The sequence below is a fragment of the Oncorhynchus gorbuscha genome, linkage group LG08, assembly GCF_021184085.1.
Source record: "Oncorhynchus gorbuscha isolate QuinsamMale2020 ecotype Even-year linkage group LG08, OgorEven_v1.0, whole genome shotgun sequence".
Classification (NCBI taxonomy): Eukaryota; Metazoa; Chordata; class Actinopteri; order Salmoniformes; family Salmonidae; genus Oncorhynchus; species Oncorhynchus gorbuscha.
In genome coordinates this window covers 1,240,688-1,312,776 of record NC_060180.1, presented here as the reverse complement: position 1 = coordinate 1,312,776, position 72,089 = coordinate 1,240,688, and the positions used below count along the sequence as shown (strand labels likewise).

Sequence of the window (72,089 nt, the reverse complement as noted above, 5' to 3'; positions counted from 1 at the left end):
ACAGTCACAGAACTGATAGAAATGTATGAATTATTGAGTCGTACCAGCACACAGTCACAGAACTGATAGAAATGGATGAATTATTGAGTCGTACCAGCACACAGTCACAGAACTGATAGAAATGGATGAATTATTGAGTCGTACCAGCACACAGTCACAGAACTGATAGAAATGGATGAATTATTGAGTCGTACCAGCACACAGTCACAGAACTGATAGAAATGGATGAATTATTGAGTCGTACCAGCACACAGTCACAGAACTGATAGAAATGGATGAATTATTGAGTCGTACCAGCACACAGTCACAGAACTGATAGAAATGGATGAATTATTGAGTCGTACCAGCACACAGTCACAGAACTGATAGAAATGGATGAATTATTGAGTCGTACCAGCACACAGTCACAGAACTGATAGAAATGGATGAATTATTGAGTCATACCAGCACACAGTCACAGAACTGATAGAAATGGATGAATTATTGAGTCGTACCAGCACACAGTCACAGAACTGATAGAAATGGATGAATTATTGAGTCGTACCAGCACACAGTCACAGAACTGATAGAAATGGATGAATTATTGAGTCGTACCAGCACACAGTCACAGAACTGATAGAAATGGATGAATTATTGAGTCGTACCAGCACACAGTCACAGAACTGATAGAAATGGATGAATTATTGAGTCGTACCAGCACACAGTCACAGAACTGATAGAAATGTATGAATTATTGAGTCGTACCAGCACACAGTCACAGAACTGATAGAAATGGATGAATTATTGAGTCGTACCAGCACACAGTCACAGAACTGATAGAAATGGATGAATTATTGAGTCATACCAGCACACAGTCACAGAACTGATAGAAATGGATGAATTATTGAGTCGTACCAGCACACAGTCACAGAACTGATAGAAATGGATGAATTATTGAGTCATACCAGCACACAGTCACAGAACTGATAGAAATGGATGAATTATTGAGTCGTACCAGCACACAGTCACAGAACTGATAGAAATGTATGAATTATTGAGTCGTACCAGCACACAGTCACAGAACTGATAGAAATGTATGAATTATTGAGTCGTACCAGCACACAGTCACAGAACTGATAGAAATGTATGAATTATTGAGTCGTACCAGCACACAGTCACAGAACTGATAGAAATGGATGAATTATTGAGTCGTACCAGCACACAGTCACAGAACTGATAGAAATGGATGAATTATTGAGTCGTACCAGCACACAGTCACAGAACTGATAGAAATGGATGAATTATTGAGTCGTACCAGCACACAGTCACAGAACTGATAGAAATGGATGAATTATTGAGTCGTACCAGCACACAGTCACAGAACTGATAGAAATGGATGAATTATTGAGTCGTACCAGCACACAGTCACAGTCACAGAACTGATATAAATGTATGAATTATTGAGTCGTACCAGCACACAGTCACAGAACTGATATAAATGGATGAATTATTGAGTCGTACCAGCACACAGTCACAGAACTGATATAAATGGATGAATTATTGAGTCGTACCAGCACACAGTCACAGAACTGATATAAATGTATGAATTATTGAGTCGTACCAGCACACAGTCACAGTCCTTTTCCCTTATTGATCGATGTGTTTTCTCTTCACTGCACCAGTCATGTGACATACTGTACATAATGACAATTAGTTGAATCAACTAGATTTGTTTTTACTTTGCTTATTGAGAAGTTAGGCCCGTTCCAGGACGGCCAGCTGTGAACCTCAACATTATGTGGCCCTTTGCCAAGACGTGGTAATTAGCATTTTCATCATCAATCATGTCATTATCATGCTGAACAAACTACAGAACTGCAGGAAGAGCGGAGATCCTTTTGGTCGAACATACTGTAGTGCTAGCTAGACTGCAGCAGTGTGTGTGTGTGTGTGTGTGTGTGTGTGTGTGTGTGTGTGTGTGTGTGTGTGTGTGTGTGTGTGTGTGTGTGTGTGTGTGTGTGTGTGTGTGTGAGTGTGTGTGTGTGTGTGTGTGTGTGTGTGTGTGTGTGTGTGTGTGTGTGTGTGTGTGTGTGTGTGTGTGTGTGTGTGTGTGTGTGTGTGTGTGTGTGTGTGTGTGTGTGTGTGTGTGTGTGTGTGTGTATGTGTGTGTGTGTGTGTGTGTGTGTGTGTGTGTGTGTGTGTGTGTGTGTGTGTGTGCACGCATTGCAACAGCAGCTGTGGGAACAGCAATCTAGTAAATAGGACAACATAGTATTGATGAGGGTTAAAGCTGGTTCACCATGTTAGAGGGGAGACTCAGACCAGGACAACATGGTACTGATGAGGGTTAAAGCTGGTTCACCATGTTAGAGGGAGACTCAGACCAGGACAACATGGTACTGATGAGGGTTAAAGCTGGTTCACCATGTTAGAGGGAGACTCAGACCAGGACAACATGGTACTGATGAGGCTGGTTCACCATGTTAGAGGGGAGACTCAGACCAGGACAACATGGTACTGATGAGGGTTAAAGCTGGTTCACCATGTTAGAGGGAGACTCAGACCAGGACAACATGGTACTGATGAGGGTTAAAGCTGGTTCACCATGTTAGAGGGAGACTCAGACCAGGACAACATGGTACTGATGAGGCTGGTTCACCATGTTAGAGGGGAGACTCAGACCAGGACAACATGGTACTGATGAGGGTTAAAGCTGGTTCACCATGTTAGAGGGAGACTCAGACCAGCACAACATAGTACTGATGAGGGTTAAAGCTGGTTCACCATGTTAGAGGGAGACTCAGACCAGGACAACATGGTACTGATGAGGCTGGTTCACCATGTTAGAGGGAGACTCAGACCAGGACAACATGGTACTGATGAGGGTTAAAGCTGGTTCACCATGTTAGAGGGAGACTCAGACCAGGACAACATGGTACTGATGAGGGTTAAAGCTGGTTCACCATGTTAGAGGGAGACTCAGACCAGGACAACATAGTACTGATGAGGGTTAAAGCTGGTTCACCATGTTAGAGGGGAGACTCAGACCAGGACAACATGGTACTGTTGAGGCTGGTTCACCATGTTAGAGGGGAGACTCAGACCAGGACAACATGGTACTGATGAGGCTGGTTCACCATGTTAGAGGGAGACTCAGACCAGGACAACATAGTACTGATGAGGGTTAAAGCTGGTTCACCATGTTAGAGGGGAGACTCAGACCAGGACAACATGGTACTGATGAGGCTGGTTCACCATGTTAGAGGGAGACTCAGACCAGGACAACATGGTACTGATGAGGGTGGTTCACCATGTTAGAGGGGAGAATCAGACCAGGACAACATGGTACTGATGAGGGTTAAAGCTGGTTCACCATGTTAGAGGGGAGACTCAGACCAGGACAACATAGTACTGATGAGGCTGGTTCACCATGTTAGAGGGAGACTCAGACCAGGACAACATAGTACTGATGAGGGTTAAAGCTGGTTCACCATGTTAGAGGGGAGACTCAGACCAGGACAACATGGTACTGATGAGGCTGGTTCACCATGTTAGTGGGGAGACTCAGACCAGGACAACATGGTACTGATGAGGGTTAAAGCTGGTTCACCATGTTAGAGGGGAGACTCAGACCAGGACAACATGGTACTGATGAGGGTTAAAGCTGGTTCACCATGTTAGAGGGAGACTCAGACCAGGACAACATGGTACTGATGAGGGTTAAAGCTGGTTCACCATGTTAGAGGGGAGACTCAGACCAGGACAACATGGTACTGATGAGGCTGGTTCACCATGTTAGAGGGGAGACTCAGACCAGGACAACATGGTACTGATGAGGGTTAAAGCTGGTTCACCATGTTAGAGGGAGACTCAGACCAGCACAACATAGTACTGATGAGGGTTAAAGCTGGTTCACCATGTTAGAGGGAGACCCAGACCAGGACAACATGGTACTGATGAGGCTGGTTCACCATGTTAGAGGGAGACTCAGACCAGGACAACATGGTACTGATGAGGGTTAAAGCTGGTTCACCATGTTAGAGGGAGACTCAGACCAGGACAACATGGTACTGATGAGGGTTAAAGCTGGTTCACCATGTTAGAGGGAGACTCAGACCAGGACAACATGGTACTGATGAGGGTTAAAGCTGGTTCACCATGTTAGAGGGAGACTCAGACCAGGACAACATGGTACTGATGAGGCTGGTTCACCATGTTAGAGGGAGACTCAGACCAGGACAACATGGTACTGATGAGGGTTAAAGCTGGTTCACCATGTTAGAGGGAGACTCAGACCAGGACAACATGGTACTGATGAGGGTTAAAGCTGGTTCACCATGTTAGAGGGAGACTCAGACCAGGACAACATGGTACTGATGAGGGTTAAAGCTGGTTCACCATGTTAGAGGGAGACTCAGACCAGGACAACATGGTACTGATGAGGCTGGTTCACCATGTTAGAGGGGAGACTCAGACCAGGACAACATGGTACTGATGAGGGTTAAAGCTGGTTCACCATGTTAGAGGGAGACTCAGACCAGGACAACATAGTACTGATGAGGGTTAAAGCTGGTTCACCATGTTAGAGGGAGACTCAGACCAGGACAACATGGTACTGATGAGGCTGGTTCACCATGTTAGAGGGAGACTCAGACCAGGACAACATGGTACTGATGAGGGTTAAAGCTGGTTCACCATGTTAGAGGGAGACTCAGACCAGGACAACATGGTACTGATGAGGGTTAAAGCTGGTTCACCATGTTAGAGGGAGACTCAGACCAGGACAACATAGTACTGATGAGGGTTAAAGCTGGTTCACCATGTTAGAGGGAGACTCAGACCAGGACAACATGGTACTGATGAGGCTGGTTCACCATGTTAGAGGGGAGACTCAGACCAGGACAACATGGTACTGATGAGGCTGGTTCACCATGTTAGAGGGAGACTCAGACCAGGACAACATAGTACTGATGAGGGTTAAAGCTGGTTCACCATGTTAGAGGGGAGACTCAGACCAGGACAACATGGTACTGATGAGGCTGGTTCACCATGTTAGAGGGAGACTCAGACCAGGACAACATGGTACTGATGAGGGTGGTTCACCATGTTAGAGGGGAGAATCAGACCAGGACAACATGGTACTGATGAGGGTTAAAGCTGGTTCACCATGTTAGAGGGGAGACTCAGACCAGGACAACATAGTACTGATGAGGCTGGTTCACCATGTTAGAGGGAGACTCAGACCAGGACAACATAGTACTGATGAGGGTTAAAGCTGGTTCACCATGTTAGAGGGGAGACTCAGACCAGGACAACATGGTACTGATGAGGCTGGTTCACCATGTTAGTGGGGAGACTCAGACCAGGACAACATGGTACTGATGAGGGTTAAAGCTGGTTCACCATGTTAGAGGGGAGACTCAGACCAGGACAACATGGTACTGATGAGGGTTAAAGCTGGTTCACCATGTTAGAGGGAGACTCAGACCAGGACAACATGGTACTGATGAGGGTTAAAGCTGGTTCACCATGTTAGAGGGAGACTCAGACCAGGACAACATGGTACTGATGAGGCTGGTTCACCATGTTAGAGGGAGACTCAGACCAGAACAACATGGTACTGATGAGGCTGGTTCACCATGTTAGAGGGAGACTCAGACCAGGACAACATGGTACTGATGAGGGTTAAAGCTGGTTCACCATGTTAGAGGGGGAGACTCAGACCAGGACAACATGGTACTGATGAGGGTTAAAGCTGGTTCACCATGTTAGAGGGAGACTCAGACCAGGACAACATGGTACTGATGAGGGTTAAAGCTGGTTCACCATGTTAGAGGGAGACTCAGACCAGGACAACATGGTACTGATGAGGCTGGTTCACCATGTTAGAGGGAGACTCAGACCAGGACAACATGGTACTGATGAGGGTTAAAGCTGGTTCACCATGTTAGAGGGGAGACTCAGACCAGGACAACATGGTACTGATGAGGGTTAAAGCTGGTTCACCATGTTAGAGGGGAGACTCAGACCAGGACAACATGGTACTGATGAGGGTTAAAGCTGGTTCACCATGTTAGAGGGAGACTCAGACCAGGACAACATGGTACTGATGAGGGTTAAAGCTGGTTCACCATGTTAGAGGGAGACTCAGACCAGGACAACATGGTACTGATGAGGGTTAAAGCTGGTTCACCATGTTAGAGGGAGACTCAGACCAGGACAACATGGTACTGATGAGGGTTAAAGCTGGTTCACCATGTTAGAGGGAGACTCAGACCAGGACAACATGGTACTGATGAGGCTGGTTCACCATGTTAGAGGGAGACTCAGACCAGAACAACATGGTACTGATGAGGCTGGTTCACCATGTTAGAGGGAGACTCAGACCAGGACAACATGGTACTGATGAGGGTTAAAGCTGGTTCACCATGTTAGAGGGGAGACTCAGACCAGGACAACATGGTACTGATGAGGGTTAAAGCTGGTTCACCATGTTAGAGGGGAGACTCAGACCAGGACAACATGGTACTGATGAGGGTTAAAGCTGGTTCACCATGTTAGAGGGAGACTCAGACCAGGACAACATGGTACTGATGAGGCTGGTTCACCATGTTAGAGGGAGACTCAGACCAGGACAACATGGTACTGATGAGGGTTAAAGCTGGTTCACCATGTTAGAGGGGAGACTCAGACCAGGACAACATGGTACTGATGAGGGTTAAAGCTGGTTCACCATGTTAGAGGGGAGACTCAGACCAGGACACCATGGTACTGATGAGGGTTAAAGCTGGTTCACCATGTTAGAGGGAGACTCAGACCAGGACAACATGGTACTGATGAGGGTTAAAGCTGGTTCACCATGTTAGAGGGAGACTCAGACCAGGACAACATGGTACTGATGAGGGTTAAAGCTGGTTCACCATGTTAGAGGGAGACTCAGACCAGGACAACATAGTACTGATGAGGGTTAAAGCTGGTTCACCATGTTAGAGGGAGACTCAGACCAGGACAACATGGTACTGATGAGGCTGGTTCACCATGTTAGAGGGGAGACTCAGACCAGGACAACATGGTACTGATGAGGCTGGTTCACCATGTTAGAGGGAGACTCAGACCAGGACAACATAGTACTGATGAGGGTTAAAGCTGGTTCACCATGTTAGAGGGGAGACTCAGACCAGGACAACATGGTACTGATGAGGCTGGTTCACCATGTTAGAGGGAGACTCAGACCAGGACAACATGGTACTGATGAGGGTGGTTCACCATGTTAGAGGGGAGAATCAGACCAGGACAACATGGTACTGATGAGGGTTAAAGCTGGTTCACCATGTTAGAGGGGAGACTCAGACCAGGACAACATAGTACTGATGAGGCTGGTTCACCATGTTAGAGGGAGACTCAGACCAGGACAACATAGTACTGATGAGGGTTAAAGCTGGTTCGCCATGTTAGAGGGGAGACTCAGACCAGGACAACATGGTACTGATGAGGCTGGTTCACCATGTTAGTGGGGAGACTCAGACCAGGACAACATGGTACTGATGAGGGTTAAAGCTGGTTCACCATGTTAGAGGGGAGACTCAGACCAGGACAACATGGTACTGATGAGGGTTAAAGCTGGTTCACCATGTTAGAGGGGAGACTCAGACCAGGACAACATGGTACTGATGAGGCTGGTTCACCATGTTAGAGGGAGACTCAGACCAGGACAACATGGTACTGATGAGGGTTAAAGCTGGTTCACCATGTTAGAGGGAGACTCAGACCAGGACAACATGGTACTGATGAGGGTTAAAGCTGGTTCACCATGTTAGAGGGAGACTCAGACCAGGACAACATGGTACTGATGAGGGTTAAAGCTGGTTCACCATGTTAGAGGGAGACTCAGACCAGGACAACATGGTACTGATGAGGGTGGTTCACCATGTTAGAGGGAGACTCAGACCAGGACAACATGGTACTGATGAGGCTGGTTCACCATGTTAGAGGGAGACTCAGACCAGGACAACATGGTACTGATGAGGCTGGTTCACCATGTTAGAGGGGAGACTCAGACCAGGACAACATGGTACTGATGAGGCTGGTTCACCATGTTAGAGGGGAGACTCAGACCAGGACAACATGGTACTGATGAGGCTGGTTCACCATGTTAGAGGGAGACTCAGACCAGGACAACATGGTACTGATGAGGCTGGTTCACCATGTTAGAGGGGAGACTCAGACCAGGACAACATGGTACTGATGAGGGTTAAAGCTGGTTCACCATGTTAGAGGGAGACTCAGACCAGGACAACATGGTACTGATGAGGGTTAAAGCTGGTTCACCATGTTAGAGGGAGACTCAGACCAGGACAACATGGTACTGATGAGGGTTAAAGCTGGTTCACCATGTTAGAGGGAGACTCAGACCAGGACAACATGGTACTGATGAGGGTTAAAGCTGGTTCACCATGTTAGAGGGAGACTCAGACCAGGACAACATGGTACTGATGAGGCTGGTTCACCATGTTAGAGGGAGACTCAGACCAGAACAACATGGTACTGATGAGGCTGGTTCACCATGTTAGAGGGAGACTCAGACCAGGACAACATGGTACTGATGAGGGTTAAAGCTGGTTCACCATGTTAGAGGGAGACTCAGACCAGGACAACATGGTACTGATGAGGGTTAAAGCTGGTTCACCATGTTAGAGGGGAGACTCAGACCAGGACAACATGGTACTGATGAGGGTTAAAGCTGGTTCACCATGTTAGAGGGAGACTCAGACCAGGACAACATGGTACTGATGAGGCTGGTTCACCATGTTAGAGGGAGACTCAGACCAGGACAACATGGTACTGATGAGGGTTAAAGCTGGTTCACCATGTTAGAGGGGAGACTCAGACCAGGACAACATGGTACTGATGAGGGTTAAAGCTGGTTCACCATGTTAGAGGGGAGACTCAGACCAGGACAACATGGTACTGATGAGGGTTAAAGCTGGTTCACCATGTTAGAGGGAGACTCAGACCAGGACAACATGGTACTGATGAGGCTGGTTCACCATGTTAGAGGGAGACTCAGACCAGGACAACATGGTACTGATGAGGCTGGTTCACCATGTTAGAGGGAGACTCAGACCAGGACAACATGGTACTGATGAGGGTGGTTCACCATGTTAGTGGGGAGACTCAGACCAGGACAACATGGTACTGATGAGGCTGGTTCACCATGTTAGAGGGGAGACTCAGACCAGGACAACATGGTACTGATGAGGGTTAAAGCTGGTTCACCATGTTAGAGGGAGACTCAGACCAGGACAACATGGTACTGATGAGGCTGGTTCACCATGTTAGAGGGAGACTCAGACCAGGACAACATGGTACTGATGAGGGTTAAAGCTGGTTCACCATGTTAGAGGGGAGACTCAGACCAGGACAACATGGTACTGATGAGGGTTAAAGCTGGTTCACCATGTTAGAGGGAGACTCAGACCAGGACAACATGGTACTGATGAGGCTGGTTCACCATGTTAGAGGGAGACTCAGGCCAGGACATGGATGACAGGTCTGGTTGAGACCAGGCTCCAATCTGATGCTCTTCATCCACAGAGGAGAGAAAGAGGAAGGAAGGGAGAGACAGAAGAAAGAGTGACAGAGAAGGGAGAGATAGAGAGACACATACAATACAGAGAGAGGAGAGGGAGAAGGGAGAGACTATTTCAGATTACTCTCTGAATGAAGAGGTCTTGTATGAGCCTACAGGTCGTCTGTTCTAATCCATCAACAGCCATAGTAGTGGTCACACGGTGGACTAGGCAGACATACTATGAGGGGGCTGACTCCCAAAATGGCGCCCTATGCTCTATATAGTGTACTACTTTTGACCAGAGCCATATGAACCCTATTTAAAGGTAGCAGTAGAGCACTATGAAGGGAATAGGGTGCACGTTTGGGATGTGACCTATTACTGCTGCCAGAGCAGGGGAATCTGAGAAGGCCTATCTCTTGTGGAATAGATACATGTCCGTGGGCATCCAGGAGATTACAGTGTTTGGGATGTAAACTATTACTCCTGCCAGAGGAGGGGAATCTGAGAAAGCATTACAGTGATGTGGACTAGTGACAGATTACAGTGATGTGGACTAGTGACAGATTACAGTGATGTGGACTAGTGACAGATTACAGTGATGTGGACTAGTGACAGCAGTAACATGTGAAGTAGAGATTACAGTGATGTGGACTAGTGACAGATTACAGTGATGTGGACTAGTGACAGATTACAGTGATGTGGACTAGTGACAGATTACAGTGATGTGGACTAGTGACAGATTACAGTGATGTGGACTAGTGACAGATTACAGGGATGTGGACTAGTGACAGATTACAGTGATGTGGACTAGTGACAGATTACAGTGATGTGGACTAGTGACAGATTACAGTGATGTGGACTAGTGACAGATTACAGTGATGTGGACTAGTGACAGATTACAGTGATGTAGACTAGTGACAGATTACAGTGATGTGGACTAGTGACAGATTACAGTGATGTGGACTAGTGACAGATTACAGTGATGTGGACTAGTGACAGATTACAGTGATGTGGACTAGTGACAGATTACAGTGATGTGGACTAGTGACAGATTACAGTGATGTGGACTAGTGACAGCAGTAACATGTGAAGTAGAGATTACAGTGATGTGGACTAGTGACAGCAGTAACATGTGAAGTAGAGATTACAGTGATGTGGACTAGTGACAGATTACAGTGATGTGGACTAGTGACAGCAGTAACATGTGAAGTAGAGATTACAGGGATGTGGACTAGTGACAGCAGTAACATGTGAAGTAGAGATTACAGTGATGTGGACTAGTGACAGAGTACAGTGATGTGGACTAGTGACAGATTACAGTGATGTGGACTAGTGACAGATTACAGTGATGTGGACTAGTGACAGATTACAGTGATGTGGACTAGTGACAGATTACAGTGATGTGGACTAGTGACAGATTACAGTGATGTGGACTAGTGACAGATTACAGTGATGTGGACTAGTGACAGATTACAGGGATGTGGACTAGTGACAGCAGTAACATGTGAAGTAGAGATTACAGTGATGTGGACTAGTGACAGCAGTAACATGTGAAGTAGAGATTACAGGGATGTGGACTAGTGACAGATTACAGTGATGCGGACTAGTGACAGATTACAGTGATGTGGACTAGTGACAGATTACAGTGATGTGGACTAGTGACAGATTACAGGTATGTGGACTAGTGACAGCAGTAACATGTGAAGTAGAGATTACAGGGATGTGGACTAGTGACAGCAGTAACATGTGAAGTAGAGATTACAGGGATGTGGACTAGTGACAGCAGTAATATGTGAAGTAGAGATTACAGGGATGTGGACTAGTGTCAGCAGTAACATGTGAAGTAGAGATTACAGGGATGTGGACTAGTGACAGCAGTAATATGTGAAGTAGAGATTACAGTGATGTGGACTAGTGACAGCAGTAACATGTGAAGTAGAGATTACAGTGATGTAGACTAGTGACAGCAGTAACATGTGAAGTAGAGATTACAGGGATGTGGACTAGTGTCAGCAGTAACATGTGAAGTAGAGATTACAGGGATGTGGACTAGTGACAGCAGTAATATGTGAAGTAGATATTACAGTGATGTGGACTAGTGACAGCAGTAACATGTGAAGTAGAGATTACAGTGATGTGGACTAGTGTCAGCAGTAACATGTGAAGTAGAGATTACAGGGATGTGGACTAGTGTCAGCAGTAACATGTGAAGTAGAGATTACAGGGATGTGGACTAGTGACAGCAGTAACATGTGAAGTAGAGATTACAGGGATGTGGACTAGTGACAGCAGTAATATGTGAAGTAGAGATTACAGTGATGTGGACTAGTGACAGCAGTAACATGTGAAGTAGAGATTACAGTGATGTGGACTAGTGACAGCAGTAACATGTGAAGTAGAGATTACAGGGATGTGGACTAGTGACAGCAGTAATATGTGAAGTAGAGATTACAGGGATGTGGACTAGTGTCAGCAGTAACATGTGAAGTAGAGATTACAGTGATGTGGACTATAGTGTCAGCAGTAACATGTGAAGTAGAGATTACAGTGATGTGGACTAGTGACAGCAGTAACATGTGAAGTAGAGATTACAGTGATGTAGACTAGTGACAGCAGTAATATGTGAAGTAGAGATTACAGTGATGTGGACTAGTGACAGCAGTAACATGTGAAGTAGAGATTACAGTGATGTGGACTAGTGACAGCAGTAACATGTGAAGTAGAGATTACAGTGATGTGGACTATAGTGTCAGCAGTAACATGTGAAGTAGAGATTACGGTGATGTGGACTAGTGACAGCAGTAACATGTGAAGTAGAGATTACAGTGATGTGGACTAGTGACAGCAGTAACATGTGAAGTAGAGATTACAGTGATGTGGACTAGTGACAGATTACAGTGATGTGGACTAGTGACAGATTACAGTGATGTGGACTAGTGACAGCAGTAACATGTGAAGTAGAGATTACAGTGATGTGGACTAGTGACAGCAGTAACATGTGAAGTAGAGATTACAGTGATGTGGACTAGTGACAGCAGTAACATGTGAAGTAGAGATTACAGTGATGTGGACTAGTGACAGCAGTAACATGTGAAGTAGAGATTACAGTCATGTGGACTAGTGACAGATTACAGTGATGTGGACTAGTGACAGATTACAGTGATGTGGACTAGTGACAGCAGTAACATGTGAAGTAGAGATTACAGTGATGTGGACTAGTGACAGCAGTAACATGTGAAGTAGAGATTACAGTGATGTGGACTAGTGACAGATTACAGTGATGTGGACTAGTGACAGATTACAGTGATGTGGACTAGTGACAGATTACAGTGATGTGGACTAGTGACAGATTACAGTGATGTGGACTAGTGACAGATTACAGTGATGTGGACTAGTGACAGATTACAGTGATGTGGACTAGTGACAGATTACAGTGATGTGGACTAGTGACAGATTACAGGGATGTGGACTAGTGACAGCAGTAACATAAATTCGGCAAAAAAAGAAAGGTCGTTTTTTCAGGACCGTCTTTCAAAGATAATTCGTAAAATCCAAATAACTTCACAGATCTTCATTGTAAAGGGTTTAAAACCTTTTTTGGGATACGGGGCAGCATTTTCACTTTTGGATGAATAGTGTGCCCAGAGTGAACTGCCTCCTACTCTGTCCCAAATGCTAATATATGCATATTATTAGTAGTATTGGATAGAAACCACTCTGAGGTTTCTAAAACTGTTTGAATGATGTCTGTGAGTATAACAGAACTCATATGGCAGGCGAAAACCTGAGAAAAATCTAACCAGGAAGTGGGACATCTGAGGTTTGTAGTTTGTCAAAGCTTGGCCTACCGAATACACATTGAGATATGGATGAGGTTGCACTTCCTAGGGCTTCCACTAGATGTCAACTGTCTTTTGAAAGTTGAATGAGGATTCTACTATAAAGGAGGGGTTCATGAGACCTGTTTGAGTCAGTGGTCTGGCAGAGAGCCTTGGTCTCATGACGCGCGCTCCCGACAGAGTTAGCTCTCATTCCAGAGCTTCTCTGAAGACAAAGGAATTCTCCGGTTGGAACATTATTGCAAACAACAAGTGGCTATTTGGACATAAATGATGGAACTTTATGGAACAAATCAGTCATTAATTGACGAACTGGGATTCCTGGGAGTGCCTTCTGATGAAGATCATCAAAGGTAAGTGAATATTTATGGTGTTGTTTCTAACTTTGTTGATTCCAAAATAGCGGATATTCCTCTGGCTGTTTTGGGCTCTGAGCACCGTTCTCAGATTATGCTTTTTCCGTAAAATGAAATCTGACACAGCAGTTGCATTAAGGAAAGTCTATCTTTAATTCTGTGAATTACACTAGTATCAATGTTTATTATGAGTATTTCTGCAAAATCACCGGATGTTTTGGAATCAAAACATTACTGCACGTAAGGCGCCAATGTGAACTGAGATTTTTGGATATAAATATGCACATTATCGAACAAAACATACATGTATTGTGTAACATGATGTCCTATGAGTGTCATCCGATGAAGATCATCAAAGGTTAGTGATTCATTTTATCTATATTTCTGCTTTTTGTGACTCCTATCGTTGGCTGGAAAAATGGCTGTTTTTTTCGACTTGGCGGTGATCTAACATAATCATATGTTGTGCTTTAGCTGTAAAGCATTTTTTAAATTGGACACGATGGTTAGATTAACAAGATGTTTATCTTTCATTTGCTGTATTGGACTTGTTAATGTGTGAAAGTTACATATTTCTAAAAAGTATTTTTGAATTTCGCGCGCGCTGCCTTTACAGCGGAATGTTGTCGGGGTGTTCCTCTAGCGGAACCCCTGCGCTAGAAAGGTTAAACATAAACAATTCATGAACATGCACCTGTGGAACGGTCGTTAAGACACTATCCCTGCCCATCTGTGTGAACGTGCCTTAGGCATGCTGCAAGTAGGCATGCGTACTGCAGATGTAGCCAGGGTAATAAATTGCAATGTCCGTACTGTGAGACACCTAAGACAGTGCAACAGGGAGACAGGATGGACAGCTGATCTTCCTCGCAGTGGCAGACCACGTGTAACAACACCTATACAGGATCGGTACATCCGAATATCACACCTGCGGGACAGGTACAGAATGGCAACAACTGCCCGAGATACACCAGGAACGCACAATCCCTCCATCAGTGCTCAGACTCTCGGCAATAAGCTGAGAGAAGCTGGACTGAGGGCTTGTAGGCCTGTTTTAAGGCTGGTCCTCACCAGACATCACCGGGAACAACGTCGCCTATGGGCACAAACCCACCGTCGCTGGACCAGACAGGACTGGCAAAAAGTGCTCTTCACTGGCGAGTCGCGGTTTTGTCTCACCAGGAGTGATGGTCGGATTCGCGTTTATCGTAGAAGGAATGAGCATTACATGGAGGCCTGTAATCTGGAGTAGGATTGATTTGGAGGTGGAGGGTCCGTCATGGTCTGGGGCAGTGTGTCACAGCATCATCGGATTGAGCTTGTTGTCATTGCAGGCAATCTCAATGTGGTACCCTTCCTGCAGGCTCATCCTGACATGACCCTCCAGCATGACAATGCCACCAGCCATACTGCTCGTTCTGTGTGTGATTTCCTGCAAGACAGGAATGTCAGTGTTCTGCCATGGCCAGCGAAGAGCCCATTGAGCACGTCTGGGACCTGTTGGATCGGAGGGTGAGGGCTAGGGCCATTCCCCCCAGAAATGTCAGGGAACTTGCAAGTGCCTTGGTGGAAGAGTGGGGTAACATCTCACAGCAAGAACTGGCAAATCTGGTGCAGTCCATGAGGAGGAGATGCACTGCAGTGCTTAATACTTAATGCAGCTGGTGGCCACACCAGATACTGACTGTTACTTTTGATTTTTACCCCCCCCCTTGTTCAGGAACACATTATTCCATTTCTGTTAGTCACATGTATGTGGAACTTGTTCAGTTTATGTCTCAGTTGTTGAATCTTATGTTCATACAAATATTTACACATGTTAAGTTTGCTGAAAATGAACACAGTTGACAATGAGAGGACGTTTCTTTTTTTTGTTGCTGAGTTTATGAAGTAGCAGCAGCTCTCTTTGGAATAAATACTTGTTCTTATTACCCCCATGTGGATGTTGTGAATCCCATATGTCCTGAGTGGGAGAACCTTGGACCCGCGTCCCAAGGTTCTCGGGGAGGCAGAGTAGCCTAGTGGTTAGAGCGCTGGACTAGTAACCCGGAAGGTTGCAAGTTCAAATCCCTGAACAAGGTACAAATGTGTCGTTCTGCCCCTGAACAGGCAGTTAACCCACTGTTCCTAGGCCGTCATTGTAAATAAGAATTTGTTCAAACTGACTTGCCTAGTTAAATATAGGTAAAATAAGTCAAAACAATTGCACTGTTTCCCCCTATGTAGTGCTCTACATTCAACCAGGGCCCTCAGACCTAGGGGGCATCCCAAATGACTCCTATTCCATGGTCAGAAGTCATGCATTATAAAGGGAATAGAGCAGCATTTGGGACACACTTCGAAGTGGAATAATCAAGTGAGATGCTGCACTTAAACTGTGGATGCTGCATAAAAGCCCGGTTCAGTCAATTATTTCTAGCGAGGAGGAGGGAAGAAAGTGTCCGAAATAATATTTTTGCCAGGGAAGACATTTTATTTAGCAGTTATATCATATTCCCCACACGTCAGTCTCTTGAGGTGAGCTGTGGAAGAGCTGATGAATTTAATTGAAATGCTGGATTAATTGATGTCATCTCGGACTCTCTTTCTTCCTCCCTCTCTTCCTTCTCTCTCCCTCTCTTCTGTCTCTCCCTCTCTTCTCTGTCTCCCTCTCTTCTCTGTCTCCCCCTCTTCTCTGTCTCCCTCTTCTCTGTCTCCCTCTTCTCTGTCTCCCTCTCTTCTCTGTCTCCCCCTCTTCTCTGTCTCCCCCTCTTCTCTGTCTCCCCCTCTTTGTCTCTCCCCCTCTCCCTTCCCTTCTGTAGATAGAACCATCATTAAAGTCATCTAACCTCCTCTGTGAGCATAATCAGTTTACACAAAGGACCAAGACGACTCACTTCAAAATGGAATCATCTACAACATGTGAATACATTAAACCCACCATCCTATCGATAGTAGTGAAGATGTGACGGTTAGCAGGTCATAATATCATACTTTCATTTAGTGCAACCTGTTTTGCTTTGTCTTATAGTATACACACATTGTCTATGAAAAGCCTCACCTAACGACAAGCATTGAGTCCTGTCAGCCAGCCAATTCATTATGAAAAGCCTCACCTAACGACAAGCATTGAGTCCTGTCAACCAGCCAATTCATTATGAAAAGCCTCACCTAACGACAAGCATTGAGTCCTGTCAGCCAGCCAATTCATTATGAAAAGATTAACATGCACAAGTTTGAATAATTTGTCTGTTTATTATTCAAATATATTTTTTTACAGATTCATCCCATATTACAATAGTGGAACCTTATGCCATAGAGGGAAAAAATATCAAAACCAAATGTTACCCCAATATGTCATTAACCCCAATGTGTCATTACCCCCAATGTGTCATTACCTCCAATGTGTCATTATCCCCAATGTGTCATTATCCCCAATGTGTCATTAACCCCAATGTGTCATTATCCCCAATGTGTCATTATCCCCAATGTGTCATTACCCCCAATGTGTCATTAACCCCAATGTGTCATTACCCCCAATGTGTCATTACCCCCAATATGTCATTACCCCCAATGTGTCATTAACCCCAATGTGTCATTATCCCCAATGTGTCATTAACCCAATGTGTCATTATCCCCAATGTGTCATTAACCCCCAATGTGTCATTATCCCCAATGTGTCATTACCCCAATGTGTCATTAACCCAATGTGTCATTAACCCAATGTGTCATTACCCCCAATGTGTCATTATCCCCAATGTGTCATTACCCCCAATGTGTCATTACCCCCAATGTGTCATTACCCCCAATGTGTCATTACCCCCAATGTGTCATTATCCCCAATGTGTCATTAATCCAATGTGTCATTATCCCCAATGTGTCATTAACCCAATGTGTCATTATCCCCAATGTGTCATTACACCCAATGTGTCATTATCCCCAATGTGTCATTAACCCAATGTGTCATTATCCCCAATGTGTCATTAATCCAATGTGTCATTAATCCAATGTGTCATTATCCCCAATGTGTCATTAACTCAATGTGTCATTAATCCAATGTGTCATTATCCCCAATGTGTCATTAATCCAATCTGTCATTACCCCAATATGTCATTAATCCCAATGTGTCAATAATATAATCACGTTGTTTTCAGGCCTTAACTCCAGTTGAAACATAACACTTCAGGAAGACAAGTTTTTAAATCAGGAAGCACGTGACTGGGGGAGATGGAGCACGATGTCCCACGGAAATGAACGCCAGCATTTTCTGACGCAATTCCACTGGCATTTGATTGGCCTGCAGCCAAGTGCACGGCGACAGAGACATCCTAGAGTTGTCTGACATGGTGACAGGGACATCCTAGAGTTGTCTGACATGGTGACAGGGACATCCTAGAGTTGTCTGACATGGTGACAGGGACATCCTAGAGTTGTCTGACATGGTGACAGGGACATCCTAGAGTTTCCTGACATGGTGACAGAGACATCCTAGAGTTTTCTGACATGGTGACAGGGACATCCTAGAGTTGTCTGACATGGTGACAGGGACATCCTAGAGTTTTCTGACATGGTGACAGGGACATCCTAGAGTTTCCTGACATGGTGACAGGGACATCCTAGAGTTGTCTGACATGGTGACAGGGACATCCTAGAGTTTTCTGACATGGTGACAGGGACATCCTAGAGTTTCCTGACATGGTGACAGGGACATCCTAGAGTTTCCTGACATGGTGACAGGGACATCCTAGAGTTTTCTGACATGGTGACAGGGACATCCTAGAGTTGTCTGACATGGTGACAGGGACATCCTAGAGTTGTCTGACATGGTGACAGGGACATCCTAGAGTTGTCTGACATGGTGACAGGGACATCCTAGAGTTTCCTGACACGGTGACAGGGACATCCTAGAGTTTCCTGACATGGTGACAGGGACATCCTAGAGTTGTCTGACACGGTGACAGGGACATCCTAGAGTTTCCTGACACGGTGACAGGGACATCCTAGAGTTTCCTGACACGGTGACAGGGACATCCTAGAGTTTCCTGACACGGTGACAGGGACATCCTAGAGTTTCCTGACACGGTGACAGGGACATCCTAGAGTTTCCTGACACGGTGACAGGGACATCCTAGAGTTTTCTGACATGGTGACAGGGACATCCTAGAGTTTTCTGACATGGTGACAGGGACATCCTAGACATGGTGACAGGGACATCCTAGAGTTGTCTGACATGGTGACAGGGACATCCTAGAGTTGTCTGACATGGTGACAGGGACATCCTAGAGTTTCCTGACATGTCCACCTTGTAACCCAGTCCTTCATCTCTGCAGGTCCAGTCCACCTTGAAGCTTCATCGTTCACCTCTGACCTGCGAGAGACACAATCGACATCGACATTGAACAGAACAGAACAAGGTGCAGAGGAAACATTAATAATGGACTCAACATTAAAGTGGAACATTTTTTTACTCAAACATTATAGCAACAATGGCTCTGAGTGAGACCCCCACGGCAAATGAGAAATGCATTCGTGGCTGTGTCCCAAATGGCACCCTATTCCCTATAAAGTGCACTACTTTAGACCAGAGCCCTATAGAACCCTATTCCCTATATAGTGCACTACTTTAGACCAGAGCCCTATAGAACCCTATTCCCTATAAAGTGCACTACTTTAGACCAGAGCCCTATAGAACCCTATTCCCTATATAGTGCACTACTTTAGACCAGAGCCCTATATAACCCTATTCCCTATAAAGTGCACTACTTTAGACCAGAGCCCTATAGAACCCTATTCCCTATATATAGTGCACTACTTTTGACCAGAGCCCTTTGGTCCTATGATCCCTATGCTAAAGGCCCCGGTCAAAAGTAGTGCACTATATAGGGAATAGGGTTCTATAGGGCTCTGGGCTAAAGTAGTGCACTATATAGGGAATAGGGTTATATAGGGCTCTGGTCTAAAGTAGTGCACTATATAGGGAATAGGGTTATATAGGGCTCTGGTCTAAAGTAGTGCACTATATAGGGAATCGGGTTATATAGGGCTCTGGTCTAAAGTAGTGCACTATATAGGGAATAGGGTTATATAGGGCTCTGGTCTAAAGTAGTGCACTATATAGGGAATAGGGTTATATAGGGCTCTGGTCTAAAGTAGTGCACTATATAGGGAATAGGGTTATATAGGGCTCTGGTCTAAAGTAGTGCACTATATAGGGAATAGGGTTATATAGGGCTCTGGTCTAAAGTAGTGCACTATATAGGGAATAGGGTTCTATGGGGCTCTGGTCTAAAGTAGTGCACTATATAGGGAATAGGGTTCCATAGGGCTCTGGTCTAAAGTAGTGCACTATATAGGGAATAGGGTTATATAGGGCTCTGGTCTAAAGTAGTGCTCTATATAGGGAATAGGGCTATATAGGGCTCTGGTCTAAAGTAGTGCACTATATAGGGAATAGGGTTATATAGGGCTCTGGTCTAAAGTAGTGCACTATATAGGGAATAGGGTTCCATTTTGGAGCGTAGCCTCAGTGACTCATAACGCTGCTGGGCTGTGGTGGTGGAGAACCAACCAACGCTGCTAGAATGTTCTAGGCAGAGGGAGGATACTAAGTCTGCCTGGAGAAACGGTCTAATAACTCATCTTAACGGGCTTACTGGCTGCAAGTAGGGGTTACTCCAAATATGTAGATTTAATTCAATTGGATTCAAACTGGGTCACACGGCTATTAAAAGGTGCCAAGTTAGAGAGCAGAGGAGAGGAAGCCAGTCTGAAGTGAGAGAACAGAGGAGAGGAAGCCAGTCTGAAGTGAGAGAGCAGAGGAGAGGAAGCCAGTCTGAAGTGAGAGAGCAGAGGAGAGGAGAGGAAGCCAGTCTGAAGTGAGAGAGCAGAGGAGAGGAAGCCAGTCTGAAGTGAGAGAGCAGAGGAGAGGAAGCCAGCCTGAAGTGAGAGAGCAGAGGAGAGGAAGCCAGCCTGAAGTGAGAGAGCAGAGGAAGCTAGTCTGAAGTTAGAGAGCAGAGGAAAGGAAGCTAGTCTGAAGTGAGAGAGCAGAGGAGAGGAAGCCAGTCTGAAGTGAGAGAGCAGAGGAGAGGAAGCCAGTCTGAAGTGAGAGAGCAGAGGAGAGGAAGCTAGTCTGAAGTGAGAGAGCAGAGGAGAGGGAGCTAGTCTGAAGTGAGAGAGCAGAGGAGAGGAAGCTAGTCTGAAGTGAGAGAGCAGAGGAGAGGAAGCTAGTCTGAAGTGAGAGAGCAGAGGAGAGGAAGCCAGTCTGAAGTGAGAGATCAGAGGAGAGGAAGCCAGTCTGAAGTGAGAGAGCAGGAGAGGAAGCCAGTCTGAAGTGAGAGAGCAGAGGAGAGGAAGCCAGCCTGAAGTGAGAGAGCAGAGGAGAGGAAGCCAGTCTGAAGTGAGAGAGCAGAGGAGAGGAAGCCAGTCTGAAGTGAGAGATCAGAGGAGAGGAAGCCAGTCTGAAGTGAGAGAGCAGAGGAGAGGAAGCCAGTCTGAAGTGAGAGAGCAGGAGAGGAAGCCAGTCTGAAGTGAGAGAGCAGAGGAGAGGAAGCCAGCCTGAAGTGAGAGAGCAGAGGAAGCCAGTCTGAAGTGAGAGAGCAGAGGAGAGGAAGCCAGTCTGAAGTTACAGAGCAGAGGAAGCCAGTCTGAAGTTACAGAGCAGAGGAGAGGAAGCCAGTCTGAAGTGAGAGAGCAGAGGAGAGGAAGCCAGTCTGAAGTTACAGAGCAGAGGAGAGGAAGCTAGTCTGAAGTTACAGAGCAGAGGAGAGGAAGCCAGTCTGAAGTGAGAGAGCAGAGGAGAGGAAGCCAGTCTGAAGTGAGAGAGCAGAGGAGAGGAAGCCAGTCTGAAGTGAGAGAGCAGAGGAGAGGAAGCCAGTCTGAAGTTACAGAGCAGAGGAGAGGAAGCCAGTCTGACGTGAGAGAGGAGAGGAAGCCAGTCTGAAGTGAGAGAGCAGAGGAGAGGAAGCCAACTTAACAACTGTGGGAAGCATCGGAGTCAACATGGGCCAGCATCCCTGTGGAACGCTTTCGAAACCTGTAGAGTCCATGACCTGATAATTTGAGGCTGTTCTGAGGGCAAAAGGGGGTGCAACTCAATATTAGGAAAATGTTGTACTGTACACTCAGTGTCGATAAGCCCTATAACTGTAAATAAACGTGGTTGTGTGTATTGTCTCTACAACTAAATAAATGTGGTTATTCTCTCTCTGTGTAGATAGATTGCAGGGTAAACATGGTTATTCTCTCTCTGTGTGGATAGATTGCAGGGTAAACATGGTTATTCTCTCTCTGTGTAGATAGATTGCAGGGTAAACATGGTTATTCTCTCTCTGTGTAGATAGAGTGCAGGGTAAACATGGTTATTATCTCTCTGTGTAGATAGATTGCAGGGTAAACATGGTTATTCTCTCTCTGTGTAGATAGATTGCAGGGTAAACATGGTTATTCTCTCTGTGTAGATAGATAAGATTGCAGGGTAAACATGGTTATTATCTCTCTGTGTAGATAGAGTGCAGGGTAAACATGGTTATTCTCTCTCTGTGTAGATAGATTGCAGGGTAAACATGGTTATTCTCTCTCTGTGTAGATAGATTGCAGGGTAATCATGGTTATTATCTCTCTGTGTAGATAGATTGCAGGGTAAACATGGTTATTCTCTCTCTATGTAGATAGATTGCAGGGTAAACATGGTTCTTCTCTCTCTGTGTGGATAGATTGCAGGGTAAACATGGTTCTTCTCTCTCTGTGTGGATAGATTGCAGGGTAAACAGATATTGACAGCAGCAGAGCCCCCTCCAGACTCACTCAGCATGTCTTCTGCCTGCCTCAGCTACCCCGGAGTGTGTATGTGTGTGTGTGAGAGAGAGTGGTCTGTTTATCTGTGCGTGGTCTCTCTCTCTCTCTCTCTCTCTGTCTCTCTTTCTGTTTGCATCGACTGGCCATCACCTCAGGGTGTCTCTGTAGGCTTTTTAAAGACACTGATTGGTTAGAGATGCAACTGAGTGTCTCCTAGCTGAATGTCACATAAACACATCAAAACAACAACCGCTGAACGGAGGACGGTGCCCTGCGTCCTATTCCACAGGTAACGATATCTAACCAACGCCACGAGACATTTCCCTTCATGACAGCAGCAGCTGTCGTTGCCGTGTGCCTGTCTGGCACTTTGATAAACCATCTGACCATCTGTCCACAGAGCTTTACAAATACGCTTTCACGTTTAACAGTCCAACGATAGAAAACAAACACAAGGACATCTCGTCATTTAAGCAGGTTAATGTTTGGTTACCAGCTGACTGAGAGGTACGACACACAACTAAAACCATCTCGTCATTTAAGCAGGTTAATGTTTGGTTACCAGCTGACTGAGAGGTATGAGGCACAACTAAAACCATGTCGTCATTTAAGCAGGTTAATGTTTGGTTACCAGCTGACTGAGAGGTACGACACACAACTAAAACCATGTCATCATTTAAGCAGGTTAATGTTTGGTTACCAGCTGACTGAGAGGTACGACACACAACTAAAACCATGTCATCATTTAAGCAGGTTAATGTTTGGTTACCAGCTGACTGAGAGGTATGAGGCACAACTAAAACCATGTCATCATTTAAGCAGGTTAATGTTTGGTTACCAGCTGACTGATGGGTACGACACACAACTAAAACCATGTCATTTAAGCAGGGTAATGTTTGGTTACCAGCTGACTTTGAGAGGTACGACACACAACTAAAACCAAGTCAGCAATTCTTTGTATGGGCTGGGCTGGGCTGTCCGTCCGTCCGTCCGTCCGTAATATCTGTGGTGTTGAATTAACCTGCCACCATTAGCAGTTTAAAAGGTAGGACCGACCACTTAAAGGAAAAAGTTCCTCTGACCTTAAAAATGGATTACCGGCTCAATCAACTTCCTGTGTGCTGCTCCAGCCACGTGAAGCATGTAACTAACTGTACCTGCACTTCTCAAAAGGTCAAAGGTCTTTGAAATGTCTTCTGCCTTTTCCTTTCCTACACGCTTCAGGTCAGAACCAATTCAACACCTCTTTCAGTGCTTTTACACCTGCATTGTTTGCTGTTTGGGGTTTTAGGCTGGGTTTCTGTACAGCACTTTGAGATATCAGCTGATGTACGAAGGGCTATATAAATAAATTTGATTTGATTTGATTTGATTTCAACAGAGATACGGGACCTTTCTCAGTACAGGATGGTTTTGAATGACAACATCGTAAACATTTGGGATTTAAAAGCCAGAAGGAATCTCAGTGGATTGGCCGACTTTAGTTTTAGTTTATTTTATTTTTACAGGGACAGTGCACATTAATCAACGTTTCAGTAAAAGTGCCGGTTTTAGCCAGCCGGCTAATTTTCAACCGCAGTCCCTGGGCAGGTTATTAAAAACAATTACAATATAGACAATAGCACCATAGACACAGCAACATAGCAACATAGGACAAGCAAGACATAGCATACAGACAGAGCAACATAGAACAAAAAGCAGCAAGACAAAATTCATAAAAGCAACAAAGTGTTTCCACACCTCACAAGCTACAGACAACATGGAAAGCGGCAACACACAGCTAGGGACCATGTTCACAAATCTGATTGACCTTTAGCCAGGTCTTCAAGCATTTTGTGAAAGTGTGATATGTGGTGCAGTTATGTGTGTCTGATGGCAGTGTATTCCAGACATGGGAAGCTCTCACAGAGAATGCAGATTTACTAAAGGTGCTTTTCCTTAGGGGAACTATACAGTCACCTCTCATGGCAGACCTTGTGGATCTGCTGCCATATGTCTGGGTTTTCTGTTTAACAAAAATATTGAGTGGAGGGGGAGCCAGGCAATTAAGGATCTTGAATACAAGACATGCGTCGGTGTATTGCACAAGATTTTCCCAACTCAAGAGCTCATGCTTTCTAAGGATGTGACAATGATGATGGCTATTGGGCTTCCTATCAAGCACTTTGAGAGCCTGTTTGTAGACAGACTAAATAGGTTTTAATGTTGTACAGCAAGCTTGGGCCCAACTAGTCAAGCAGTATGTTAAGTGGGGGAGTATCATAGATTTGAAGTACAGTTTTGCTACCTCTGTAGTCAAACAATTTCGTATAAATCGGAAATTAGCTAGATTGAATTTGGTTATTTGAATTACCTTTTTTACATGCTTTTAAAAAGAGAGGTTGGAATCAAGTATGATGCCAAGGTACTTAAAATCAGATACCACCTGGAGCTTCTCCCCTGACACATAGACATCTGGCTCAGTAGCATCTGTTGCCCTCTTTGTGAAGAACATGCAAACAGTTTTTTTCACATTGAGATGCAAACACGAGTCACTGAGCCACTTTGTAACCTGGACCATTACAGTAGTGAGTTCTTGTGCAGCTTGTTGTTTGCTCTTTGTTCACTCTGTGGATCACAATAATACGATATTTCTCCTAACTTGGTATGAAATATGTCAGTTGGGTATATGACAATATTTAGACAAGTGTTGTTTATCTTTGAATGTCCCAAAAACACTAACTTCAGGAACTAAAATAGATGGAATACTTGTTAGAATTTGATGAAGACATTCTTAGAATTGATTTTTCATTCTAAATGAAATATCAGAAGAAGTGGATTTAATCTTTGATAGTTTAGTGCAATATTTGTAATGATCCTACTAGTCTTAAAGAAGGATAGGTGATTGATTTGCCCACCTCATTATGTTCAATAATCCATTGGTTTCTGTTTTGCTCTACTAAGCAGAAATGGAGAGCTGTCAACGGATAGAGGAAGATTCCTCATCCCCCCCCGGGGAAAGAAGAGGCTGTTTTCTCCCTATCAGCAGATCTGTTGACTTCTGTCCTGTTAGACATGACCTGTAGGAACCTAGACGTTTCTCCACAGACGCTGATGCTGCAGGAAATAGACATTTATCCACGGGAAGCAGAGAAAGCATCAGTGATGCTGTAGGTGAAACCCCAAGCACAGAGAAACATCGTCATGATCTAATACTACATTTATGTACTGAGAAGAAGAAATACTTCAGAAATACTTTATTCTGATTAGTTTTGAATGGCCCGTGAAAACACTACAACAAAGATAGTCAACACCGAGAGAGAGAGACAGAGAGGGGGAGAGAGAGAGACAGAGACAGAGACAGAGGGGAGAGAGAGAGAGAGAGAGAGAGAGAGAGAGAGAGAGAGAGAGAGAGAGAGAGAGAGAGAGAGAGAGAGAGAGAGAGAGAGAGAGAGACAGATGATAAATTAATATGGTACCACAAAGTCTATAGTACCACAAAGTATCCCTGTCTGAAACTGGTCTACTCTGTAGTGTCCTGACTCCTGACATGTGGTCTACTCTGTAGTGTCCTGACATGTGGTCTACTCTGCAGTGTCCTGACTCCTGACATGTGGTCTACTCTGTAGTGTCCTGACTCCTGACATGTGGTCTACTCTGTAGTGTCCTGACTCCTGACATGTGGTCTACTCTGTAGTGTCCTGACTCCTGACATGTGGTCTACTCTGTAGTGTCCTGACATGTGGTCTACTCTGCAGTGTCCTGACTCCTGACATGTGGTCTACTCTGTAGTGTTCTGACTCCTGACATGTGGTCTACTCTGTAGTGTCCTGACTCCTGACATGTGGTCTACTCTGCAGTGTCCTGACATGTGGTCTACTCTGTAGTGTCCTGACATGTGGTCTACTCTGTAGTGTCCTGACTCCTGACATGTGGTCTACTCTGCAGTGTCCTGACATGTGGTCTACTCTGCAGTGTCCTGACATGTGGTCTACTCTGTAGTGTCCTGACTCCTGACATGTGGTCTACTCTGCAGTGTCCTGACATGTGGTCTACTCTGTAGTGTCCTGACTCCTGACATGTGGTCTACTCTGTAGTGTCCTGACATGTGGTCTACTCTGCAGTGTCCTGACTCCTGACATGTGGTCTACTCTGCAGTGTCCTGACTCCTGACATGTGTTACTTCCGGCGCCGACTGAGATGGCCGCCTCGCTTCGCGTTCCTAGGAAACTATGCAGTTTTTTGTTTTTTTACGTGTTATTTCTTACATTAGTACCCCAGGTCATCTTAGGTTTCATTACATACAGTCGAGAAGAACTACTGAATAGAAGATCAGCGTCAACTCACCATCAGTACGACCAAGAATATGTTTTCTGCGACGCGGATCCTGTGTTCTGCCTTACAAACAGGACAACGGAATGGATCGCATGCAGCAACCCAAGGAAACGACTCCGAAAAAGAGGGAAACGGGGCGGTGTTCTGGTCAGACTCCGAAAAAGGGCACATCGCGCACCACTTCCCAGTATTCTTCTTGCCAATGTCCAGTCTCTCGACAACAAGGTTGATGAAATCCGAGCAAGGGTGGCATTCCAGAGGGACATCAGAGACTGCAACGTTCTCTGCTTTACGGAAACATGGCTTACTGGGAAGACGCTATCCAGGGCGGTGCAGCCAACGGGTTTCTCCACGCATCGCGCCGACAGAAACAAACATCTCTCTGGTAAGAAGAGTGGCGGGGGCGTATGCCTCATGACTAACGAGACATGGTGTGATGAAGGAAACATACAGGAACTCAAATCCTTCTGTTCACCTGATTTAGAATTCCTCACAATCAAATGTAGACCGCATTATCTTCCAAGAGAATTCTCTTCGATTATAATCACAGCCGTATATATCCCCCAAGCAGACACATCGATGGCTCTGAACAACTTTATTTAACTCTTTGCAAACTGGAAAACATTTATCCGGAGGCTGCATTCATTGTAGCTGGGGATTTTAACAAAGCCAATCTGAAAACAAGACTCCTAAATTTTATCAGCATATCGATTGCGCAACCAGGGGTGGTAAAACCTTGGATCATTGTTACTCTAACTTCCGCGACGCATATAAGGCCCTGCCCCGCCCCCTTTCGGAAAAGCTGACCACGACTCCATTTTGCTGATCCCTGCCTACAGGCAGAAATTAAAACAAGAGGCTCCCACGCTGAGGTCTGTCCAACGCTGGTCAGACCAAGCTGACTCTACACTCCAAGACTGCTTCCATCACGTGGACTGGGACATCTTTCGTATTGCGTCAGATGGGAATATTGACGAATACGCTGATTCGGTGTGCGAGTTCATTAGAACGTGCGTCGAAGATGTCGTTCCCATAGCAACGATAAAAACATTCCCTAACCAGAAACCGTGGATTGATGGCAGCATTCGCGTGAAACTGAAAGCGCAAACCACTGCTTTTAATCAGGGCAAGGTGTCTGGCAACATGACTGAATACAAACAGTGCAACTATTCCCTCCGCAAGGCTATTAAAGAAGCTAAGCGTCAGTACAGAGACAAAGTGGAATCTCAATTCAATGGCTCAGACACAAGAGGCATGTGGCAGGGTCTACAGTTAATCACGGACTACAAGATGAAATCCAGCCCAGTCACGGACCAGGATGTCTTGCTCCCAGGCAGACTAAATAACTTTTTTGCCCGCTTTGAGGACAATACAGTGCCACTGACACGGCCTGCAACGGAAACATGCGGTCTCTCCTTCACTGCAGCCGAGGTGAGTAAGACATTTAAAAGTGTTAACCCTCGCAAGGCTGCAGGCCCAGACGGCATCCCCAGCCGCGCCCTCAGAGCATGCGCAGACCAGCTGGCCGGTGTGTTTACGGACATATTCAATCAATCCCTATACCAGTCTGCTGTTCCCACATGCTTCAAGAGGGCCACCATTGTTCCTGTTCCCAAGAAAGCTAAGGTAACTGAGCTAAACGACTACCGCCCCGTAGCACTCACTTCCGTCATCATGAAGTGCTTTGAGAGACTAGTCAAGGACCATATCACCTCCACCCTACCTGACACCCTAGACCCACTCCAATTTGCTTACCGCCCAAATAGGTCCACAGACGATGCAATCTCAACCACACTGCACACTGCCCTAACCCACCTGGACAAGAGGAATACCTATGTGAGAATGCTGTTCATCGACTACAGCTCGGCATTCAACACCATAGTACCCTCCAAGCTCGGCATCAAGCTCGAGACCCTGGGTCTCGACCCCGCCCTGTGCAACTGGGTACTGGACTTCCTGACGGGCCGCCCCCAGGTGGTGAGGGTAGGCAACAACATCTCCTCCCCGCTGATCCTCAACACGGGGGCCCCACAAGGGTGCGTTCTGAGCCCTCTCCTGTACTCCCTGTTCACCCACGACTGCGTGGCCACGCACGCCTCCAACTCAATCATCAAGTTTGCGGACTCACAACAGTGGTAGGCTTGATTACCAACAACGACGAGACGGCCTACAGGGAGGAGGTGAGGGCCCTCGGAGTGTGGTGTCAGGAAAATAACCTCACACTCAACGTCAACAAAACTAAGGAGATGATTGTGGACTTCAGGAAACAGCAGAGGGTCACCCCCTATCCACATCGATGGAACAGTAGTGGAGAGGGTAGCTAGTTTTAAGTTCCTCGGCATACACATCACAGACAAACTGAATTGGTCCACTCACACTGACAGCGTCGTGAAGAAGTGCAGCAGCGCCTATTCAACCTCAGGAGGCTGAAGAAATTCGGCTTGTCACCAAAAGAACTCACAAACTTCTACAGATGCACAATCGAGAGCATCCTGGCGGGCTGTATCACCGCCTGGTACTGCAACTGCTCCGCCCTCAACCGTAAGGCTCTCCAGAGGGTAGTGAGGACTGCACAACGCATCACCGGGGGCAAACTACCTGCCCTCCAGGACACCTACACCACCCGTTGTTACAGGAAGGCCATAAAGATCATCAAGGACTTCAACCACCCGAACCACTGCCTGTTCACCCCGCTATCATCCAGAAGGCGAGGTCAGTACAGGTGCATCAAAGCTGGGACCGAGAGACTGAAAAACAGCTTCTATCTCAAGGCCATCAGACTGTTAAACAGCCACCACTAACATTGAGTGGCTGCTGCCAACACACTGTCATTGACACTGACCCAACTCCAGCCATTTTAATAATGGGAATTGATGGGAAATGATGTAAATATATCACTAGCCACTTTAAACAATGCTACCTTATATAATGTTACTTACCCTACATTATTCATCTCATATGCATATGTATATACTGTACTCTACATCATCGACTGCATCCTTATGTAACACATGTATCACTAGCCACTTTAACTATGCCACTTTGTTTACTTTGTCTACACATTCATCTCATATGTATATACTGTACTCGATACCATCTACTGTATGCTGCTCTGTACCATCACTCATTCATATATCCTTATGTACATGTTCCTTATCCCCTTACACTGTGTATAAGACAGTAGTTTTGGAATTGTTAGTTAGATTACATGTTGGTTATCACTGCATTGTCGGAACTAGAAGCACAAGCATTTCGCTACACTCGCATTAACATCTGCTAACCATGTGTATGTGACAAATAAAATTTGATTTGATTTGGTCTACTCTGCAGTGTCCTGACTCCTGACATGTGGTCTACTCTGCAGTGTCCTGACATGTGGTCTACTCTGTAGTGTCCTGACTCCTGACATGTGGTCTACTCTGTAGTGTCCTGACTCCTGACATGTGGTCTACTCTGCAGTGTCCTGACATGTGGTCTACTCTGCAGTGTCCTGACATGTGGTCTACTATGTAGTGTCCTGACTCCTGACATGTGGTCTACTCTGCAGTGTCCTGACATGTGGTCTACTCTGTAGTGTCCTGACTCCTGACATGTGGTCTACTCTGTAGTGTCCTGACTCCTGACATGTGGTCTACTCTGTAGTGTCCTGACCCCTGACATGTGGTCTACTCTGTAGTGTCCTGACTCCTGACATGTGGTCTACTCTGCAGTGTCCTGACATGTGGTCTAGTCTGCAGTGTCCTGACATGGTGCTTGCCTACGGAGCTGTGAGGGGAACGGCACCTCAGTACCTCCAGGCTCTGATCAGGCCCTACACCCAAATAAGGGCACTGCGTTCATCCACCTCTGGCCTGCTCGCCTCCCTACCACTGAGGAAGTACAGTTCCCGCTCAGCTCAGTCAAAACTGTTCGCTGCTCTGGCTCCCCAATGGTGGAACAAACTCCCTCACGACGCCAGGACAGCGGAGTCAATCACCACCTTCCGGAGACACCTGAAACCCCACCTCTTTAAGGAATACCTAGGATAGGATAAAGTAATCCTTCTCACCCCCTCCCCCTTAAAATATTTAGATGCACTATTGTAAAGTGGTTGTTCCACTGGATGTCATAAGGTGAATGCACCAATTTGTAAGTCGCTCTGGATAAGAGCGTCTGCTAAATGACTTAAATGTAAATGTAATGTGGTCTACTCTGTAGTGTCCTGACTCCTGACATGTGGTCTACTCTGTAGTGTCCTGACTCCTGACATGTGGTCTACTCTGTAGTGTCCTGACCCCTGACATGTGGTCTACTCTGTAGTGTCCTGACCCCTGACATGTGGTCTACTCTGTAGTGTCCTGACTCCTGACATGTGGTCTACTCTGTAGTGTCCTGACTCCTGACATGTGGTCTACTCTGTAGTGTCCTGACTCCTGACATGTGGTCTAGTCTGCAGTGTCCTGACATGTGGTCTACTCTGCAGTGTCCTGACTCCTGACATGTGGTCTACTCTGCAGTGTCCTGACTCCTGACATGTGGTCTACTCTGTAGTGTCCTGACTCCTGACATGTGGTCTACTCTGTAGTGTCCTGACTCCTGACATGTGGTCTACTCTGTAGTGTCCTGACCCCTGACATGTGGTCTACTCTGTAGTGTCCTGACCCCTGACATGTGGTCTACTCTGTAGTGTCCTGACTCCTGACATGTGGTCTACTCTGTAGTGTCCTGACTCCTGACATGTGGTCTACTCTGTAGTGTCCTGACTCCTGACATGTGGTCTACTCTGCAGTGTCCTGACATGTGGTCTACTCTGTAGTGTCCTGACTCCTGACATGTGGTCTACTCTGTAGTGTCCTGACATGTGGTCTACTCTGCAGTGTCCTGACTCCTGACATGTGGTCTACTCTGTAGTGTCCTGACATGTGGTCTACTCTGCAGTGTCCTGACTCCTGACATGTGGTCTAGTCATTCCTGGAAACCTTTGCCCAGCACACTACATCCTGAATGACATCTCTCTCTGCCAAAAAGAAAAAAAGTGTTGCAGCTCTGAACAATTTAATTAACCTGCAAATCAGGCTCTTTCCCCGTCCCTGTAGTTACTAGGAGGGTATTATGGGATGTTTCCAAGAACGAATAAGCCAAGCTCTTGACAGTTTACCTGAGCCTTTCGGTTTTCATTTCTCCCTTCCTCACAGTAACAAGCCTTAAAACTAGATGAGTCATTTGCTGCTTTTGTCAATACACCGTGGCATGTTCTACATGACACTGAGATCATTCTCTCTGTCAGTCAGTCAGTCAGTCTCAGGAGATAGGCAGTGACTGATTAGACCATGACTTCGGCCCGAAATGAGAAGAAGTGCACTACATAGGGAATAGGGTGCCATTTGGGCCAAACAGTGCATTTGGAAAGTATTCAGACCCCTTGACTTTTTCCCCATCAAACTACACACAATACCCCATAATGACATCACAATACACCATAATGACATCACAATACCCCATAAAGACAAAGCGAAAACAGGTTTTTAGAAATTCTTGCAAATTTAGATATAACACCACCCCCTCCCCCCAAGAAATACGTTATTTACACAGGTATTCAGACCCTTTGCTATGAGACCCAAAATGAAGCTCCAGTACATCATGTCTCCATTGATCATCCTTGGAGATGTTTCTACAACTTGGAGTCCACCTGTAGTAAATTCAATTGATTGGACATGAATTGGAAAAGACACACAACTGTCTATATAAAAGGTCCCACAGCACTGTCAGAGCAAAAACCAAGCCATGAGGTCAAAGGAATTGTCCTTAGAGCTCCAAGACAGGATTTTACACAAGGCACAGATCTGGGGTGGGGAAGGGTACCAAAACATTTCTGCAGCATTGAAGGTCCCCAAGAACACAGTGGCCTCCTTCATTCCTAAATTGAAGAAGTTTGGAACCTCCAAGACTCGTCCTAGAGCTGGCAGATGGTCACTCTGACAGAGCTCCAGAGTTCCTCTGTGGAGATGGGAGAATCTTCCGGAAGGACAACCATCTCTGCAGCCGTCCACCAATCAGGCCGTTATTGTAGAGTGGCCAGACGGAAGCCACTCCTCAGTAAAAAAGGCAGATGACAGCTCGCTTGGAGTTTGCCGACACCTAAAGACTCTCAGACCATGAGAAACAAGATTCTCTGGTCTGATGAAACCAAGATTGAACTCACTGGCCTGAATGCCAAGTATCATGTCTGGAGTAAACCTGGCACCATCCCTAAAGACTGGGAAGACTAGTCAGGATCGAGGGAAAGATGAAAGGAGAAAAGTACAGAGAGGTCCTTGATGAAAACCTGCTCCAGAGCGCTCAGACTGGGGCGAAGGTTCACCTTCCAACAGGACAACGACCCTAAGCACACAGCCAAGACAACGCAGGAGTGGCTTCAGGACAAGTCTCTGAATGTCCTCGAGTGGCTCAGCCAGAGCCCGTACTGGAACCAGAACGAACATGGAGAGACCTGAAAATAGCTGTGCAGCGACACTCCCCATCCAACCTGACAGAGCTTGAGAAGATCTGCAGAGAAGAATGAGAGACACTCCCCAAATACAGGTGAGCCTTGTAGCGTCATACCCAAGAAGATTCGAGGCTGTAATCGCTGCCAAAGGTGGTACAACAAAGTACTGAGTAAAGGGTCTCAATACTTATGTAAATGTGATATCTGTTTTTTGTGTGTTTAAAAAAAAAATTGCAAACAAACCTGTTTTTGGTTCATCATTATGGGGTATTGTGATGTCATTATGGGGTATTGTGTGTAGAATGAAAACCTGTTTTTGGTTCATCATTATGGGTTATTGTGATGTCATTATGGGGTATTGTGTGTAGAATAAAAACCTGTTTTTGGGTCATCATTATGGGGTATTGTGATGTCATTATGGGTTATTGTGTGTAGAATAAAAACCTGTTTTTGGTTCATCATTATGGGTTATTGTGATGTCATTATGGGGTATTGTGTGTAGAATGAAAACCTGTTTTTGGTTCATCATTATGGGTTATTGTGATGTCATTATGGGGTATTGTGTGTAGAATAAAAACCTGTTTTTGGGTCATCATTATGGGGTATTGTGATGTCATTATGGGTTATTGTGTGTAGAATAAAAACCTGTTTTTGGTTCATCATTATGGGTTATTGTGATGTCATTATGGGGTATTGTGATGTCATTATGGGGTATTGTGATGTCATTATGGGGCATTGTGATGTCATTATGGGGTATTGTGTATAGAATGATGAGGGGAAAAACCCAATGAAGTCCATTTTAGAATAAGGCTGTAAGGTAACCCTCTGTGGGAAAAGGGTCTGAATACTTTCTGACTGTTTCTCTTCTGTCTCCGAGGCCTCTGGGAGCCAAGGAGGAGGGTTGAACAGATACACTCTACAGACACAACACAGTGTCACTATCAATGTTCTGATGCTCGGCAGGACGGCTGGGTCGGCTGGGGGCATTTACATAACCCTGTCTAATCATTGCTGTTGACAAGACTCCAGGAAGAAGGACAAGTGTGTGTGTGTGTGTGTGTGTGTGTGTGTGTGTGTGTGTGTGTGTGTGTGTGTGTGTGTGTGTGTGTGTGTGTGTGTGTGTGTGTGTGTGTGTGTGTGTGTGTGTGTGTGTGTGTGTGTGTGTGTGTGTGTGTGTGTTCTAGCTGCTATAGTATGCTCGTAATGAGTGTCTTTGAGCTGACAGACAGAGCTAGCCAAGTGCACTCGGTGGTAGATATTTCCCTCCTGCATGACATGCCAAGCAAGCAGCGGGCAGCAGAACATCTCTCTGAGGACAGGACAAGGGGAAGTGAATGTAGCTGAGCAGACTGTGACAGCAGGACATCTCTCTGAGGACAGGACAGGGGGAAGTGAATGTAGCTGAGCAGACTGTGACAGCAGGACATCTCTCTGAGGTCAGGACAGGGGGAAGTGAATGTAGCTGAGCAGACTGACAGCAGAACATCTCTCTGAGGTCAGGACAGGGGGAAGTGAATGTAGCTGAGCAGACTGACAGCAGGACATCTCTCTGAGGTCAGGACAGGGGGAAGTGAATGTAGCTGAGCAGACTGACAGCAGAACATCTCTCTGAGGTCAGGACAGGGGGAAGTGAATGTAGCTGAGCAGACTGACAGCAGAACATCTCTCTGAGGTCAGGACAGGGGGAAGTGAATGTAGCTGAGCAGACTGTGACAGCAGGACATCTCTCTGAGGTCAGGACAGGGGGAAGTGAATGTAGCTGAGCAGACTGACAGCAGAACATCTCTCTGAGGTCAGGACAGGGGGAAGTGAATGTAGCTGAGCAGACTGTGACAGCAGGACATCTCTCTGAGGTCAGGACAGGGGGAAGTGAATGTAGCTGAGCAGACTGACAGCAGAACATCTCTCTGAGGTCAGGACAGGGGGAAGTGAATGTAGCTGAGCAGACTGTGACAGCAGGACATCTCTCTGAGGTCAGGACAGGGGGAAGTGAATGTAGCTGAGCAGACTGACAGCAGAACATCTCTCTGAGGTCAGGACAGGGGGAAGTGAATGTAGCTGAGCAGACTGACAGCAGGACATCTCTCTGAGGTCAGGACAGGGGAAGTGAATGTAGCTGAGCAGACTGTGACAGCAGGACATCTCTCTGAGGACAGGACAGGGGGAAGTGAATGTAGCTGAGCAGACTGACAGGGGGTGGGGGGCAGACAACAGTACTGACAGGGGTGGGGGGCAGACAACAGTACTGACAGGGGGGGCAGACAACAGCACTGACAGGGGGGCACAACAACACTGACAGGGGGACAGACAACAGCACTGACAGACAACAGCACTGACAGGGGGGACAGACAACAGCACTGACAGACAACAGCACTGACAGGGGGACAGACAACAGCACTGACAGACAACAGCACTGACAGGGGGACAGACAACAGCACTGACAGGGGGGACTGACAACAACACTGACAGACAACAGCACTGACAGACAACAACACTGACAGGGGGGACAGACAACAACACTGACAGGGGGGGACAGACAACAACACTGACAGGGGGAGGACAGACAACAGCACTGACAGGGGGGACAGACAACAGCACTGACAGGGGGGAGACAGACAACAGCACTGACAGGGGGAGACAGACAACAGCACTGAGAGGGGGGACAGACAACAGCACTGACAGGAAGACAGACAACAGCACTGACAAGGGGGGACAGACAACAGCACTGACAGGGGAGGGGACAGACAACAGCACTGACAGGAAGACAGACAACAGTGTCACTGCCCCTCAAAATGCCTGCACACACACACACACACACACACACACACACACACACACACACACACACACACACACACACACACACACACACACACACACACACACACACACACACACACACACACACACACACACACACACACACACACACACACGCGGGAGAATGCTCCCTGCCTCCACCACACTATAATAAAGCCCGATAGAGCCCTCTGCTGGCCAACAGTAGAGTGCTTTGATGTCCTGCCTGAAGAGGGATTTACAGTTCTGATATTTGAGGAAATTTACCATAATTGCTGAGATTTACCTCGTCTGTTAAACAACTGTCAAAAAAAGTTGTAAATGACTGAAAACTGACCACTTAAAATGTACAACAATTTACAGTAAAGGTAATCAATGTAAAAACCACTGTAGTGTTCTCTCTCTCCTCCTCTCTCTCTCTTTACCTCTTTCTCTCTTTACCTCTCTCTCTCTCTCCTCCTCTCTCTCTCTTTACCTCTCTCTCTCTCTTTACCTCTCTCTCTCTCTTTACCTCTCTCTCTCTCTTTACCTCTCTCTCTCTCTTTACCTCTCTCTCTCTCTTTACCTCTCTCTCTCTCTTTACCTCTCTCTCTCTCTTTACCTCTCTCTCTCTCTTTACCTCTCTCTCTCTCTTTACCTCTCTCTCTCTCTTTACCTCTCTACTGTACCTGAGGGAAGGTTCATTGGAGAGGTGGTCAGGACCTCTTCAGAAGGCCGGCGGAGGTGTAGAAACCGGTGCAGTCGGTAGAATACCTCTGGGAGATCTGGACCGCACTCAGATCAAACTCCCCAAAATGGTACGACCCAAAGCTCTACGTTAAGAACAAGACAAGAGAGTTAGAACAATACTGTTCATCTGAGTGTTATTGTTTGTCCCAAATGACACACTGTTCCCTATAGTAGTGCACTACTTTTGACCAGAAGAAGTGCACTAGATAGTGAATAGGGAGCCATTTGCGACACAGCCTAGGAAACCACTACTAATATTGTTATGTGAATCTCCTGTTTACACTTGATGTAGTTCTACATGTCCACGTTGTGAACTAGACCAGAGTTTTGATGGAGGTTCTGGTTATATAGATACAACTAGAGCCTAACAAAAAAATAACTCTGCTTAAATTCCACTCCACGACCATCAAACAGAACGACATAACTCTCCAGGGACATCATGTTGCTTCTCAAGGGAACACATGGTACTGACAGAGACTCTCCAGGGACATCATGTTGCTTCTCAAGGGAACACATGGTACTGACAGAGACTCTCCAGGGACATCATGTTGCTTCTCAAGGGAACACATGGTACTGACAGAGACTCTCCAGGGACATCATGTTGCTTCTCAAGGGAACACATGGTACTAACAGAGACTCTCCAGGGACATCATGTTGCTTCTCAAGGGAACACATGGTACTAACAGAGACTCTCCAGGGACATCATGTTGCTTCTCAAGGGAACACATGGTACTGACAGAGACTCTCCAGGGACATCATGTTGCTTCTCAAGGGAACACATGGTACTAACAGAGACTCTCCAGGGACATCATGTTGCTTCTCAAGGGAACACATGGTACTAACAGAGACTCTCCAGGGACATCGTGTTGCTTCTCAAGGGAACACATGGTACTAACAGAGACTCTCCAGGGACATCATGTTGCTTCTCAAGGGAACACATGGTGCTGACAGAGACTCTCCAGGGACATCATGTTGCTTCTCAAGGGAACACATGGTGCTGACAGAGACTCTCCAGGGACATCATGTTGCTTCTCAAGGGAACACATGGTGCTGACAGAGACTCTCCAGGGACATCATGTTGCTTCTCAAGGGAACACATGGTACTGACAGAGACTCTCCAGGGACATCATGTTGCTTCTCAAGGGAACACATGGTACTGACAGAGACTCTCCAGGGACATCATGTTGCTTCTCAAGGGAACACATGGTGCTGACAGAGACTCTCCAGGGACATCATGTTGCTTCTCAAGGGAACACATGGTGCTGACAGAGACTCTCCAGGGACATCATGTTGCTTCTCAAGGGAACACATGGTGCTGACAGAGACTCTCCAGGGACATTCCTATCATGTTGCTTCCCAAATGGAACCCGATTCCCTGCACTACGTTTGACCAGGGCCCATAGGGATCTGGGACCTTCTGCTTCTCAGTTGGTAGAGCATGGTACTAACAGAGACTCTCCAGGGACATCATGTTCGATTCTCAAGGGACCACATGGTAGAATGTATGCACACATGACTGTAAGTTGCTTTGGATAAAGCGTCTGCTAAATGGCATATATTATTATTATTATTGGTTATAAGTAGTGCACTAGATAGTGACCAGGGCCCATAGGGATCAGGTTATACATGTAGTGCACTATAACAGACCAGGGCCCAGGGATCAGGTTATAAGTAGTGCACTATATAGTGACCAAGGGCCCATAGGGATCAGGTTATCAAGTAGTGCACTATATAGTGACCAGGGCCCATTGGGATCTGGTTATAAGGTGCACTATATAGTGACCAGGGCCCATAGGGATCTGTTAAAAGTAGTGCACTCAAGGTGACCATGGCCCTGACAGGGATCTGTTAACATCATGTTGCTTATATAGTGACCAGGGCCCATAGGGATCTGTTAAACATCATGTTGCACTATATCAAGTGAACACATGGTGCCCAGAGACTCTCCAGGGATCTGTTAAAAGTCAGTGAACACTATGGTAGTGACCAGGGCTCCAGGGACATCTGTTAAAAGTAGTGCACTATGGTAGTGACCAGGGCCCATAGGGATCTGTTAAAAGTAGTGCACTATATAGTGACCAGGGCCCATAGGGATCTGTTAAAAGTAGTGCACTATATAGTGACCAGGGCCCATAGGGATCTGTTAAAAGTAGTGCACTATATAGTGACCAGGGCCCATAGGGATCAGGTTATAAGTAGTGCACTATATAGTGACCAGGGCCCATAGGGATCTGTTAAAAGTAGTGCACTATATAGTGACCAGGGCCCATAGGGATCAGGTTATAAGTAGTGCACTATATAGTGACCAGGGCCCATTGGGATCTGTTAAAATAGTGCACTATATAGTGACCAGGGCCCATAGGGATCAGGTTATAAGTAGTGCACTATATAGTGACCAGGGCCCATAGGGATCTGGTTATAAGTAGTGCACTATATAGTGACCAGGGCCCATAGGGATCTGTTAAAAGTAGTGCACTATATAGTGACCAGGGCCCATAGGGATCAGGTTATAAGTAGTGCACTATATAGTGACCAGGGCCCATTGGGATCTGTTAAAAGTAGTGCACTATATAGTGACCAGGGCCCATAGGGATCAGGTTATAAGTAGTGCACTATATAGTGACCAGGGCCCATAGGGATCTGTTAAAAGTAGTGCACTATATAGTGACCAGGGCCCATAGGGATCAGGTTATAAGTAGTGAACTATATAGTGACCAGGGCCCAGGTTATAAGTAATGGACTATATAGTGACCAGGGCCCATAGGGATCTGGTTATAAGTAGTGAACTATATAGTGACCAGGGCCCAGGTTATAAGTAATGGACTATATAGTGACCAGGGCCCATAGGGATCAGGTTATAAGTAGTGCACTATATAGTGACCAGGGCCCAGGTTATAAGTAGTGCACTATATAGTGACCAGGGCCCAGGTTATAAGTAGTGCACTATATAGTGACCAGGGCCCATAGGGATCAGGTTATAAGTAGTGCACTATATAGTGACCAGGGCCCATAGGGATCAGGTTATAAGTAGTGCACTATATAGTGACCAGGATCCATTGGGATCTGGTTATAAGTAGTGCACTATATAGTGACCAGGGCCCATAGGGATCAGGTTATAAGTAGTGCACTATATAGTGACCAGGATCCATTGGGATCTGGTTATAAGTAGTGCACTATATAGTGACCAGGGCCCATAGGGATCAGGTTATAAGTAGTGCACTATATAGTGACCAGGATCCATTGGGATCTGGTTATAAGTAGTGCACTATATAGTGACCAGGGCCCATAGGGATCAGGTTATAAGTAGTGCACTATATAGTGACCAGGGCCCATAGGGATCAGGTTATAAGTAGTGCACTATATAGTGACCAGGGCCCAGGTTATAAGTAGTGCACTATATAGTGACTAGGGCCCATAGGGATCTGTTAAAAGTAGTGCACTATATAGTGACCAGGGCCCATAGGGATCTGTTATAAGTAGTGCACTATATAGTGACCAGGGCCCATAGGGATCTGGTTATAAGTAGTGCACTATATAGTGACCAGGGCCCATAGGGATCAGGTTATAAGTAGTGCACTATATAGTGACCAGGGCCCATAGGGATCTGGTTAAAAGTAGTGCACTATATAGTGACCAGGGCCCATAGGGATCTGGTTATAAGTAGTGCACTATATAGTGACCAGGGCCCAGGTCTGTTAAAAGTAGTGCACTATATAGTGACCAGGGCCCATAGGGATCTGGTTATAAGTAGTGCACTATATAGTGACCAGGGCCCATAGGGATCTGTTAAAAGTAGTGCACTATATAGTGACCAGGGCCCATAGGGATCTGGTTATAAGTAGTGCACTATATAGTGACCAGGGCCCAGGTTATAAGTAGTGCACTATATAGTGACTAGGGCCCATAGGGATCTGTTAAAAGTAGTGCACTATATAGTGACCAGGGCCCATAGGGATCTGTTATAAGTAGTGCACTATATAGTGACCAGGGCCCATAGGGATCTGGTTATAAGTAGTGCACTATATAGTGACCAGGGCCCATAGGGATCTGGTTATAAGTAGTGCACTATATAGTGAGCAGGGCCCATAGGGATCTGGTTATAAGTAGTGCACTATATAGTGACCAGGGCCCATAAGGATCTGTTAAAAGTAGTGCACTATATAGTGACCAGGGCCCATAGGGATCTGGTTATAAGTAGTGCACTATATAGTGACCAGGGCCCATAGGGATCTGTTAAAAGTAGTGCACTATATAGTGACCAGGGCCCATAGGGATCTGGTTATAAGTAGTGCACTATATAGTGACCAGGGCCCATAGGGATCAGGTTATAAGTAGTGCACTATATAGTGACCAGGGCCCATAGGGATCTGGTTATAAGTAGTGCACTATATAGTGACCAGGGCCCATAGGGATCTGGTTATAAGTAGTGCACTATATAGTGACCAGGGCCCATAGGGATCTGGTTATAAGTAGTGCACTATATAGTGACCAGGGCCCATTGGGATCTGGTTATAAGTAGTGCACTATATAGTGACCAGGGCCCATTGGGATCTGGTTATAAGTAGTGCACTATATAGTGACCAGGATCCATTGGGATCTGGTTATAAGTAGTGCACTATATAGTGACCAGGGCCCATTGGGATCTGGTTATAAGTAGTGCACTATATAGTGACCAGGATCCATTGGGATCTGGTTAAAAGTAGTGCACTATATAGTGACCAGGGCCCATAGGGATCTGGTTATAAGTAGTGCACTATATAGTGGCCAGGATCCCATAGGGATCTGGTTAAAAGTAGTGCACTATATAGTGACCAGGGCCCATAGGGATCTGGTTATAAGTAGTGCACTATATAGTGGCCAGGGCCCATAGGGATCTGGTTATAAGTAGTGCACTATATAGTGGCCAGGGCCCATAAGGATCTGTTAAAAGTAGTGCACTATATATGGAATAGGGTACGCTACTGCGCTGAAGGCTCAGTTTGTCATATCTAAACATTGGGAGGACCCCCAAGGTGAATTCAATTCTAACGTGAGTGTATGAAAGCCCTCTATAGGCTGCCATGTTGATTTATCCCAAACACAGTGCCTTCGGAAACTATTCAGACCCCTTGAATTTTCCCACATGTTGTTACGTTACAGCCTTATTCTGAAACGGATTAAATACAACAATTTCCTCATCAATCGACACACAACACCCCATAATACCCCATAATACCCCACAATACCCCACAATACCCCACAATACCCCATAATACCCCATAATACCCCATAATACCCCATAATACCCCACAATACCCCATAATACCCCATAATACCCCATTGGCGCGGCAGGTAGCCCAGTGGTTAGAGCGTTGGACTAGTAACCGAAAGGTTGCAAGTTCAAACCCCCGAGCTGACAAGGTACAAATGTGTCGTTCTGCCCCTGAACAGGCAGTTAACCCACTGTTCCTAGACCAGTTAACCCACTGTTCCTAGACCAGTTAACCCACTGTTCCTAGACCAGTTAACCCACTGTTCCTAGACCAGTTAACCCACTGTTCCTAGACCAGTTAACCCACTGTTCCTAGACCAGTTAACCCACTGTTCCTAGACCAGTTAACCCACTGTTCCTAGACCAGTTAACCCACTGTTCCTAGACCAGTTAACCCACTGTTCCTAGACCAGTTAACCCACTGTTCCTAGACCAGTTAACCCACTGTTCCTAGACCAGTTAACCCATTGTTCCCAGGCCGTCATTGAAAATAAGAATTTGTTCTTAACTGACTTGCCTAGTTAAATAAAGCTAAAATTAAAACATTTAAATAAATTCCCAGTTCTAACAACACTCACAACATTCTAAATTCTTACGACTAATAAAATGTCATTGATCTTTTCAGTTATGGTTGGTTGGAGGGATCAAACCCAACGTATTGGGTTGGCTGGGACTTTAGGGTTGTCTGTCAGGAATATATTTCAGGTCCAATCAACTATCTCTTTTCCAGTGTTTCATGTTCCTGGGGAACCAATAGGTTTGACGAGCCAATTAGTGGAATCAGGTGTGTAGCGCGAGGGCAAAAACTAATATTATATATTTATTTTTTCCTTTTATTTAATTAGGCAAGTCAGTTATGAACAAATTCGTATTTACAATGACGGTCTACACCGGCCAAACCCGGACCGCGTTGGGCCAAAAGTGCGCCTCCCTATGGGACTCCCAATCACGGCCGGTTGTGATACAGCCTGGAATCGAACCAGGGTGTCTGTAGTGACGCCTCTAGCACTGAGATGCAGTGCTTAGACCGCTGTGCCACTCGGGAGCCCAAAATGAACAGAATGGTCCCCATTCAAGTGAATCATTCATTTGTTCGATTCATAATATGTATATTTGTACTTAATCCTATCCGATAGGTTACATCCAGATAGATAGCTTTGGAAAAACTGGGCCCAGGACTAGAGCAGTGCTCCATTCAGACAGACCGCACCAGGAATATACTATTGTAGTTCTTACATTTTACCACCAGAGGGCAGCTAATCCACATGAAACAGAGCCAGAGGTATTGTTGCATCACCTACCTGACTGTCTACCATCTTACTGACTGAATGAACTGTCTACCATCTTACTGACTGAATGGGCTGTCTACCATCTTACTGACTGAATGGGCTGTCTACCATCTTACTGACTGAATGGGCTGTCTACCATCTTAATGACTGAATGGGCTGTCTACCATCTTACTGACTGAATGGGCTGTCTACCATCTGACTGACTGAATGGGCTGTCTACCATCTGACTGACTGAATGGGCTGTCTACCATCTGACTGACTGAATGGGCTGTCTACCATCTTACTGACTGAATGGGCTGTCTACCATCTTACTGACTGAATGGGCCGTCTACCATCTTACTGACTGAATGGGCCGTCTACCATCTTACTGGCTGAATGGGCTGTCCACCATCTTACTGAATGAACTGTCTACCATCTTACTGACTGAACTGTCCACCATCTTACTGACTGAATGAACTGTCTACCATCTTACTGACTGAATGAACTGTCTGCCATCTTACTGGCTGAATGGGCTGTCCACCATCTTACTGACTGAATGGGCTGTCTACCATCTTACTGACTGAATGGGCTGTCCACCATCTTACTGGCTGAATGGGCTGTCCACCATCTTACTGACTGAATGGGCTGTCCACCATCTTACTGACTGAATGAACTGTCTACCATCTTACTGACTGAATGGGCTGTCTACCATCTTACTGACTGAATGGGCTGTCTACCATCTTACTGACTGACTGAACTGTCTACCATCTTGCTGACTGAATGAACTACCTACCATCTTACTGACTGAATGAACTGTCTACCATCTTACTGACTGAATGGGCTGTCCGCCATCTTACTGACTGAATGAACTGCAGACCATTTTACTGACTGAGTGAGTGAGTCTGCTAAATCTTACTGCATTATGTAAGCCCCGGGAGGCTTTATGGGTTCCTGGAATGTTCCTATTGCTTCTGTGAATAGTCGTTCCACCCAAAATATTATGGGAGTAATAGTCAAGAATAAAGATAACCGACAAAAACATACTATTGCTCAATATAGGAGAGAAATTATCTCCTATGAGACAGACCTAAAGGTTGTATTGTTCCACAGACAACAGGCAGGTAAAAAGGGACCACCAGGATGTGTATTTGTTTGGTGGTGTTTGACCTCTGACCTTTAATATGTTCCTGGCATCGAAGGCCTCCCGCTCCTTCATGTTCTGCTGCCTTCCTCCTCCGGCTCCGGCTGGAAAACACACAACAAAAGATAGGTAAACCCTGAGCACCACGGGTAAACCCAGAGCACCGCGGGTAAACTTAGAGCACCGCGGGTAAACTCAGAGCACCGCGGGTAAACTCAGAGCACCGCGGGTAAACTCAGAGCACCGCGGGTAAACCCAGAGCACCGCGGGTAAACCCAGAGCACCGCGGGTAAACCCGGAGCACCGCGGGTAAACCCGGAGCACCGCGGGTAAACCCTGAGCACCGCGGGTAAACTCAGAGCACCGCGGGTAAACCCAGAGCACCGCGGGTAAACCCTGAGCACCGCGGGTAAACCCAGAGCACCGCGGGTAAACCAGGAGCACCGCGGGTAAACCCTGAGCACCGCGGGTAAACCCTGAGCACCGCGGGTAAACCAGGAGCACCGCGGGTAAACCAGGAGCACCGCGGGTAAACCCTGATACTGAGAGCGTTGGCGTTTCCAAAATAGATATATTTGGGTGTTTTTGGAGCCTTTGATGGTGTTTTATCTGTGCCTCTGCAACTGCACAACGAGCATGAGGAAGACTATCGCTGGTGGGGTATATTTCCTCACAACCAAGTCAAAAAAGGTGTCTGGACACTTAGAATACTTAGAACACGACATTTACATCCAAAATACAGATTTGGTCAACAAAAAGGTGAACTTTGAAAAAAGGTCCTTTGACCCTAATGAACAAAACACACATCTAGTGTATTAGGTGGACAACTATTTATAACATCTAAAAATGTGTGTTAATGAGGTTTAGTGGAGTTCAACGTCAACCACACCGTTTATTACAACACTGTTCAAACCAGGTGAATATCCCTATGAACTGTTCTGGGAGATATGATCCTAAATTACTCTCGCTCTGAAAAAACACTAAACAGATGACAGCCTTACCACCACCACCACCCATTGGTCAATGTCCCTGTCTGTTATGTAACAGCTGTGATTCTAACAACATAATGCTGACCGTTCATCTGGTATGCAGCAGTGACGTAACTAAAACACCGCATTCTGAGCAATTCAGAGCTATTCTGAGCTAGTCAACAACAAGCGCAGAACCAACAGTAACCCTCCCTCCCTCCCTCCCTACCTCCCTCCCTCGCTCTCTCTTTGGCCACAACTCTGTTTGTGTGCAACAGGGCAGAGTGTTTTCCAACAGCAGTGACAAGGGGGTTTCATTCAGTTGGCCGTGGATCAAGTCCAGCCCCTAGTTCTTTCACAAATGAGTTTACATAGGGCTGGCCAGCTGAGAAACTGGCCAACAACTCAGGGCTGGCCAGCTGAGAGTGTGCAAGAGCACAGGACAAAGGGAGGGGTCTGTCTAAGAGCACAGGACAAAGGGAGGGGTCTGTCCAAGAGCACAGGACAAAGGGAGGGGTCTGTCCAAGAGCACAGGACAAAGGGAGGGGTCTGTCTAAGAGCACAGGACAAAGGGAGGGGTCTGTCTAAGAGCACAGGACAAAGGGAGGGGTCTGTCTAAGAGCACAGGACAAAGGGAGGGGACAAAGTCTGTCTAAGAGCACAGGACAAAGGGAGGAAGGAGTCTGTCTAAGAGCACAGGACAAAGGGGGAGTCTGTCTAAGAGCACAGGACAAAGGGAGGGGTCTGTCTAAGAGCACAGGACAAAGGGAGGGGTCTGTCTAAGAGCACAGGACAAAGGGAGGGGTCTGTCTAAGAGCACAGGACAAAGGGAGGGGTCTGTCCCAAGAGCACAGGACAAAGGGAGGGGTCTGTCTAAGAGCACAGGACAAAGGGGGGGGTCTGTCTAAGAGCACAGGACAAAGGGAGGGGTCTGTCTAAGAGCACAGGACAAAGGGAGGGGTCTGTCTAAGAGCACAGGACAAAGGGAGGGGTCTGTCTAAGAGCACAGGACAAAGGGAGGGGTCTGTCTAAGAGCACAGGACAAAGGGAGGGGTCTGTCTAAGAGCACAGGACAAAGGGAGGGGTCTGTCTAAGAGCACAGGACAAAGGGAGGGGTCTGTCCCAAGAGCACAGGACAAAGGGAGGGGTCTGTCTAAGAGCACAGGACAAAGGGAGGGTCTGTCTAAGAGCACAGGACAAAGGGAGGGGTCTGTCTAAGAGCACAGGACAAAGGGAGGGGTCTGTCTAAGAGCACAGGACAAAGGGAGGGGTCTGTCTAAGAGCACAGGACAAAGGGAGGGGTCTGTCTAAGAGCACAGGACAAAGGGAGGGGTCTGTCTAAGAGCACAGGACAAAGGGAGGGGTCTGTCTAAGAGCACAGGACAAAGGGAGGGGTCTGTCTAAGAGCACAGGACAAAGGGAGGGGTCTGTCTAAGAGCACAGGACAAAGGGAGGGGTCTGTCTAAGAGCACAGGACAAAGGGAGGGGTCTGTCTAAGAGCACAGGACAAAGGGAGGGGTCTGTCTAAGAGCACAGGACAAAGGGAGGGGTCTGTCTAAGAGCACAGGACAAAGGGAGGGGTCTGTCTAAGAGCACAGGACAAAGGGAGGGGTCTGTCTAAGAGCACAGGACAAAGGGAGGGGTCTGTCTAAGAGCACAGGACAAAGGGAGGGGTCTGTCTAAGAGCACAGGACAAAGGGGAGGGGTCTGTCTAAGAGCCAAGAGCACAGGACAAAGGGAGGGGACAAAGGGAGGGGTCTGTCTAAGCAGCACAGGACAAAGGGAGGGGTCTGTCTAAGAGCACAGGACAAAGGGAGGGGTCTGTCTAAGAGCACAGGACAAAGGGAGGGGTCTGTCTAAGAGCACAGGACAAAGGGAGGGGTCTGTCTAAGAGCACAGGACAAAGGGAGGGGTCTGTCTAAGAGCACAGGACAAAGGGAGGGGTCTGTCTAAGAGCACAGGACAAAGGGAGGGGTCTGTCTAAGAGCACAGGACAAAGGGAGGGGTCTGTCTAAGAGCACAGGACAAAGGGAGGGGTCTGTCTAAGAGCACAGGACAAGGGGGAGGGGTCACAGGACAAAGGGAGGGTGTCTAAGAGCACAGGACAAAGGGAGGGGTCTGTCTAAGAGCACAGGACAAAGGGAGGGGTCTGTCTAAGAGCACAGGACAAAGGGAGGGGTCTGTCTAAGAGCACAGGACTGTCTAAAGCACAGGACAAAGGAGGGTCTGTCTAAGAGCACAGGACAAAGGGGGACAAAGGGAGGGGTCTGTCTAAGAGCACAGGACAAAAAGGGAGGGGTCTGTCTAAGAGCACAGGACAAAGGGAGGGGTCTGTCTAAGAGCACAGGACAACAAAGGGAGGGGTCTGTCTAAGAGCACAGGACAAAGGGAGGAGTCTGTCCCAAAGAGAGCGTCCAATAAAACTCTGTTTACTACTTCAGGAACAGGGACTGGGTCGCTCCTCTTCTCAGTTCACTGCAGCCAGCGACTGGAACGAGCTGCAACAAACACTCAAACTGGACAGTTTTATCTCTTCATTCAAAGACTCAATCATGGACACTCTTACTGACAGTTGTGGCTGCTTTGTGTGATATATTGTTGTCTCTACCCTCCTGCCCTTTGTGCTGTTGTCTGTGCTCAATAATGTTTGTACCATGTTTTGTGCTGCTACCATGTTGTTGTCATGTGTTGCTGACAAAAATAAAAATAAAATTTATAAACATTTTTATTTTATAATTTTTAAAAATATATTTGTAATCCCAGGCCCCCGTCCTCGCAGCCTTTTAGTAGGCCGTCATTGGAAATAAGAATTTGTTCTTAACTGGCTTGCCTAGTTAAATAAAGGTTAAATAAAATACACTTAAAAACATTTTAAATCCAGTGGTTGTTATTGTTGTTATGGTTGTTGCTACATCCGTGTTGTTGACATGGGGTGGTGTGTTCAGGTGTCAGTTTGTTTCACTAATGACATTATGCTGTGACTCCGTGTCCATCTTTATGCTGTGACTCCGTGTCCATCTTTATGCTGTGACTCCGTGTCCATCTTTATGCTGTGACTCCGTGTCCATCTTTATGCTGTGACTCCGTGTCCATCTTTATGCTGTGACTCCGTGTCCAGTGACTGACTTAATGTCCATATTTATGCTGACTGTGTCCAGTGACTCTGACTTAATGTCCATCTTTATGCTGTGACTCAGTGTCCAGTGACTGACTTAATGTCCATATTTATGCTGACTGTGTCCAGTGACTCTGACTTAATGTCCATCTTTATGCTGTGACTCTGTGTCCAGTGAGTGACTTAATGTCCATCTTTATGCTGACTCAGTGTCCAGTGACTGACTTAATGTCCATCTTTATGCTGACTGACTGTGTCCAGTGACTGACATAATGTCCATCTTTATGCTGACTGACTCAGTGTCCAGTGACTGACTTAATGTCCATCTTTATGCTGACTGACTCAGTGTCCAGTGACTGACTTAAATGTCCATCTTTATGCTGTGACTCAGTGTCCAGTGACTGACTTAATGTCCATCTTTATGCTGACTGACTGTGTCCAGTGACTGACTTAATGTCCATCTTTATGCTGTGACTCAGTGTCCAGTGACTGACTTAATGTCCATCTTTATGCTGACTGACTCAGTGTCCAGTGACTGACTTAATGTCCATCTTTATGCTGACTGACTCAGTGTCCAGTGACTGACTTAATGTCCATCTTTATGCTGACTGACTCAGTGTCCAGTGACTGACTTAATGTCTATCTTTATGCTGACTGACTCAGTGTTCAGTGACTGACTTAATGTCCATCTTTATGCTGACTGACTCAGTGTCCAGTGACTGACTTAATGTCCATCTTTCTGAGTGGGAGGAGAATGAGGGAAACAGGCTCACATTATCAGGATACTCTGGGTCAGTTTTAGACAGTGGAAAGCCTGCTTTGAGAGAGCAGTGACACTTATTTTGCATGTTCATTTCAAGTACGTGTGTGTGTGTGTGTGTGTGTGTGTGTGTGTGTGTGTGTGTGTGTGTGTGTGTGTGTGTGTGTGTGTGTGTGTGTGTGTGTGTGTGTGTGTGTGTGTGTGTGTGTGTGTGTGTGTGTGTGTGTGTATTTGTACTCTAGTAAGTGTCCTTGTTTTCAAGATGAAGCTCCAATACACATACCTAAAACACACATCAGTGATATGGCCATAGACAAAAACCACTTTCTTCATCCTACCTGAAGCATCCTTCCTGAACAGAGTGTTCATCACTGTGCCGTGCAGTTTCACTCTGTCCCATTCTCTGACCATCAGCCCCGAGGAAACAAAGTGGTCCACCAGCCGCTCCACAATGGTCTGCAGCCTGCACAGCAGACAGTCAACACAAGAGTTAGCTGTTGTTACCTGGGAGCAACCCTCTCACACTGTTGACATCCGAACGATGAACATCATTTTAATGTACTGATTGTCACTCAATCTGTCATTAAAAAAAGTAAACTGTAAAAATACTAATTATACTACATGGTATTTACAGTGCATTCGTTAAGTATTCAGACCCCTTGACTTTTTCCACATTTTGATACGTTGCAGACTTATTCTAAAATGGACTAAATTGTGTTTCCCCCCTCAACAATCTACACACAATACACCATGATGACATCACAATACACCATAATGACATCACAATACACCATAATGACATCACAATACCCCATAATGACATCACAATACACCATAATGACATCACAATACCCCATAATGATAAAGAAAAAGCTGTTTTTTAAAAATGCTTGCAAATGTATTAAAAACATAAAAAACTGAAATATCACATTTACATAAGTACACAGACCCTTTACTCAGAACTCTGTTGAAGCACCTTTGGCAGCGATTACAGCTTCAACACTTCTTGGGTATGACGCTACAAGCTTGGTACACCTGTATTTGGGGAGTTCCCCAGGACTCCCATTCTTCTCGGCAGATCCTCTCAGTGCTGTCAGGTTGGATGGGGAGTGTCGCTGCACAGCTATTTTCAGGTCTCTCTAGAGATCAATCGATCAGGTTCAAGTCCAGGCTGGCTGAGCCACTCAAGGACATTCTGTCATGCACTGACAACAGTAGGACCTTATATAGACAGGTGTGTGCCTTTCCAAATCATGTCCAATCAATTGAATTTACCACAGGTGAACTTCAATCAATTTGTAGAAACCTCTCAAGGATGATCAATAGAAACAGGATGCACCTGAGCTCAATTTCAAGTCTCATAGCAAAGGATCTGAATACTTATGTAAATAACATATTTCAGTATTTTATTTTTAATACATCTGCAAATAATTTTAAAAATCAGTTTTTGCTTTGTCATTATGGTGTATTGTGATGTCATTATGGTGTATTGTGATGTCATTATGGTGTATTGTGATGTCATTATGGGGTATTGTGATGTCATTATGGGGTATTGTGATGTCATTATGGTGTATTGTGATGTCATTATGGTGTATTGTGATGTCATTATGGTGTATTGTGATGTCATTATGGGGTATTGTGATGTCATTATGGGTTATTGTGTGTAGATTGCAGAGGTTTTATGTTGGATTTAATCCATTTTAGAATAAGGCTGTGTCAATGGGTCTGAATACTGAATACTTTCCCAAAGGCACTGTATACATTTACATTTAAGTCATTTAGCACTGTATATAGTGCTTTTCAAGGAGCCAGAGTCACTGTGGTACAAACTGTGGTTAAAGAAAGAGACATGAGAGTATCCAGGAACCAGACTCTTACTTGTCCGAACCATCTTTCACTTGGACCTTGGCATACAGGACATCCACCATGGCTGGGTCATCGTTCATGTACTCAATCCCTGTCACCTCCAGCGGGAGAGGCTTCCCTTCTGTGATGGTCCTGAAACATAACGTGGGTTACAGACAGACAGAACATGACATAACATAAGGTGTTACGTGTTACATGACATAACATGTTACATGACATAACCTGACATAACATGATATAACATAATGTGTTACATGACATAACATGAGTTACATAACATGACATAACATAAGTTACATAATAACCTGTGTGTTACATAACATGATATAACATAATGTGTTACATGACATAACATGAGTTACATAACATGACATAACACGAGTTACTTGACATAACATGACATAATAATGTGTGTTCCTGGCTCCAACTCAAATTTCTATACAATCCCTACAATCTAGATAGGGATAGTCCCTCCCTGTTTCAGTCCGTTTTCATCTGTTTGATTCCTAATGAACATGACCCAGTTGTCAGTACGTACTTGATAAAGTCCTGACAGTTCTGGAGTTGTTTACATGCTTGGGCCACTTCCAGGTCGTTCAGCAGAGCCAGGGTGCCGACTGTTAGATGGAGCTTAGCAGGGTTCTGGAAGATGCTTCCATCTACTCCGTGGTCCTTAACAAAGAGAGGAGAGAGACCTGCGGTGAACTGACCGCACAGAGAAACACTGTAGGGTGAAGTTGCCCGTAGCCACTGATCTCAGGTCTGTTTTGCATTTCCTCCACTAATGGTTGAGATTAGTATTGGAGGAAGAGGAAGCTGATCCTAGATCTGCACAATTTAACCCTAGAACCAGACAACCAGAGAAACTAAAACAGGGACCCAAGATCTCTGATAGTTATTCAGTCAATATAATAATAATAATAATAATATATGCCATTTAGCAGACGCTTTTATCCAAAGCGACTTACAGTCATGTGTGCATACATTCTACGTATGGGTGGTCCCGGGGATCGAACCCACTACCCTGGCGTTACAAGCGCCATGCTCTACCAACTGAGCTACAGAAGGACTGGAATATAGTCAAGTCTCAAACTGGAGTTTGAGAATATTATGCACGATTTTACAGATTGTCATCCCTCCCATCCGCCACGCACACGCACACACACACACACACACACACACACACACACACACACACACACACACACACACACACTCTTCCTTACCTGAGAACACTGCTCCAACACCTCCTCTTTAAACCTCAGGAACCCATCCTGAACTTGAGGGTGGTTAAGAGCGAACGACAGGAAGTGGGTGAACGGCTGCTTCTTGCGAAAGCTCTGCACCAGGAGCTCGACACGAGTCGCGGCAGAGGACACCGCGGCCTTCTGGGAGCCAGTGATCACTGGAACAATGCAAGACCGTTATTGTGTGACTGTAAATGTGAGACTTTTATTTTTGATATCCCATGATTCTAGCCCTTAGGAGAAGAGCAGAGGCTCATGGATAATGTCTTGAGTTTTGTGGTTGCTGGAACCACGTCCTTGGCTGACTTTTATTACTAAACTCATTAATATGCGTTATCCAGACAGAAAAAATAAATGGGCAAAAGAACATTTCGATTTAGAGCAATAAAGAAATGGAATAAATTAACTGAGCAAACTAGAAACCTTTCAATATATAAGTTTAAACATTATTTAAAAACAATTTAAATATAGTGGATGTAGAATCAATATTTTTTTGGGTCATTATGATTGAGGGAGTATTTGAAATCAAATCAAATTTTTATTTGTCACATACAAAAGAGATCAATCAAATCAAATCATTAATATGGTTGACTGCTGACAGATGTTAATGTGAGTGTGAACTCCTATAGTCATTGTTAATCATTGCTTAGTTAAATTTAAATAAAATAAAAACTAGTTTGTAATTCCGACAATGCAGTGATAACCAACAAGTAATCTAACTAACAATTCCAAAACTACTGTCTTATACACAGTGTAAGGGGATAAGGAAAGAGGGCTCAAGCTCTGGTCCAGGGTGTTACGTACGGCCTGACCCTTCTTCAAGAAGGCTGAAAGAAGGCTCAAGCTCTGGTCCAGGGCGTTACGTACAGCCTGACCCTTCTTCAAGAAGGCTGAAAGAGGGCTCAATCTCTGGTCCAGGGCGTTACGTATGGCCTGACCCTTCTTCAAGAAGGCTGAAAGAGGGCTCAAGCTCTGGTCCAGGGTGTTACAAGAAGGCTGAAAGAGGGCTCAAGCTCTGGTCCAGGATGACCCTTCTTCAAGAAGGCTGAAAGAGGGCTCAAAGCTCTGGTCCAGAGGTACAGGTCTCTCCGCTAATAAAACGCCACTCACCGATCTGTCCTTCCACTCCTTGTTTTGGAATGTGGATGTCTGTCTTTGTGTCTGCCTCGAGTCTTCTACGTGTCTCTCCTTTCCTTCCGATGATGAATCTGTTAAAAACAACAACACACTTCGGTTAGTACACCGTATCCTTGATTTTCATTGAAGATGTACACATAGCCCTAATGAAACACACACACACCTAATTTGCCTAAAATATTACACTGTTACCATGGTTACCTCATGTAGTCTTAACTACAAGCCAGAATGTTGAATAAAATTATATTTAAATGTGACGGTAGGAAGTGGAGATAAACACAGAGGATTATTAACCAGACTTTATGGGGCGTCGGTCTGTTTGACTCTGTCAGCTTGTAATTCCTGCTACACTACCTGCTACCAACTCCACTATGGCCAAAAGTATGTGGACACCTGTTCAAACATCTCATTCCAAAATCAAGGGCATTAATATGGAGTTGGTCCCCCCCTCTTTGCTGCTATAACAGCCTCCACTCTTCTGGGAAGGCTTTCCACTAGATGTTGGAACATTGTTGTGTGGGCATGCTTCCATTCAGCCACAAGAGCATTAGTGAGGTCAGGCACGGATGTTGGGTGATTAGTCCTGGCTCGCAGTCGGTGTTTCAATTCATCATAAAGGTGTTCGATTGGGTTGCGGTCAGGGCTCTGTGCAGGCCAGTCAAGTTCTTCCACACCAATCTCGATAAAACATTTCTTTATGGACCTCGCTTTGTGCACAGGGGCATTGTCATGTTGAAACAGGAAAGGGGCTTCCCCAAACTTTTGTCACAAAGTTGAAGTACAGAATCATCTAGAATGTCATTGTATACTGTAGCATTAAGATTTCCCTTCCCTGGAACTAAGGGGCCCGAAACATGAAAAACAGCCCCAGACTATCACTCCTCCTCCACCAAACTTTACAGTTGGCATTATACATTGGGGCAGGTAGTGTTCCTCAGGCATCCGCCAAACCCAGATTCGTCCGTCAGACTGCCAGATAGTGAAGCGTAATTCATCACTCCAGAGAACACTCCAGAGAACGCTCTAACCACTGCTCCAGAGTCTAATGGCAGTGAGCTTTTTTTTTTTTTTACCTTTTTTTAACCTTTAACCTTTTTTTAACCTTTATTTAACCAGGCAAGTCAGTTAAGAACTTATTTTCAATGATGGCCTGGGAACAGTGTGTTAACTGCCTGTTCAGGGCAGAATGACAGATTTGTACCTTGTCAGCTCAGGGAACCTTCCGGTTACTAGTCCAACGCTCTAACCACTAGGCTACGCTGCCGCCCCATTTACACCACTCCAGTCGAAGCTGGCATTCCAACTTTAGGCTTGTGTGCGGCTGCTCGGCCACGGAAACCCATTTCATGAAGCTCCCGAACAGTTCTTGTGCTGACGTTGCTTCAGAGGCAGTTTGGAAGTCGGTAGTGAGTGTTGCAACCGAGGACAGACGATTTTTATGCGATACGTGCTTCAGCACTAGGCGGTCCCGTTCTGTGAGCTTGTGTGGCCTAACACTTCGCGGTTGAGCCGTTGCTGCTCCTAGACATTTCCACTTCACATTAACAGCACTTACTGTCGACAGGTGAAGCTCTAGCAGGGCAGAAATTTGACAAACTGACTTGTTAGAAGGTAGCATCCTATGACGGTGCCACGTTGAAAGTCACTGAGCTCTTCAGGAAGGCCATTCTACTGCCAATGTTTGTCTGTGGAGATTGCAGGGCTGTGTGCTCGATTTTATACACCTGTCAACAACAGGCGTGGCTGAAATAGCCTAATCCTCTAATATGAAGGGGTGTCCACATATCTGCTGACGTTGCTTCCAGAGACAGTTTGGATCGGTGTCCACATACTGTTGTAGATATAGTGTATGTGAAATGAGCACGGGCAAAGTGTGTATGTATTTTCAATCTTCTGATGCATGGCACGTCGCCAAACGTACCCAAACGTTGTCGCCTGAACCACGTTTCCTTCACAATCAGCTGGAAGTGCTCGGTCTTACTGCAAATTAAAAGTCTGCAACGTTCGGTCTCTGGTTACACTTGGCCTTTGTTTACATATTGTGCTAAAATGTTGCATACGATTTGCGTGAAGTATTGAAACTCCAAACCAACAGAACCATATGCAGACCAGCGTACTGAATGTCCGGCTAAAAATGCTTCCCTGTGGACAACGGGTCACAGAACCATATACAGACCAGCGTACTGAATGTCTGGCTAAAAACGCTTCCCTGTGGACAACGGGTCACAGAACCATATACAGACCAGCGTACTGAATGTCTGGCTAAAAACGCTTCCCTGTGGACAACGGGTCACAGAACCATATACAGACCAGCGTACTGAATGTCTGGCTAAAAACGCTTCCCTGTGGACAACGGGTCACAGAACCATATACAGACCAGCGTACTGAATGTCTGGCTAAAACGCTTCCCTGTGGACAACGGGTCACAGAACCATATACAGACCAGCGTATGTAATGTAAATCCAAATGAGGTTTATTCAACATTTTGATCTGTAATGGGACGGTTCGGAAATGTTGAGCTCACGCGTTAGAGACGAGAGTGTGGGTCATCTAGTCCCGGATTCTAAAATGGACTAACAACCTCATATGCAGTCATCGACTCATGAAGTGTATCCCAAATGGCACCCTATTCCCTTAGGGCTCTGGTCAAAAGTAATGCACTATATAGGGGATAGGGTACCATTTAGGGCACATAGCCTACATGGTGTTTGTAACTCACTTGTAAAGAACACTTGGGACATCAATGGCACAGCTGAAACCTTTGTCAGTCTGTTCTATGGAGTGGCTGTCACAGAACTCTTCTTCTTCCTCAAACTGTTCACTTGCTAATCAAAACAACAAAGTGCATTTGTGAGATTGGCAAGAACATTTTGGTGTTCCATAATAGGTGCAGCAGGGACAAATGGGAGAGGAGACAGCTACATTTAGAGGAGACAAGCATCCCACAACACAATGTGGTGGTCAATTGGTCAGCTATAACTAGCTAAGTCTCAGTAGAATAAAGTCAATAATCTGGTAGTACTGTACAGTAGTGTAGCCATCTGTCTTATCGAGCAAGCTAGCTATAGTTAGTTGGGGGTGTAGGGAGCTAGCACCACTGAGGTATAATGGCTGGCACTGAGGACCTAGCTACCTGGTGGTCCCATGTAGGAGTCGTCCTCTTCCCCCTCTTCATACTGGTCTTCTTTGATGGTATTTCTTCTGTATACTCTTCCACTTATGTTGATCAATGATGGACGTAAGATGTCCATTGTAGCAGTTATCTTGAACAGTCAATAAAACGAGATATACTGTAGTGAATAGTAGCTGCCAACTACTACGTGTGAGCTCTTGGGCTGTTTTACGACATACGGCAGTTTGACGTAAAGTAACCAGCTGATTACGTCGTCGCTGATCTCTAAACCGCATGGATAGACATTCCGCGCTCGCAACAAATGAATGATGCGCCGACATCAACATTTGTTTTATATATCGCCCAAGCCGTAAAGCGGGTATTATTGTTGGGGTAGCTAACCAGAAACATAAACAAAAGCAGAAGTTAGCCTGCCGCTTTCTCCATCACCAGTGGTAGGTTCATCACTTCAATAATAATCTTATGTCTGATTTATTATGCGGAAAGTTTGCTTCAGTAGTAAATGCGCTATGCTTCGTGTAGCTAGCTATGTCTGCCAGTTTATTATTCATACTGTTGTTAGCCGTGTGTTGTTAGCCAACGTTAGCTAGCTAGTCATGCTAATGTAATGCCAAATATTTGTATAACGTGTTCTATCTGTGCTAATGCTGCTCAGCTAACGTTAGCTACATTTACATTTACATTTAAGTCATTTAGCAGACGCTCTTATCCATACTTTTAATAAATATTGCTGGTCATTTAGGACTGTATTTATCCGCAAGACACGACTCTGAACTTGGTGATCATGATTTTGCCGTTGTTGTTCCTCTTCCTCAGTTGGAATGGCAGCCTCCTCCTCATCCTCCTCTGCCGGAGGGGTTAGTGGAAGCTCCGTGACTGGCTCAGGATTCAGCGCGTCTGAACTCATCCCCCCGCGTAAGGTCCTCTACACGTATCCCAAAGGAGCCGGAGAGATGATGGAAGGTAAAGGCTTTCTTTGACACGGGCCAATCACCAGTGGCTTTAGAATATAGGTTCAGAACGTTGCAAGACACAAGAACGGTGATGAGGATTCTTTTGGAGTTCTAGAAAACCTTGTCTGTTCTGTACATTCTACCTGCAACATTCTGAACATTGTTCTTGGCTCTGATTGCAATATTAATCGTGTTCATATCCCATATACAGTGATGTTGTGTGTGTGTGTGTGTGTGTGTGTGTGTGTGTGTGTGTGTGTGTGTGTGTGTGTGTGTGTGTGTGTGTGTGTGTGTGTGTGTGTGTGTGTGTGTGTGTGTGTGTGTGTGGTTAGCTACTGTACATGTGTGTGTGGTTCTGAATACTTGCCCCTTCTGTACATCTGCCCAGCCACGCTTCTCTTACAACTATTCTATCTGGCTTCAAGTCAAGTGTAGCTTGTCTGGATTTGACCCAAAAGATAAACAATGTGTCCCTGGAACTTTTCACTGTTCCCTTAATGACCTAGCTACCATGCGTCATAGTTGGCTCTTCCTCCAGGAGGACGTGCGCTGCTACCAGCGACAGTCAATGCTCTGCCCCAACGTCACCCCACAACGCGCATCGCCAGTGTACCCCACTTCCCTCACACCCAAATCAATCTGGCTTCAAGTCAAGTGTAGTTAGTGATCCTTTGATCTGGAGTTGGTGACCCATGATCCTTTTGAATCATAGTTGGATCTTCATCCAACAGAGGATGTACAGGGGCACCAGCAAGCAGGCAGTGCTCTGCCAATGGGTCAGCCCACACAGTGCTCTGCTAATGAGTCAGCCTACACAGTGCTCTGCCAATGAGTCAGCCCACACAGTGCTCTGCCAATGGGTCAGCCCACACAGTGCTCTGCCAATGGGTCAGCCCACACAGTGCTCTGCCAATGGGTCAGCCCACACAGTGCTCTGCCAATGGGTCAGCCCACACAGTGCTCTGCCAATGGGTCAGCCCACACAGTGCTCTGCCAATGGGTCAGCCCACACAGTGCTCTGCCAATGAGTCAGCCCACACAGTGCTCTGCTAATGAGTCAGCCCACACAGTGCTCTGCCAATGGGTCAGCCCACACAGTGCTCTGCTAATGAGTCAGCCCACACAGTGCTCTGCTAATGAGTCAGCCCACACAGTGCTCTGCTAATGAGTCAGCCCACACAGTGCTCTGCCAATGGGTCAGCCCACACAGTGCTCTGCTAATGGGTCAGCCCACACATTGCTCTGCTAATGGGTCAGCCCACAACTCCCACCACCAGTTTTGTCACATCACACAAGAGGAACTGCTTGTTTGAACCCGAAGGGCCATCTGGCTCCTTGCCCCTGCTTTGTGCATCCCAAATGACACCCTATTACCTACGTTGTGCACTAATTTTGACCAGAGCCTTATGTGCCAAAGTTGTACACTATATTAGGATAGGGTAACCCCATCCTTTGTTACCTCATAGACCCCAAATCAAACATTGTGTTGTGATGAATGTCTTAGTTTGGATCATTGTGCTGGAAAGCACTGGGTGTTCAGAGGACTAATGGGCTCACTTAAGTGGGACAGCAGTGAAGCGGGTGGCCAGGGTTGGGGTTCTTTTCCGCTTTGTTTTTGGGGCCTGTGCCAAAGGGCGGCGCACAATTGGCCCAGCTTCATCCGGGTTAGGGGAGGGTTTGGCCCGGGGTAGGTCGTCCTTCTAAATAAGAATTAGTTCTTAACTGACTTGCCTCGTTAAATAAAATAAATATATTACAAAATTATGAATAAATGGCTCCCTATTCCCTATACCAGGGATCATCAACTAGATTCAGCCGCGGGATGATTTTTGTTTTTACTTGAGTGGATGGTCGGGGGGCCTGAACATAATTAGAAATCATTTGTAGACTGCAAATTGACCGCAAGAAGACCAAACAGATTGTTTTAGTCAGATATTATATCAAACCTCGCTTGTATTTGATCAGATGTGTCTCTCTATTCTTCCCAGGAATACTTGGGAACAGATTTCGCAAAAAATGTCATCACTCGGAGCTGATGTTTTGATTCTTTTGGCCAACATTGAAAATGGGGGACCGACTTCGGTCCGTGGGCCGCCAGTTGAAGAACCTAATCCTACATTGTGCACTAATATCATATGGGCCATGGTCAACAGTAGTGCACTGTCTAGGGCCATGGTCAACATGTCTAGGGCCATGGTCAACAGTAGTGCACTGTCTAGGGCCATGGTCAACATGTCTAGAGCCATGGTCAACAGTAGTGCACTGTCTAGGGCCATGGTCAACATGTCTAGGGCCATGGTCAACAGAAGTGCACTGTCTAGGGCCATGGTCAACATGTCTAGGGCCATGGTCAACAGTAGTGCACTGTCTAGGGCCATGGTCAACATGTCTAGGGCCATGGTCAACAGTAGTCCATTGTCTAGGGCCATGGTCAACATGTCTAGGGCCATGGTCAACAGTAGTCCACTGTCTAGGGCCATGGTCAACATGTCTAGGGCCATGGTCAACAGTAGTCCACTGTCTAGGGCCATGGTCAAGAGTAGTGCACTGTCTAGGGCCATGGTCAACAGTAGTGCACTGTCTAGGGCCATGGTCAACAGTAGTCCACTGTCTAGGGCCATGGTCAACATGTCTAGGGCCATGGTCAACAGTAGTGCACTGTCTAGGGCCATGGTCAAGAGTAGTGCACTGTCTAGGGCCATGGTCAAGAGTAGTGCACTGTCTAGGGCCATGGTCAACAGTAGTGCACTGTCTAGGGCCATGGTCAACAGTAGTGCACTGTCTAGGGCCATGGTCAACAGTAGTGCACTGTCTAGGGCCATGGTCAACAGTAGTGCACTGTCTAGGGCCATGGTCAACAGTAGTGCACTGTCTAGGGCCATGGTCAACAGTAGTGCACTGTCTAGGGCCATGGTCAACAGTAGTGCACTGTCTAGGGCCATGGTCAACAGTAGTCCACTGTCTAGGGCCATGGTCAACAGTAGTGCACTGTCTAGGGCCATGGTCAACAGTAGTGCACTATCTAGGGCCATGGTCAACAGTAGTGCACTGTCTAGGGCCATGGTTAACAGTAGTGCACTGTCTAGGGCCATGGTCAACGGTAGTGCACTGTCTAGGGCCATGGTCAACATGTCTAGGGCCATGGTCAACGGTAGTGCACTATCTAGGGCCATGGTTAACAGTAGTGCACTGTCTAGGGCCATGGTCAACATGTCTAGGGCCATGGTCAACAGTAGTGCACTGTCTAGGGCCATGGTCAACAGTAGTGCACTGTCTAGGGCCATGGTCAACAGTAGTGCACTGTCTAGGGCCATGGTCAACAGTAGTGCACTGTCTAGGGCCATGGTCAACAGTAGTGCACTGTCTAGGGCCATGGTCAACAGTAGTGCACTGTCTAGGGCCATGGTTAACAGTAGTGCACTGTCTAGAGCCATGGTTAACAGTAGTGCACTGTCTAGGGCCATGGTCAACATGTCTAGAGCCATGGTCAACAGTAGTGCACTGTCTAGGGCCATGGTCAACATGTCTAGGGCCATGGTCAACAGAAGTGCACTGTCTAGGGCCATGGTCAACATGTCTAGGGCCATGGTCAACAGTAGTGCACTGTCTAGGGCCATGGTCAACATGTCTAGGGCCATGGTCAACAGTAGTCCATTGTCTAGGGCCATGGTCAACATGTCTAGGGCCATGGTCAACAGTAGTCCACTGTCTAGGGCCATGGTCAACATGTCTAGGGCCATGGTCAACAGTAGTCCACTGTCTAGGGCCATGGTCAAGAGTAGTGCACTGTCTAGGGCCATGGTCAACAGTAGTGCACTGTCTAGGGCCATGGTCAACAGTAGTCCACTGTCTAGGGCCATGGTCAACATGTCTAGGGCCATGGTCAACAGTAGTGCACTGTCTAGGGCCATGGTCAACAGTAGTGCACTGTCTAGGGCCATGGTCAAGAGTAGTGCACTGTCTAGGGCCATGGTCAACAGTAGTGCACTGTCTAGGGCCATGGTCAACAGTAGTGCACTGTCTAGGGCCATGGTCAACAGTAGTGCACTGTCTAGGGCCATGGTCAACAGTAGTGCACTGTCTAGGGCCATGGTCAACAGTAGTGCACTGTCTAGGGCCATGGTCAACAGTAGTGCACTGTCTAGGGCCATGGTCAACAGTAGTGCACTGTCTAGGGCCATGGTCAACAGTAGTGCACTGTCTAGGGCCATGGTCAACAGTAGTGCACTGTCTAGGGCCATGGTCAACAGTAGTGCACTGTCTAGGGCCATGGTCAACAGTAGTGCACTATCTAGGGCCATGGTCAACAGTAGTGCACTGTCTAGGGCCATGGTTAACAGTAGTGCACTGTCTAGGGCCATGGTCAACAGTAGTGCACTGTCTAGGGCCATGGTCAACATGTCTAGGGCCATGGTCCACGGTAGTGCACTATCTAGGGCCATGGTTAACAGTAGTGCACTGTCTAGGGCCATGGTCAACATGTCTAGGGCCATGGTCAACAGTAGTGCACTGTCTAGGGCCATGGTCAACAGTAGTGCACTGTCTAGGGCCATGGTCAACAGTAGTGCACTGTCTAGGGCCATGGTCAACAGTAGTGCACTGTCTAGGGCCATGGTCAACAGTAGTGCACTGTCTAGGGCCATGGTCAACAGTAGTGCACTGTCTAGGGCCATGGTCAACAGTAGTGCACTGTCTAGGGCCATGGTTAACAGTAGTGCACTGTCTAGAGCCATGGTTAACAGTAGTGCACTGTCTAGGGCCATGGTTAACAGTAGTGCACTGTCTAGGGCCATGGTTAACAGTAGTGCACTGTCTAGGGCCATGGTTAACAGTAGTGCACTGTCTAGGGCCATGGTCAACGGTAGTGCACTGTCTAGGGCCATGGTCAACATGTCTAGGGCCATGGTCAACATGTCTAGGGCCATGGTCAACATGTCTAGGGCCATGGTCAACAGTAGTGCACTATCTAGGGCCATGGTCAACAGTAGTGCACTGTCTAGGGCCATGGTCAACGGTAGTGCACTGTCTAGGGCCATGGTCAACATGTCTAGGGCCATGGTCAACATGTCTAGGGCCATGGTCAACAGTAGTGCACTATCTAGGGCCATGGTCAACAGTAGTGCACTGTCTAGGGCCATGGTCAACGGTAGTCCACTGTCTAGGGCCATGGTCAACAGTAGTCCACTGTCTAGGGCCATGGTCAACGGTAGTCCACTGTCTAGGGCCATGGTTAACAGTAGTGCACTGTCTAGGGCCATGGTCAACGGTAGTCCACTGTCTAGGGCCATGGTTAACAGTAGTCCACTGTCTAGGGCCATGGTTAACGGTAGTCCACTGTCTAGGGCCATGGTTAACAGTAGTGCACTGTCTAGGGCCATGGTCAACATGTCTAGGGCCATGGTCAACGGTAGTCCACTGTCTAGGGCCATGGTTAACAGTAGTGCACTGTCTAGGGCCATGGTCAACGGTAGTCCACTGTCTAGGGCCATGGTTAACAGTAGTGCACTGTCTAGGGCCATGGTCAACATGTCTAGGGCCATGGTCAACATGTCTAGGGCCATGGTCAACATGTCTAGGGCCATGGTCAACATGTCTAGGGCCATGGTCAACATGTCTAGGGCCATGGTCAACATGTCTAGGGCCATGGTTAACAGTAGTGCACTGTCTAAGGCCATGGTCAACAGTAGTGCACTGTCTAGGGCCATGGTCAACAGTAGTGCACTGTCTAGGGCCATGGTCAACATGTCTAGGGCCATGGTCAACATGTCTAGGGTCATGGTCAACGGTAGTGCACTGTCTAGGGCCATGGTCAACAGTAGTGCACTGTCTAGGGCCATGGTCAACAGTAGTCCACTGTCTAGGGCCATGGTCAACAGTAGTGCACTGTCTAGGGCCATGGTCAACAGTAGTGCACTGTCTAGGGCCATGGTCAACAGTAGTGCACTGTCTAGGGCCATGGTCAACATGTCTAGGGCCATGGTCAACATGTCTAGGGCCATGGTCAACATGTCTAGGGCCATGGTCAACATGTCTAGGGCCATGGTCAACAGTAGTGCACTGTCTAGGGCCATGGTCAACAGTAGTGCACTGTCTAGGGCCATGGTCAACATGTCTAGGGCCATGGTCAACATGTCTAGGGCCATGGTCAACATGTCTAGGGCCATGGTCAACATGTCTAGGGCCATGGTCAACAGTAGTGCACTGTCTAGGGCCATGGTCAACAGTAGTGCACTGTCTAGGGTCATGGTCAACAGTAGTCCACTGTCTCGGCCTATGGTCAACAGTAGTGCACTGTCTAGGGCCATGGTCAACAGTAGTGCACTGTCTAGGGCCATGGTCAACAGTAGTGCACTGTCTCGGCCTATGGTCAACAGTAGTGCACTGTCTCGGCCTATGGTCAACAGTAGTGCACTGTCTAGGGCCATGGTCAACAGTAGTGCACTGTCTAGGGCCATGGTCAACAGTAGTGCACTGTCTAGGGCCATGGTCAACAGTAGTGCACTGTCTAGGGCCATGGTCAACATGTCTATGGCCATGGTCAACATGTCTAGGGCCATGTTCAACAGTAGTGCACTGTCTAGGGCCATGGTCAACAGTAGTGCACTATCTAGGGCCATGGTCAACAGTAGTGCACTATCTAGGGCCATGTTCAACAGTAGTGCACTGTCTAGGGCCATGGTTAACATGTCTAGGGCCATGGTCAACAGTAGTGCACTGTCTAGGGCCATGGTTAACATGTCTAGGGCCATGGTCAACAGTAGTGCACTGTCTAGGCCCATGGTCAACAGTAGTGCACTGTCTAGGGCCATGGTCAACAGTAGTGCACTGTCTAGGACCATGGTCAACAGTAGTGCACTGTCTAGGGCCATGGTCAACAGTAGTGCACTGTCTAGGGCCATGGTCAACAGTAGTGCACTGTCTAGGGCCATGGTCAACAGTAGTGCACTGTCTAGGGCCATGGTCAACAGTAGTGCACTGTCTAGGGCCATGGTTAACAGTAGTGCACTGTCTAGAGCCATGGTTAACAGTAGTGCACTGTCTAGGGCCATGGTTAACAGTAGTGCACTGTCTAGGGCCATGGTTAACAGTAGTGCACTGTCTAGGGCCATGGTTAACAGTAGTGCACTGTCTAGGGCCATGGTCAACGGTAGTGCACTGTCTAGGGCCATGGTCAACATGTCTAGGGCCATGGTCAACATGTCTAGGGCCATGGTCAACATGTCTAGGGCCATGGTCAACAGTAGTGCACTATCTAGGGCCATGGTCAACAGTAGTGCACTGTCTAGGGCCATGGTCAACGGTAGTGCACTGTCTAGGGCCATGGTCAACATGTCTAGGGCCATGGTCAACATGTCTAGGGCCATGGTCAACAGTAGTGCACTATCTAGGGCCATGGTCAACAGTAGTGCACTGTCTAGGGCCATGGTCAACGGTAGTCCACTGTCTAGGGCCATGGTCAACAGTAGTCCACTGTCTAGGGCCATGGTCAACGGTAGTCCACTGTCTAGGGCCATGGTTAACAGTAGTGCACTGTCTAGGGCCATGGTCAACGGTAGTCCACTGTCTAGGGCCATGGTCAACGGTAGTCCACTGTCTAGGGCCATGGTTAACAGTAGTGCACTGTCTAGGGCCATGGTCAACAGTAGTGCACTGTCTAGGGCCATGGTTAACAGTAGTGCACTGTCTAGGGCCATGGTCAACATGTCTAGGGCCATGGTCAACGGTAGTCCACTGTCTAGGGCCATGGTTAACAGTAGTGCACTGTCTAGGGCCATGGTCAACGGTAGTCCACTGTCTAGGGCCATGGTTAACAGTAGTGCACTGTCTAGGGCCATGGTCAACATGTCTAGGGCCATGGTCAGCATGTCTAGGGCCATGGTCAACATGTCTAGGGCCATGGTCAACATGTCTAGGGCCATGGTCAACATGTCTAGGGCCATGGTCAACATGTCTAGGGCCATGGTTAACAGTAGTGCACTGTCTAGGGCCATGGTCAACAGTAGTGCACTGTCTAGGGCCATGGTCAACAGTAGTGCACTGTCTAGGGCCATGGTCAACATGTCTAGGGCCATGGTCAACATGTCTAGGGTCATGGTCAACGGTAGTGCACTGTCTAGGGCCATGGTCAACAGTAGTGCACTGTCTAGGGCCATGGTCAACAGTAGTCCACTGTCTAGGGCCATGGTCAACAGTAGTGCACTGTCTAGGGCCATGGTCAACAGTAGTGCACTGTCTAGGGCCATGGTCAACAGTAGTGCACTGTCTAGGGCCATGGTCAACAGTAGTGCACTGTCTAGGGCCATGGTCAACATGTCTAGGGCCATGGTCAACATGTCTAGGGCCATGGTCAACATGTCTAGGGCCATGGTCAACAGTAGTGCACTGTCTAGGGCCATGGTCAACAGTAGTGCACTGTCTAGGGCCATGGTCAACATGTCTAGGGCCATGGTCAACATGTCTAGGGCCATGGTCAACATGTCTAGGGCCATGGTCAACATGTCTAGGGCCATGGTCAACAGTAGTGCACTGTCTAGGGCCATGGTCAACAGTAGTGCACTGTCTAGGGTCATGGTCAACAGTAGTCCACTGTCTCGGCCTATGGTCAACAGTAGTGCACTGTCTAGGGCCATGGTCAACAGTAGTGCACTGTCTAGGGCCATGGTCAACAGTAGTGCACTGTCTCGGCCTATGGTCAACAGTAGTGCACTGTCTCGGCCTATGGTCAACAGTAGTGCACTGTCTAGGGCCATGGTCAACAGTAGTGCACTGTCTAGGGCCATGGTCAACAGTAGTGCACTGTCTAGGGCCATGGTCAACAGTAGTGCACTGTCTAGGGCCATGGTCAACATGTCTATGGCCATGGTCAACATGTCTAGGGCCATGGTCAACAGTAGTGCACTATCTAGGGCCATGGTCAACAGTAGTGCACTATCTAGGGCCATGTTCAACAGTAGTGCACTGTCTAGGGCCATGGTTAACATGTCTAGGGCCATGGTCAACAGTAGTGCACTGTCTAGGGCCATGGTTAACATGTCTAGGGCCATGGTCAACAGTAGTGCACTGTCTAGGCCCATGGTCAACAGTAGTGCACTGTCTAGGGCCATGGTCAACAGTAGTGCACTGTCTAGGGTCATGGTCAACAGTAGTCCACTGTCTCGGCCTATGGTCAACAGTAGTGCACTGTCTAGGGCCATGGTCAACAGTAGTGCACTGTCTAGGGCCATGGTCAACAGTAGTGCACTGTCTCGGCCTATGGTCAACAGTAGTGCACTGTCTCGGCCTATGGTCAACAGTAGTGCACTGTCTAGGGCCATGGTCAACAGTAGTGCACTGTCTAGGGCCATGGTCAACAGTAGTGCACTGTCTAGGGCCATGGTCAACAGTAGTGCACTGTCTAGGGCCATGGTCAACATGTCTATGGCCATGGTCAACATGTCTAGGGCCATGTTCAACAGTAGTGCACTGTCTAGGGCCATGGTCAACAGTAGTGCACTATCTAGGGCCATGGTCAACAGTAGTCCACTGTCTAGGGCCATGGTCAACAGTAGTCCACTGTCTAGGGCCATGGTTAACAGTAGTCCACTGTCTAGGGCCATGGTCAACAGTAGTGCACTATCTAGGGCCATGTTCAACAGTAGTGCACTGTCTAGGGCCATGGTTAACATGTCTAGGGCCATGGTCAACAGTAGTGCACTGTCTAGGGCCATGGTTAACATGTCTAGGGCCATGGTCAACAGTAGTGCACTGTCTAGGCCCATGGTCAACAGTAGTGCACTGTCTAGGGCCATGGTCAACAGTAGTGCACTGTCTAGGGCCATGGTCAACAGTAGTGCACTGTCTAGGGCCATGGTCAACAGTAGTGCACTGTCTAGGGCCATGGTCAACAGTAGTGCACTGTCTAGGCCCATGGTCAACAGTAGTGCACTGTCTAGGGCCATGGTCAACAGTAGTGCACTGTCTAGGGCCATGGTCAACATGTCTAGGGCCATGGTCAACATGTCTAGGGCCATGGTCAACATGTCTAGGGCCATGGTCAACAGTAGTGCACTGTCTAGGGCCATGGTCAACAGTAGTGCACTGTCTAGGGTCATGGTCAACAGTAGTCCACTGTCTCGGCCTATGGTCAACAGTAGTGCACTGTCTAGGGCCATGGTCAACAGTAGTGCACTGTCTAGGGCCATGGTCAACAGTAGTGCACTGTCTCGGCCTATGGTCAACAGTAGTGCACTGTCTCGGCCTATGGTCAACAGTAGTGCACTGTCTAGGGCCATGGTCAACAGTAGTGCACTGTCTAGGGCCATGGTCAACAGTAGTGCACTGTCTAGGGCCATGGTCAACAGTAGTGCACTGTCTAGGGCCATGGTCAACATGTCTATGGCCATGGTCAACATGTCTAGGGCCATGTTCAACAGTAGTGCACTGTCTAGGGCCATGGTCAACAGTAGTGCACTATCTAGGGCCATGGTCAACAGTAGTGCACTATCTAGGGCCATGTTCAACAGTAGTGCACTGTCTAGGGCCATGGTTAACATGTCTAGGGCCATGGTCAACAGTAGTGCACTGTCTAGGGCCATGGTTAACATGTCTAGGGCCATGGTCAACAGTAGTGCACTGTCTAGGCCCATGGTCAACAGTAGTGCACTGTCTAGGGCCATGGTCAACAGTAGTGCACTGTCTAGGGTCATGGTCAACAGTAGTCCACTGTCTCGGCCTATGGTCAACAGTAGTGCACTGTCTAGGGCCATGGTCAACAGTAGTGCACTGTCTAGGGCCATGGTCAACAGTAGTGCACTGTCTCGGCCTATGGTCAACAGTAGTGCACTGTCTCGGCCTATGGTCAACAGTAGTGCACTGTCTAGGGCCATGGTCAACAGTAGTGCACTGTCTAGGGCCATGGTCAACAGTAGTGCACTGTCTAGGGCCATGGTCAACAGTAGTGCACTGTCTAGGGCCATGGTCAACATGTCTATGGCCATGGTCAACATGTCTAGGGCCATGTTCAACAGTAGTGCACTGTCTAGGGCCATGGTCAACAGTAGTGCACTATCTAGGGCCATGGTCAACAGTAGTCCACTGTCTAGGGCCATGGTCAACAGTAGTCCACTGTCTAGGGCCATGGTTAATAGTAGTCCACTGTCTAGGGCCATGGTCAACAGTAGTGCACTATCTAGGGCCATGTTCAACAGTAGTGCACTGTCTAGGGCCATGGTTAACATGTCTAGGGCCATGGTCAACAGTAGTGCACTGTTTAGGGCCATGGTTAACATGTCTAGGGCCATGGTCAACAGTAGTGCACTGTCTAGGCCCATGGTCAACAGTAGTGCACTGTCTAGGGCCATGGTCAACAGTAGTGCACTGTCTAGGGCCATGGTCAACAGTAGTGCACTGTCTAGGGCCATGGTCAACAGTAGTGCACTGTCTAGGCCCATGGTCAACAGTAGTGCACTGTCTAGGGCCATGGTCAACAGTAGTGCACTGTCTAGGGCCATGGTCAACAGTAGTCCACTGTCTAGGGCCATGGTCAACAGTAGTGCACTGTCTAGGGCCATGGTCAACAGTAGTGCACTGTCTAGGGCCATGGTCAACAGTAGTGCACTGTCTAGGGCCATGGTCAACAGTAGTGCACTGTCTAGGGCCATGGTCAACAGTAGTGCACTGTCTAGGGCCATGGTCAACAGTAGTGCACTGTCTAGGGCCATGGTCAACAGTAGTGCACTGTCTAGGGAACAGAGTGCCATTTGTGACACATTGTGTGCTAGTTGATTATTTTGGCTCGTCTTTTATTCTCCAGCAAACTGAACGGTGGCACATGTTGGCATAATGTGAGGAGTTATATCATGTTTTAGCCAACTCCTCTACTTACTTACTCAGTGATTACTGAGGATTGTGCTCGCCCGGAGGATTGGGTATTAAATAGTTTGTACCACAAAACCATATACTATAATACGTTATGTTATATAATAGATCTATAGCCTAATAGTTTAGTGTGTGTGTGTGTGTGTGTGTGTGTGTGTGTGTGTGTGTGTGTGTGTGTGTGTGTGTGTGTGTGTGTGTGTGTGTGTGTGTGTGTGTGTGTGTGTGTGTGTGTGTGTGTGTGTGTGTGTGTGTGTGTGTGTGTGTGCTGGTTTGGGTTGTGATCCAGAAGGCATGTTTCCATTCTTGTTGTTTAAACTAACTTGTCTACTACCACTACAGTATCTTGTAACATGTGCTAGTTGAGGAAAGCGTAACAGTAGTTGATGTGATATTGAACATGAACTCTTGTGTCTTCAGACGGCTCAGACAGGTTTCTGTGTGAGTCTGTGTTCAGCTACCAGGTGGCGTCAACACTGAAACAGGTGAAGCACGGTGAGTCCATCAGTCTCTTCATTCAATTATTTTATTGCAGTTGTCTTTTTTTATTATTATTAATGCCTATAGTGCATCTCAAATGGCACCCTAATTCCCTATATATAGTGGACTACTTTCAACCAGAGCCCTATGGGCCTGGTCAAAAGTAGCCCACTATATAGGGAATAGGATGCTTTTTAGAACGCATTTGTTGTTTAGGGGAAAATAACTCTGGTAAGCGATACAAACGAATGCAATGCTTTGATCTAACAGCATATTTCACTGATCTGTTTTTTAGACCAACAGGTATCTAGAATGGAGAAACTGGCCAGTTTGGTTGAAGAGCTGGAAGCAGACGAGTGGCGTTATAAACCAATAGAACAGCTTTTGGGATTTACTCCGTCTTAAAGTCCAAATAAAGACCTGCTCAGTAGCCGCTGGCTGGTCACCACTGGAGAAACATGTTGACCCCAGAACACTACTTTATTTCCAACACATTTGGGTTATTGTCATTTGTTGTGTCATTCCCACAGGGAAGGATGTTCCTGCCTGTTTTTTTTAACCTTTATTTAACCAGGCAAGTCAGTTAAGAACATATTCTTATTTTCAATGACGGCCTGGGAACAGTGGGTTAACTGCCTGTTCAGGGGCAGAATGACAGATTTGTACCTTGTCAGCTTGGGGATATGAACTTGCAACCTTTTGGTTACTAGTCCAATGCTCTAACCACTAGGCTACCCTGCCGCCCCGGCTACCCTGTTATTGGCCAATGTTTAGCTGAGGTCACTAACTGGAGGAAGGAACACCCTGATCTGAGAGAGATATTGTTGTGACCTAAAAAAAAAAAATTATCACAGCAATGAATTATGAATTGAGTAATTAATCATGTTATAGTGGGGAAATTGATGCATTCATGTTTTACTTAGTGTTTTTTTATTTTTATAAATGAAATAAGATGGAATCCTCTTCCTATGTATTAAAATGAAAACATGATGTACTTGGATTATCATTTATTAAATATTTAAATAAAAAATATACAGAATCAATTGTATTTGAGTTATTTACAGTTTTATAACATTATTCCGATGGATTATTTGTTACCACACAGTTGAAAACAATTAGAACCAGGCTCATTGTATTACTGTCAATACCAAGGTCAATAATATATAATATATGTCAATGAGACTGTAGGGCAACACAATAACATCTGCAGTAACAGCCAGGCTTGTTATTCCTCACACATTCTACAGGGAGGAGACTGTAGGGCAACACAATAACATCTGCAGTAACAGCCAGGCTTGTTATTCCTCACACATTCTACAGGGAGGAGACTGTAGGGCAACACAATAACATCAGGCAGTAACAGCCAGGCTTGTTATTCCTCACACATTCTACAGGGAGGGGACTGTAGGGCAACACAATAACATCAGGCAGTAACAGCCAGGCTTGTTATTCCTCACACATTCTACAGGGAGGGGACTGTAGGGCAACACAATAACATCAGGCAGTAACAGCCAGGCTTGTTATTCCTCACACATTCTACAGGGAGGGGACTGTAGGGCAACACAATAACATCAGGCAGTAACAGCCAGGCTTGTTATTCCTCACACATTCTACAGGGAGGAGACTGTAGGGCAACACAATAACATCAGGCAGTAACAGCCAGGCTTGTTATTCCTCACACATTCTACAGGGAGGAGACTGTAGGGAAACACAATAACATCAGGCAGTAACAGCCAGGCTTGTTATTCCTCACACATTCTACAGGGAGGAGACTGTAGGGCAACACAATAACATCAGGCAGTAACAGCCAGGCTTGTTATTCCTCACACATTCTACAGGGAGGAGACTGTAGGGCAACACAATAACATCAGGCAGTAACAGCCAGGCTTGTTATTCCTCACACATTCTACAGGGAGGAGACTGTAGGGCAACACAATAACATCAGGCAGTAACAGCCAGGCTTGTTATTCCTCACACATTCTACAGGGAGGAGACTGTAGGGCAACACAATAACATCTACAGTAACAGCCAGGCTTGTTATTCCTCACACATTCTACAGGGAGGGACTGTAGGGCAACACAACATCTAC

The 72,089-nt window shown here is 46.6% G+C and overlaps 2 protein-coding genes across 2 annotated transcripts; one reads left to right on the top strand and one right to left on the bottom strand.

Moving 5' to 3' along the window:
• Nucleotides 1–36,794: 36,794 nt before the first annotated feature.
• On the bottom strand, nucleotides 36,795–56,982 carry LOC124041080 (activating signal cointegrator 1 complex subunit 1-like). Its single transcript, XM_046358240.1, has 9 exons — nucleotides 56,715–56,982; nucleotides 56,301–56,406; nucleotides 53,555–53,652; nucleotides 52,424–52,602; nucleotides 51,736–51,869; nucleotides 51,210–51,329; nucleotides 49,670–49,794; nucleotides 44,522–44,592; nucleotides 36,795–36,911 (listed from the first exon to the last, which is right to left on the bottom strand). Exons 1-9 carry the CDS (start codon nucleotides 56,830–56,832, stop codon nucleotides 36,795–36,797), a joined length of 1,068 nt encoding a protein of 355 aa, XP_046214196.1. The 5' UTR covers nucleotides 56,833–56,982.
• Nucleotides 56,983–56,989: 7 nt separating this feature from the next.
• LOC124041088 (anaphase-promoting complex subunit 16-like) lies at nucleotides 56,990–71,043 on the top strand. Its single transcript, XM_046358249.1, has 4 exons — nucleotides 56,990–57,148; nucleotides 57,531–57,677; nucleotides 69,941–70,015; nucleotides 70,296–71,043. Exons 2-4 carry the CDS (start codon nucleotides 57,536–57,538, stop codon nucleotides 70,403–70,405), a joined length of 327 nt encoding a protein of 108 aa, XP_046214205.1. The 5' UTR covers nucleotides 56,990–57,148; nucleotides 57,531–57,535; the 3' UTR covers nucleotides 70,406–71,043.
• The last annotated feature ends 1,046 nt before the right edge of the window (nucleotides 71,044–72,089 follow it).

What these genes read in the sequence shown, in the direction of transcription:
- LOC124041080 (XM_046358240.1), bottom strand. Translation starts at nt 56,832, where the DNA reads ATGGACATCTTACGTCCATCATTGATCAACATAAGTGGAAGAGTATAC. An exon ending in GTGAAAGATGGTTCGGACAA is followed by an intron (nt 49,795 to 51,209) that starts GTAAGAGTCTGG and finishes TCTGCTGTGCAG; the next exon opens with GCTGCAGACCATTGTGGAGC. An exon ending in GTTCAGGAAGGATGCTTCAG is followed by an intron (nt 44,593 to 49,669) that starts GTAGGATGAAGA and finishes TGTGTTTTCCAG; the next exon opens with CCGGAGCCGGAGGAGGAAGG.
- LOC124041088 (XM_046358249.1), top strand. Translation starts at nt 57,536, where the DNA reads ATGGCAGCCTCCTCCTCATCCTCCTCTGCCGGAGGGGTTAGTGGAAGC. An exon ending in AGCCGGAGAGATGATGGAAG is followed by an intron (nt 57,678 to 69,940) that starts GTAAAGGCTTTC and finishes TTGTGTCTTCAG; the next exon opens with ACGGCTCAGACAGGTTTCTG. An exon ending in ACTGAAACAGGTGAAGCACG is followed by an intron (nt 70,016 to 70,295) that starts GTGAGTCCATCA and finishes TCTGTTTTTTAG; the next exon opens with ACCAACAGGTATCTAGAATG.